Here is a 67871-nt window from a genome sequence, read left to right as displayed (position 1 = left end):
GGTTCAGATTCAGCAAGATTGATTTATTATCTCATCTTAGTGAGACAATACTGGCCAAATCACGACAGATATGGGTGAACAAGTTCCATCAAGTATTCTGGGTAAAGCAATCAAACAACAAGGCTTCAGACACCACCACCACACTCAACCAGCATAGTTCAGCTACTGCCTTAAGCTGCAACTTGTTCCACCAGGTTTTCTGTTGTCTCCGTACCAACGTACTCCTTATCAGACGGATTCACCGACTCCGAGACCAGAGGAGCGTCTGAACTCTTGAGGTCTTCCAGGATGCTGGATCTCCATGCAGAAAGCTGCTTAATGGATGCGTCGTCTACGAAACAAAAACAAACTGCCTCTCATTCTATAGATTTTGACAGTAAATTCCGTAGAAAGACAGGGAAGAGTGCAAACCAAGCCTGGGGACAGTGTGGCCCTGGGGATGCCTTATGATGAGAGGGTCATCAAAGGCAGCAGCCAGCTCCTCAGAAGGTACTTTCAGCCAGTCCTTCTCTCCAATGAAATGGACAGATTTCGCCTTGATCGGGGCCTTGTAGGCCACATCGCAAATGCTTGGGTCCCTGAACTTGCTCCCAGATACTGATACCATGAACTGAATTGGTGGGTGATCATTTAGCACCTTGCACTAAATTATTCAGCTTATTAGTAAGAAACATCACGTAGTAAGGAGAACAATCTCCCTGGAGAACTAAATTTTCTGTCCAAGTCTGTGCTCTTATTAAATGTTTGTTAGTTGTTACAACAGTTAGGTTAGACAGACATAAGCTCGTATCAAAAAGTTCTATGTCAGATTAAGAGATATTTGGCATATGCTCTTGAATAATAGCTTTCCTTTTACTTAAGTGTTACTATAAAAAAATGTTATATTTTGTCCAGAATAGTAATTTCTCTTGAGAATAGCTTTCCCACTTGAGTGTTAGTGTTAATATAAAAGATTATCTCCTGTCAAGATGAGGTTGAGATCCAGATCCTTACTGACAATACTATATAATAGTGAAAACTACCAACTGAATTGCTACATCATAGGGATGCTCTGATAAAAACCGATATATTGATGCTAGAGCAGTTGACTCACTATATAATATAGAAATGCAGTCCACTGTTTCATGTTCGTTTGTACTTTCTCTAGAATTTTACTCAAAGTCAGCAGAATTAAAGAGTAAAAGTGTGCACCTGTGCTTGGTAGCCTATCAGAAGGGCTGAAAGTGTTGCACCCTGGAAAGAGAGAAATTACTAGATGAACTACAACATACAACTGATTTTCAACACGTAGAGTTGATATCATAGGCACTCAAACAGTTTAATGCAATTGTCTTGGACTTTTTACCTGGGAGAATCCAAGCAGGCCATCAAAAGGTCCATTCTTCACCATGTAATCACACAGATATGAAATGCACTCATCCAGATTTGTGTATTCAGTGAATTCCTGCATAGAGGGTATGTTTAGGATGGTGACCAAACTGAAGCTAGATCTCAAATGCCAATCGATTTTGGAAGGGCCGAATACAGTTCTGGTTCCATCTGAACAGTTTACCTTGTTGAACTGAAACCATTCAAAGTATGGTGGGGGGAATATGCCCTCTATATCTGATTTCCCTCCAGCTGGGTACATACCATCAGGGAAGACCTGAAAAACCGCAAAGTTACTTGAGAGTAAAAGAAAAAAGACTAAACGATGGAATGTTTGTCTATTGGATCCAGGGGAAGAACCATTTCAAATTGTTCGAAGATGGAAGGGTGCCATTTGCTGATCTGCTTCTTCAAGAAGCTCCCACTTGTCCGGAAGCCATGTAAGCAGAGCACCTTATATTTCTTCTCGTGCTCCATGGGTTCTACTCTTCCAAGCACACAGCACGAAAGACAAGTAGTTTCAGGCCTTAAAAAGGCCAGGACCGTGTGTGGTAGTTGCTACCTACCACAGCTCGGGCTGCAACTCTGCCATCACAACCAACAAACAATTTGTTAACTGCAACCTACCCAGCAGGTCAGACAGACAAATCTCCTTTATTGTGCTGAATAAGTCTGATCCAGCATTATATACATTATTAACTATAGGTCTTAATATCTGCAGTTCACAAAATAGATCGTGCAGAACCACAAGATAATAACAAGGTAACAACTATAATCGGTCAAGGAAATAAGAGGCACCAGCTTTCCATTGATACTAGAAGAGTCGAGCACAAGATTAAAAAATATACTACAAACGGGCCCAACTGCAATCAGGATACACCAGGTAGGGGCAAGTTCACATAAAACACAATAGATCTGGAAACACACTGGATAGAAGGAACATAGCAGGAATTGCGTTGTCCGTTTTAGCAGCAGCTACAGCTAGTAGGATGCTTAACTGGAAATCGATCAAATAAGAGTTGCATCTTAACTAATATGCAATGCACAATCTCCGGAGATGCTCATTTGGCCATCATGACCTTGACAAACTCCTCGTAGTTGATCTGGCCATCACCATCAACATCAGCTTCACGGATCATCTCGTCGACCTCCTCGTCGGTTAGCTTCTCACCAAGGTTTGTCATGACATGACGGAGCTCAGCAGCAGAGATGAAGCCATTTTGGTCCTTGTCGAACACCCTGAAGGCCTCCTTGAGCTCTTCCTCTGAGTCAGTGTCCTTCATCTTGCGAGCCATCAGATTGAGGAACTCTGGGAAATCAATGGTGCCGTTGCCATCAGCATCGACTTCATTGATCATGTCCTGGAGCTCAGCCTCCGTTGGGTTCTGCCCCAGCGAGCGCATGACCGTTCCCAGCTCCTTGGTTGTGATGCAACCTGTAAGAGATACGCTCGACCAGTATCAGGCATAGAACATTGAGTTGTGCTCAAAACAAAGTAATTCTTCTTTGAAAAATGGAAAGTATTATTGTACACAACACGTCTAATTATGACCATCCCAACTTACGAACAGAAAAGGAAACAAACTGCTGCTTATTGCCAGCAATTGGCAAGGTCCAAACAAGTTCGAAAGGAGAGAAAGAATATCTACGCAGGGTATTAATATGCTACTATACTGAGTTCAGGGACAATTTACATATCTAGATTATTTGCTAGAGTGATTGTTCAAAGTTCACATGATAACACCAAAACAGATTACTGCAATAATACATTTGATGTGAAATGTTCAGACATAGATAGTTTATACACATGGTTAACCAACTTTTAACATTACACGATTAACAAGCCTCAGCCAACCAGGGTACCAAAATACTAGAAAAATGTTACCTGCTTGAGACTAGCCCAGGACAAAAGGAAAATCAAGTACAGTATAGAGAACCAAAGCAAACAGGGTACCAAAATACTACGAGAGAATCGTTACCTGGTTGAGTCTAGCCCAGGACAATAGAAAAATCAACTACAGCATAGAGAACCAAAACAATGTATTTACACAAACTTAACTGCCAGGTCATTCAAAACTGAATAAGAAGTTGGGGTAAAAATTGACTATTGCTTGGATAGTTGCGAAGATTTTGGCTTGCCAGTGCTCCACTACCAACTCTATAGTTCATTCTTTCAGCCAATGTTGGCCAGCTTGTGGGCAAGGAAAGACTCAACCAAAATTTTGGTAGGGCCATGTTGGGCAAGAACCAAACGCACTACGACCCAACCGTCTACCATATTTAGAGAATCAGAAGAGTCCCTTTTTAAATTGCAAAATTACTTAAAATCTTACATTGCACCGTTAGATTTCCTGTGTCATCCTTTTAACCAACCCCATAGAATATTACTGCGTCAAATTTCTAAATGGTGGGGAATTTTCTACAGAGAACTCCAGATGGACTCGTAACTGCCTAAACCGAATTAACCGCAGTACAACCAGGGAACTCCTACCGTGTCACAAACAGCAGTCCACGGTCAAAAACTAGTATTTGTTCAGACGATGCGTCCAGTAAGTAACAGCGGATGCGACCGCGACGCGATCCAGACCATAAAACCTAGAAGGCGACGTGATCCCCAAAAATAAAACGTAGACGGCGACGAGGTGCCATTGTCAGGAAACGGTCAGCTCCGAAGATAAGCGTCCGGTCCGCATCAAACCGGCCACTGGGTACAGATGACAGCGACACGGTTTGGCCCTCGATTCGGTCCAGATCCGGGCCGGATCTACAATCCGGCGGCGAAAATTTTACCGCTCGACAAGGCAATGCAACCGCGCGTGCAGAGGCGAGCATCTCGCACGCTCGCACGCTCGCACGGCGGAGAGATCCGAACAGCAGGAGGAGGAGGGGGAAGGGGTTGGCTTACCATCTCCGTCCTTGTCGAACAGGCTGAAGGCTTCCTTGAACTCGGCGATCTGGTCGTCGGTGAGCTGATCCGCCATGGTCGCCGGCGCGGGGTGGGGGTCGGTGGATCGAGACGGCACGAGCGCACGAACGCCGGTGAACTGGGTAGGCGCCGCGGCGGACGCGAGAGGGGCTGGCTGGGAGCGTTCTGTGGCGTGGCGTCCGGTGGAATTTTCCAGGATTGATTTATACAAGGCCCAGCCTACGCCGCTAGACGCGGCCGTTACCTTCCGCCAGCCGAGTTCCCTAAACTGCCCCTGCCCTTCTTCCTTCTCCGGTCAATGTTTTTTCTTTCTCGAGTTCTGGAATTTTGTACAGGTGATGCCATAGTCACCATGGTCAAGGTTTTATTGAATAGAAAGAATAAAACTGGTACTATCTCTGTTCATAAAAGAATGTTCCAAGTTTATGTAAACTCGGATGCATGACACTCTTTTATGTATAGATACATCATTATATATAGCCGAAGGGAGTACCAACTTACCATCAACCACATATATTTTCCACTCCCTCTATATTAAAATACAGCGCGTATAAGGTTTTTTGAAAGTCAACCCGTGTGAAATTTGACCAAGTTTTTTTAAAAATAATAACAACTAGAATTTTAAAACAATACCACTTAATTAATCATGAATTATACTTTCATATGGTATACATTTGGTATTGTAGATACTGATAGTTTTCTCAATAAACTTGATCAAATTTAGTGGAGTTTGACTTTCGCGCAACCCCAATGCGCCATGTACTACGACAAGGAGAGAGTACCAACTCCATCAAGCTCAAATAGGAATATTGATTTTTCTTATTTTAGCCGCACCTCAGCCGCACCACTTCTTGTACCGACTTTGCTATCTCTTCCAAAAGAATAACACCCAAAATACTTGAAAGGAAAATTTCAATTATCAAACATTGTATGCACCACGAAAACATACCTAGCATCCTACTGAATCGTTCCTTCATTGGCAGGTGATCTTGGCCATGATAACCCTACCAAGATGGAACTAAAAACGCATGAAAATAGGTGGGCATACCTTATCTCTTAACTGCATAATGTTTCTTTCTCCTGAGATGTGTTGTCCTCTCCCTTTTTCTATTATATTCTCTCATTGACACTTATGCCTTCATGGCTCTCTTCCTCTCCCTATGCCCCCGCCCACCAACCGAGTTGACGTCGGCGACCTCTAGGGAGCCGCCAGCGAGCAATGACCTTAAGGGTGCGATGGGGTGGGGTTCGTACGTGATGGAGAAGATGGTGTTGGGTGGGGAGAGGATGTCAGAGGCGGTAGCAGAATGACTGAGGCGGAGTTCCGGGCAGTGCATAGCGGCCACGCACCGGAGGAGCGCGCCAACGCAGGTGGTTTGGTCAGCTTCGTCGGCAAGGGAGTGGAGGCGATGTGGTGTCGGCGCCGAGTCTAGAGATGCGGCGGCAAATCCACCTCCTTCCTCCTATTTGGCGGCTCCTGTCCCCTCTTGGTTCTTCTTTGTCACATGGTTGGAATTGGTTGTGTGCATGCACCTAGTTGAAATTAACCATGTTCATAAACTAGCAGTGCCCGCAGCCTGATTGTTTGATGACAAAACACAGTGAAAAAACACGAAAACATGTCCAAAAAAAAAAGATGATTGGAGCACTTCTGGGACGACATTTCTCCTTTCTGGGATGCGTGGAAGGGCATTTGGGTAACATCGCAGCCCTCCGTTATGTCCAAAAGAGAGTCTGTACACGTGGGGCTGCCAAAGGGAAGAATTTCTCGATGATGCACGATCTGCTGGCATCTTTCAAACAGAGCGGAGAAATGACGCAAATGACCCCCACGCGGTTGGGACGCGGAGTGCAACATTTCGCTCATCAGTCCTCCAGTTCTGAAAGTTTCCGTTTAATGGACTCTCTAGGCCTGGGCCTGTTAGCACATCGGCTGCTCATTATCGGGCCTTCCTATCTTCATTGGGCCCGGCCTGGAGATCGATCCCCTTGTTTCTGTACCAAATTACACAGCAACAAAATGAGTAATTGAGAACGAAAATAGCCAATGGGAACCCGGGGTAGGTTTTTCAAAAATCGAAAAAATGATATTTGTACGTTTCAAAAAAAAATTAAGTATAAGGTGATATGTACTTGCATGAATTATTTCATTTAAAAAAGGGAAAACACTCGGGATATGTTGGAGGCGTGTGCCTGTGGGCCGTGTGTAAATCCTATCTCCTTCCTCACCTTTCCTGTCTTAGTCTTCACATCGCGATGTAGCTCCACGCCGGCGATGCACTACGGGAGAGCTCCAGTCTGCCGACGGCTGGCACAGCAAAAAAGGCCGTCGGCATAGGCTGTACCGATGGTGACCGTCGGCGTAGCGTCGTCGGCATAGTTCTGGTCGGGGACTGCCTGATCACCGTCGGCACAGACTGGCCATCGGCACAGATTGTTGTGTCGACGGTTATACCGTCGGCATAGTATTTCAAAAATTTTAAATTTTTTTTTGAAAAAAGATTCAAATTATGTTTTTTTTAAAAAAATATTTTTTTCCAATTTTTTTCTTATTCTTTTTTACTTGTTAATCTTTCACAATCACACTTACACTTAGTACACCTAATATTAGGTCAAATTGCACTTGTAGTCAAACTTCCCAGTTGGTCACCCATCCTCACACTACTCCCGCCTCAGCATGCTTAACTTCTTGGTTCTCTTCGGATGAGCTTCCATGAAATAAATGACGCCCTTGTTGTTAATACTACCATATCAATCATATTAACCCTTTGACCGTGCTGCCACATCTCTATATTTTTGAATTCTAAATAATTACTTAAGTAAACAACAATGAATATATATAAATAATAATAATATAGAATTTGAAAACAATTAAATAATTTCATTTTTGTCTTTTTATTTAATATGGAATAATTAATATCAGTAAATACGAATTTGGCAAATAATATGTCTAAATTGATCAGAAAAATGAGAGGAATACAAATATGACATCCATATCATATTTTGAACCTACAATTTAATTTATCAAAAGTCATGAGCAATAGATCAAGTACCTCTAGTTTAAATCTGGTTGACTTTATCGAAAATGAGGTGGGAAACGGCCTCGGCATGACATAGTTTGCCGAAATGAGGTCATATTTGGCACGTGTGTGGGCCCTAGGATGGGAAGCAAGACCTCGGACGCGGATTTCTAATCCGGCCCACGGGCAACCATCTTTTCATTTTTAGCGTGTCCAAAAGGTTTTTATTTGTGAAGCAGCTACATGGGGCGCATTTTAGTATGACGTGAAACCTCCGTGCGATGATAGTAGACCACCTACGCACCACCTATCACATGGCATGTACACGCGTTAGCTATTTGAGAACCCATGCGGCTTCCGGCGGTGTCCCGCCGAATCCGCTGGAAACTGACCGGATTTGAACTAGGCCTCAACTATCCGTCACTCCAGAAATTCCGGAAAAAGTGTTTTTAGTTCTACAACGCATCATTATATGTGCTAATTTTTGTCCGTTTAGTTTGTTCACGAATGGGTGCACCCGCACGTCCGGTACGGCGATACCGCATGTCCCGGGGGCCCTGTTTTGGCCAGATGGCAATTTGAACGAAGTCAAAAAATTCCACGGAGCCGCGTAGCGTTATTTTATATGTCATGGTAACTATTCCGTTTGTCAAAACTGGGATACGACAATTATTTTGAAAAACCCTTCACGAAAAGGGCTATCACCTCCGGAGTTCTCTGGATTTCAGGGGAAATGAGGTGGAAAACGTGAAAGATCGAGATGTCGCCTAGAGGGGGGGGTGAATAGGCAATTACAAACTCTTTCGGATTTGTCTTGTATGAATGCGGAATTAAACTATCGTTTAGTTTACAAGCACAAACCCTAAATATGCTAAGCTCAACTAAGTGTAACAATAGCAACTAGAGCTAAGCAAGATAGGCACAAGATATATGTAGCACAAGTGATAGCAAGATATATGTAGTTCAAGCACGATGGCTATCACAAGGAAAGAGAGCTCGGGTATAGAAATAACCGAGGCACGCGGAGACGAGGATGTATTCCCGTGTTCCCTTGCTTTGCAACAAGGTACGTCACGTTTGGAGGAGTGGAGGTCCCACGAAGGATTCCCCGCGCCACGAAGGCTCACCCTATTCTCCGAACCACACCCACGAAGGATAATGGCCCTTTCCTTATGGTTAGCTTTTCCTCCGCTCCGGAGATGGCAAGCTCCACAACCACTTCACAAGCTCCACGAAGGAGAAGCCCGGGCCTCTTCACAATCTTCTTGAAGAGATCACCGGAGCACCAGTCACCAAGCCAACTAGGAGGTCACCCTCCAAGAGTAACAAGCTCACGGTCTCTCACTCGAACAAATCGTGGTGGAGAGCTCAACACTATGCAATGATGCAAAGCAAGAACACCGGAGGTGTTCAAGTCCTTCACACTCAAATCCCACCAAAGCAACGAATGCTAGGATGAGATTGGAGAGGAAGAACAAGGGGGAAAGTCAACCAAAGACTCCAAGATCTAGATCCCAAGAGATTCCCTCACTTAGAGAAGAAACGGTTTGGTGGAAGTGTAGATCTAGATCCCCTCTCTCAAATCCTCAAATATGAGCAAGAATCATGGGGGGGAACAAGAGAGAGAGCAACTTCTTCAAATGCAACAATGGAGGTGAGAGAAAGGGAAGAAGTACTTGGGCTCAAGGTGGAAGAAAGGTATTTATAGCCCAAGTGGAAAAATAACTGTTGGGGGAAAAAGACAGAAAAACGGGCAGCAAATTGGGCAGGAAAAACACCCCAGCCGGTCACCAGGCCGGCCGACTGGGCAAGCCGGACAGCGGTCAGCGGCCGATCGGGCCAGCGGCAAAGCCGGTCACGGACCGGGCCTGCGACCGGACTTGGGCCAAAAGGCCCCGGGAGGCGGCCCGGATGGCACCAGCGCCGGACCCGGTCGCGGACCGGGTGGGCCGGTTCTTTGGCCGGTCGACCGGCCGGCTCCCACCCCTTTTTCCCTTTTTCTTTTTATTCTTTTCTCATCTTTCCTATTTCTTTAATAACTAATGCTCCCGAACTCCGATTGACATGAAACCAATTTTGTTGGAAAGATAACGACGAATAGAACCCCAACAAAAACTGGAAATATGGAGACTCCTCACATAACATTTTTAGATGATTTTAGAGAGGGAGTCTCCCACCGTCAGGAAACGGTAAAGACGTCCAAACTCGAAAACGCAATAGAAGATGCATGCGGATTCCGTTTTCGATGAACTTGGGCTTGTTGTAAAGCTAGCAACAAGCTCAAGAACCTCACACAGAGAAACACCAAGAAGCAATAGGGATATGCAAAGTATGCAAAGGATTGAGCTCCCTAAGACGATGCGATCAAGTTACCCAACCGAAAGCCCCTCTTGATAGTGCGGCTATTTATCCTATAATCCGGTCTCCCAACAACCACCTTGAGACCGGTAAAAGGAAAACCTAGCAAGGCCATACCTTTGCCTTGCGCATCCCGATTGATCTTGATGATAGCTCTTCAAGCTCCACTCAAGCCGGAATGCCTCACTTGATCATCGTCGCTTCGTGAAGACTCACAAATGCTCCCCCATACACCATGATGGGAAAGCTCTATTGATGCACATCTTCACATGTCCATTATCACCAAATGGACGGCAAGCTTCAAGCATGTGATCCACTTGAGATGCTCATCTTGAACTTGCCCAAATCAACTTTGTATCTTCTCATACTCACTTAAGATAGAGCATGGCTAATATTGAGTTCCACATAAGAACTCCATCTTCATTTCTTCTTCTTGATCATGTCACATATGTATCTTTAAAACAATGATCTTGATGCCAATACACAAGGTGTATCTTTATCTTCATGGCATCCATACTTGAATCCAACACATGAAATACAAGTAGTACCTATGGAATATTCCTTCATATAAACTCAATGAAAACATTAGTCCATAGGGGTTGTCATTAATTACCAAAACCACACATAGGGGCAATGTACCCTTACAAAACGGCCTCAGCATGGCATAGTTTCCCGAAACGAGGTCATATTTGGCACGTGTGTGGGCCCTAGGATGGGAAGCAAGACCCCGGGCGCGGATTTCTAATCCGACCCACGGGCGACCATCGTTTCATTTTTAGCGTGCCCAAACGGTTTTTATTTGTGAAGCAGCTACATGAGGCGCATTTTAGTATGACGTGAAACCTACGTGCGATGATAGTAGACCACCTCCGCACCACCTATCACATGGCATGTGCACGCATTAGCTTTTTGGGAACCCATGCGGCTTTCGGCGGTGTCCCGCCGAATCCGCTGGAAACTGACCGGATTTGAACTAGGGCTCAACTATCCGTCGCTCTAGAAATTCCGGAAAAATGTTTTTAGTTCTACGACGCATCATTATATGTGCTAATTTTTGTCCGTTTAGTTTTTTCGCGAATGGGTGCACCCGAACGCCCGGTACGGCGATACCGCATGTCCTGGGGGGGCCTGTTTTGGCCAGATGGCAATTTGAACGAAGTCAAAAAATCCCACGGAGCCGCGTGGTGTCATTTTATATGTCATAGTAACTATTCCGTTTGTCAAAACTGGGATGTGGCAATTATTTTGCAAAACCCTTCACGAAAAGAGCTATCATGTCCGGGGTTCTATGGATTTCAGGGGAAATGAGGTGGGAAACGGCCTCAGCATGGCATAATTTGCCGAAACGAGGTCATATTTGGCACGTGTGTGGGCCCTAGGATGGTAAGCAATACCCCAGACGTGGATTTCTAATCCGACCCACGAGCGACCATTTTTCATTTTTGGCGTGTGTGAAAGCCATGAAACCTCGAACATTATAGCTCATTTCTAAGAAAATTTATTTAGGTATTCGAAATATTCCATTTTTGATATTTTTCTATGATAGATCTTGTTTTTCTGCAAAATTTGATATATTATACTTATTTTTCTCAGTTAGAATGATTTAGTTATGTTTTTTTGAAGACTGCCATGGAGAAATAGGAAAAAGCTGTGCCGACGGTTAAACCGTCGGCACAGGTCTGTAGTGGAAAAAAAAAAAGAAAAAAAATGTTGTGCCGACGGCCAGACTGGTCCTGTTCCGACGGCCAGAACTGTGCCGACGGTGACCGTCGGCACATCCAGCCTGCACCGACGGCCAATTTAACGCCGACGGTCATCCTCGTCGCCGCGCTCCGGAGGCTACTGTGCTGACGGCCCCGACATTTGGCCGTCGGCACATCGCCTGGCCGTTGGCGTACGGCAATTCTCCCGTAGTGATGCCCACCTCCAACCCCCGCGTCGCATACCTCCGAGCCTGTGTCGCCCATCTCTCCCCCCCCCCCCCCCCCGCCGCCAACTCCGCGCACTTCCTCCTCCCAACCTCGCCCGCCTCGCCGCCCATTTCCCGTTTGGAGCTCATCCGCATTGTCGGTCGCCAACCATTCCCCGTCCGGAGCTCGCCCGCCTCGCCACCCAGACCTCGCGCGGGCCGATGATGGGGACCAGGTCGCTGCTACCTCTAGTCCTCCGCAACGGTGTGCTCCATACCCGGGCTCACTAGCCCCACACACAGCTCGTGAAGGCCGTTGCTATCATGAATCTGGTGCAGAGATGGGCGTGGGCTGCAGGGGTGGGCGTGCTGCTAGCGGATGGACGTGATTGCTACAATGGGCATACGTGTTTGCTACAAGGGGATGCCAGCTTTGCTACGAGTGGCGGCCTGACTTGCTACAATGGCGCAACGGTGTTGCTGCTAGCGACTGTCGGCTTTTCAACCAATCCTTGTTGGAGCTTCTACCAAGGTCCATCGGAATTGTTGCCATGGCAAGCGGCATTGCTGCTAGCGACCACCAGGGCTGCTACAAATGTACGTCAACTCTGCTACCCAGATGCATCGGAGTTGCTACCATGGCGTGGTGGCGTTCCTGCCAGCAGCCGCCGCAACAGTAAATGTACATCGGTGACGCCATGTCGGGCTCCGGTGATGTCCGTAGCGGACGGAGGAACAACGCAGACGTGTATGGAGGGATGGACGCATAGCGGTGAGGTGGGATGCAGCTGCTGCATAGGCGACCCCACGACGGGATTTCTCCGGCGACGCCACGATGTTGTTCTCCGGCAACGCCTGGACGGAAGGACATGGCCGTGCTACATGTGTGGGCGACTAGGGTCGGGGGAAGACTATGTTGTCAGATGATTCAGATCCCTTCGTGTGGTTTGCTTTTTCTATTTGCTAGGAACATTGAACCGGGACGGACGTTCCTGGTCACCCGCATCGTATGGCTGCCGTCCCGAGGGATCAGAGGATTTGATTGATTGGGGACGCTCACAACGCTCCTCAAGGTCTCATTTGATTCATAGGATCGAAAAATCATAGAAATAGAAAAATCATAGGATTGGGATATCATGGCTAGTTAATCTTATAGGAAGATGAGTTTTATTTGGTTGTGCCAAAGGAAATTTTCTATGAAGTACAACCTAATGTTTTATTCCTTTAGAATTTGCACTACAAGATTCATATAAAATTAGTTCCTATAGGGGATATGTTCCTATGAATCGAACAACTAATATAGGAAATTTTTATATAGAATCTAAATCCTACACAACTATTCAAATCCTATAAATCAAGAAGCCCCAAAAAAAACTTTGAAAAAAAAAGTTGTTTTTTATAAATAAAAAAAAAACAGGTACGTCTACACCTGCTCTACCAAATCGGCGTCGCACCCGAAACACTCTGTAACTTTTTGTGAAAACTGAGTTTATTCTTGGGCACTGTCATCGACTTTGTCTCAATAAAAACCTTCACAATTCCAGAACAAATTTAGGACCAGCAAGAGGCTAAATCATTCCTGCATAAAGTACACATTGGTTTATGTTTGATCTAATCGGCAATGTCTTCAGGAAGTCGGCAGCAGCAGCTTTTACACGCTAGCTATCTCTCAATGGCTTTGTAGAGGACGGTGGTGACATATTTGGATCGGAACCGGTGCGTGTGGCCGAGCGCCACCAGCGGCTGCGCGCCCCACCCCTTCTCGATGTACAGATGGTTGAGCACGACGTGCCTCGGCCTCGCGCATTCACGCTCCGAGCTGCGGGAGTTGAGCACCCCGAGGTAGAGCTGAGACGGGAGGGTGGGAGGCTCCTTGCTGAACTCCTTGTCATCGGGGACCTGGAAGCCGTAGCTGGAGTCCGGGGAGGAAGGTGCCATCAGCTCCGATACGCTCTCCACGCTTTCCGGTACAAAATCCTGCATCCATAAGCCGAATCATCAAGAGTACGAGCACACTTGGTTCAAAGACATGATCACCGTCAGTGTCCGAAGTGATGCTCTATACATGCTTGGTATGATCATAAATTGACACTCACATTGACGTCAAGAAGATTCACGATGTTACCCATGTTGTCGGTTTCGCAGGGAAGGTCGGGCAGGAATCTCCTTTCTCCGTCGACAATGAATCTGTACCTGTAAACTCCAGATGGAAGCTCTAGCAAGATGGTGTGGTCTTTCCCAGATTTCTGAACGGTTTTCCTGTCATGTATGTTGACAGTGTCAGTCTTCCATTAAGTTGATCAGTTTTACGGGGAAAGAGAATGTGGAAGTCTTCTATCTGGCTAATGAAAAATGTACTTCGATGTCCAATTATCCCAGGATCCTTCCACGTAGATGTTCTTCCCTCCATGAGGCCACAAAAGCAGAGTAGGAATCCTCTTTTGAGGCGGGCCGTCAGAATCATCCTGTTGATCACGCATCAATATCTGGTTGAACACCGGAGGCGGTACATCTGTAGCTCTTTGCAGTGGAGTTACAGGACTCTGCAGTGTACAATTATATGTCAAATCCGTTTCAAAAAAAAAAAACGCATTGGAAGGAAATGATGTGCAAGAGCTGGACCAAATGAGGGGTTGATAAAACCGTTGAAAAGAGAGCAGACCCTGACATGTTGGCTAACAAATACACAACTTTTTTTCTAGAACAAATTAAGGCCATTAACAGGTCTAACTGTATTGTTCATCAGAAATCTGGATACAGCAACAAACAGATCTAACTGTATTGTTCATCAGAGATGAAGGAGTAATAAGGACATCGCCGGGAGTGTCTTTCAACTAAAAATCTCTCGGCGACCTTCTTTATATACATGCTCTTTACTTTATATTCAGAAATAAAATTGATTTTTATAGATCCAAAACCAGTTGGCATCAATAAAAATTACCAAATTAATGAACTATGTTATTTTATGGACATAGTTACAGACACGAACTATGTTATAAACATGGTGACAAACATCGAGTTGGCTAGTACATGTGAATTTATGTTGTTTTTCCTTGTTCATGTCTGACTAGTAACCAGTTCATACATAATAGCAAATCATCTGAACAACAATAAGTTTCGGATCAACACCATTTCAGACACCAACGGCGTAATTCTGACAGATAGGTAGCAGGGCTCAAATTAACCATAGTTGTCAGCAAGTAAGGTGTGTTTGGTTGGTGCCCATATTAGCCCTACCAAATATTTGGCAAGAGTTGGTTGCCAATTTTTTGGTCAAGGAATTCTTAAGGTGTGTTTGGTTGGTGCCCATATTAGCCTCACCAAATATTTTGTCAAGGGTTGGTTGCCAATTTTCTAGTCAAGGAATTCTTAGCCCACGTTTTGCCCAATTATTTGGCAAGAATCTGTGAGTGAGAAGGGTAGACATCAAGGGTACGTTTGGTTTATGTCCCAGTCAACCCCGCCAAATCATTGGCAAGACCAATATTTTGGCGAACGATTCTTGCGTCCGCAATTCGCCCACGATTGGCGAGAAGTTACGCTGCAATAGCTGGGCTGGGTAGGGCTAGCCAATATTTTAGGAGCGAACCAAACAGCAGCCGGATATGATGTGCCTACCAATATTGTGGTAAGGCATGCATCGGCTTCGAACCAAACATATCCCTATTGGCAGCCAAAATTTTGGCTACAAACCAAACAATGACTAAAATTTTATGGGCAACCAATTTTTTTGTGGGGCTACTTGGGGAACCTAACCAAACACACACTTAGACCACGTTTTGGCCAATTATTTGGCAAGAATCTGTGAGTGAGAAGGGTAGACATCTATTGGCAGCCAAAATTTTGGCTACAAAAACAAACAATGACCAAAACTTGATGGGCAACCAATTTTTTGGTGGTGCTACTTGGGGAACCAAACCAAACACACCCTAAATAAATGTCTTGGAAGTTCCAACACCACTGTAATCTAATCGAATCATTCCTCAAAAAAATAAATCTAATCGATTTGAGAGACGGTATCCCTCAAACTGGCGCGGAACTGATCGAACCACTCGGACGCGATCATGATCGGAACAATACTGAATTAATCGCAGCACAATTCACGAATTAACCACGCCCTCGATCGCATTGCATCGGGAGCAAGATCCCTAGGCGATCAAACCGCGCGCACACAGGACGCTCTACACAGATCGTGTAAGAGAAGAATCGAGATGGAGGGAGAAAAGATCAGTTACGTGATTGATCGATCTGACTGACCTGGGGCACGAACATGCGCGGCGAGTGCGGCCGCGGGGGGCTTCCCGGCGAGGACGAACCTCCCGCTCCGCCCCCACCCCTCCCTCCTCCGACGTAGCCCGTCGAGGACGCGCGCCGCACGTGGCCGCGCCCACCCTCGTCCATCTCGGCGTCCGCGATGTCCTCCAGCCTGCCGCTCGCGTTGCCCATCGATCGATCTCAGCCCGAGATCGACCACCGCCTCCGCCGCGGGACGCGCGGGCAGAGGAAGAATCTGTAGCAAAGCCAAGCCGGCCGGGATGTCGTCTCTCTCCGTCGTGCCGCCGCTGCGATCGCGGCAGAGAGGGGGAGGACGAAGCGGAACTGCCTATGGATCAACCCGGTGCTACTGGGTTTGCCCGGGAAACAAACGAGTCCAACGCGCCGGATGCAGATATAACGTGGCAGCCCAGGCCCATTGGTTTTCCAAGTCTGGTCGCATGTTTCCATTTTTTGTAAAAAGTTTCTATATTCTTCTTTCTGAATTTTTCACGGAAACATCTCTTTTTTGGAAGATATCTTCAAATCATCGATTTTTATGGGTTCACGGATAGCTGAGGTGGCATCTAGCGGTAGCGATTTCTGCCAGGTGATCAACATATTTACAATCCCCCAATATTTGCTGCTATATAATGAGGAATTTGGGTTATAAGTAACCTACCATAGAAGGCGAGCAAAATACTAGAAATGTGGTTAGTAAAAAAAGTATACTTGACACAAATGTCGTGGATTTATGATATTTTTTTTAAAAAAAAAGACACATGAGAAACGTCAAACTTGTGTAGGGTGAATTGTGAGCCGAATGTGTCGCCGACGCGAGGTGTCGTTAATCGTTTGAGACTGCATTGGGGAGATAAGTATTGTCAAGGAGTGAGCAACGATGCTAAAGTGGATGAAATAAGGGACGTGGTGTAGGATAACGTTGCATAGAAAACAAAAATTTTCCTACCGCGAATACGCAATCCAAGCCAAGATGCAATCTAGAAGACGGTAGCAACGAGGGGATTATCGAGTCTCACCCTTGAAGAGATTCCAAAGCCTACAAGATGAGGCTCTTGTTGCTGCGGTAGACGTTCACTTGCCGCTTGCAAAAGCGCGTAGAAGATCTTGATCACGGCGCCACGAACGGGCAGCACCTCCGTACTCGGTCACACGTTCGGTTGTTGATGAATACGACATCCACCTCCCCGTTCCAGCGGGCAGCGAAAGTAGTAGCTCCTCTTGAATCCGACAGCACGACGGCGTGGTGTCGGTGGCGGTGGAGAATCCCGGTGGAGCTTCGCTAAGCGTGCGGGGAAGAAGGAGGAGTGGGGTGGCTAGGGTTTGGGGAGAGGGGGGCGCCGGCCATCTAGGTGGTGCGGCCACCTTGTGCTTGTTAGGGTGGCCGGCCCCCTCCCCTTGGCCCTCATTATATAGGTGGAACACCCAAGAGTTGGTCTACAAGTCTTCGAATAAGACCTCAAACCAAAATCTTCCATATCACATGAAACCTACCCAAGCTAGGACTCCCTATAGAGGTGGGATTCCCACCCTTCCTTGGGAGGGGGTGGCCGGCCCCTGATGTCTACGGGTGCTTCTATTCTTGTAGACAGTGTTGGGCCTCCAAGAGCAGAGGTTTGTAGAACAGCAGCAAGTTTCCCTTAAGTGGATCACCCAAGGTTTATCGAACTCAGGGAGGAAGAGGTCAAAGATATCCCTCTCATGCAACCCTGCAACCACAAAGCAAGAAGTCTCTTGTGTCCCCAACACACCTAATAGGTGCACTAGTTCGGCGAAGAGATAGTGAAATACAGGTGGTATGAATAAGTATGAGCAGTAGCAATGGCACCAGAAAAGTGCTTTGCTATCCAGGACTGGCGTGTGATTGATGGTGGTAATATTGCAGACAGTACAGATGTAGTAGAACAGTAAACAAGCAGCGATAGCAGTATTTAGGAACAAGGCCTAGGGATCATACTTTCACTAGTGGACACTCTCAACATTGATCACATAACAGAATAAATAGATAGATGCTAGACTCTACACCCTCTTGTTGGATGATGAACACCACTAATTGTGTAGGATTACACGAACCCTCAATGCCGGAGTTAACAAGCTCCACAATATTCAATGTTCATATTTAAATAACCTTAGAGTGCAAGATAGATCAACATAACCAAATAGATCACATCAATACCATCATAGTAATAGTTAACTTCATAATCTACAAAAGATCACAATCATAAACTACGCCAAGTACTACATGATGCACACACTGTCCACATTACATCATGGAGGAGGAATAGAGTACTTTAATAACATCACTAGAGTAGCACATAGATGAATAGTGATACAAAACTCATATGAATCTCAATCATGTAAGACAGCTCATGAGATTATTGTATTGAAGTACATAGGAGAGAGATGAACCACATAGCTACCAGTACAGCCCCGAGCCTCGATGGAGAACTACTCCCTCCTCATGGGAGACAGCAGCGGTGATGAAGATGGCGGTGGTGTCGATGGAGAAGACTTCCGGGGGCACTTCCCCGTCCCGGCGGCGTGCCGGAACAGAGACTCCTGTCCCCCAGATCTTGGCTTCGCGATGGCGGCGGCTCTGTAAGGTTTCTCGTACCGTGGCTTTTCCGTCTCGAGGTTTTAGATCGAGTGGGCTTAAATAGGCGAAGAGGCGGCGTCAGAAGGTCAACGAGGCGACGACACCATAGGGGGGCGCGGCCCCCCCTTGGCCGCGCCAGCCTATGGTCTGGTGGGCCTGTGGCCCCCCTCTGACCTCTCTCGGGTGTTCTGGAAGCTCCCGGGGATTCTAAGATGCTGGGCGTTGATTTCGTCCGATTCCGAGAATATTTCCTTACTAGGATTTCTGAAACCAAAAACAGCAGTAAAACAAAGAATCGCCCTTCGGCATCTCGTCAATAGGTTAGTTCCAGAAAACGCATAATAATGACATAAAGTATGCATAAAACATGTAGATATCATCAATAATGTGGCATGGAACATAAGAAATTATCGATACGTCAGAGACGTATCAGCCCCCCTTGGGGAGTCCACTTGGGACTCCTCCCCCTTTAGGGTTGGCCGGCCATGGAGGTGGAGTCCCTCCAGGACTCCGCCTTCCTTAGTGGTTTCTTCCGGACTTTTCTAGAACCTTCTAGAACCTTCCATAGAATCTTCCGGATCATTTTAAATCTTATAAAATGATTTCCTATATATGAATCTTATTCTCCGGACCATTCCGGAACTCCTCGTGATGTCCGGGATCTCATCCGGGACTCCGAACAAATATTCGAACTCCATTCCATATTCAAGTTCTACCATTTCAACATCCAACTTTAAGTGTGTCACCCTACGGTTCGCGAACTATGCGGACATGGTTGAGTACTCACTCCGACCAATAACCAATAGCGGGATCTGGAGATCCATAATGGATCCCACATATTCAACGATGACTTTAGTGATCAAATGAACCATTCACATACGATACCAATTCCCTTTGTCACGCGATATTTTACTTGTCCGAGATTTGATCATCGGTATCACTCTATACCTTGTTCAACCTCGTTTCCTGACAAATACTCTTTGCTCGTACCGTGGTATGTGGTCTCTTATGAACTTATTCATATGCTTGCAAGACATTAGACGACATTCCACCGAGAGGGCCCAGAGTATATCTATCCGTCATCGGGATGGACAAATCCCACTGTTGATCCATATGCCTCAACTCATACTTTCCGGATACTTAATCCCACCTTTATAACCACCCATTTACGCAGTGGCGTTTGATGTAATCAAAGTACCTTTCCGGTATAAGTGATTTACATGATCTCATGGTCATAAGGACTAGGTAACTATGTATCAAAAGCTTATAGCAAATAACTTAATGACGTGATCTTATGCTACGCTTAATTGGGTGTGTCCATTACATCATTCATACAATGATATAACCTTGTTATTAATAACATCCAATGTTCATGATTATGAAACTAATCATCCATTAATCAACAAGCTAGTTAAGAGGCATACTAGGGACTCTTTGTTGTTTACATATCACACATGTATCAATGTTTCGGTTAATACAATTATAGCATGGTATATAGACATTTATCATAAACATAAAGATATATAATAACCACTTTTATTATTGCCTCTTGGGCATATCTCCTTCAGTCTCCCACTTGCACTAGAGTCAATAATCTAGTTTACATTTGTAAAGATATAACACCTTGGCCTTCTGGTGCTTTATCATGTTTTGCTCACGGGAGAGGTTTTAGTCAACGGATCTGACACGCTCAGAAACGTATGTATTTTGTAATTCATTTGCGTCTCAACGCATCACTCATTTCCAAATGAGTCGGCATTAAATATGTTTGGTCTTCTGGTGGAACCTTAATTCTGCGGTCTGAAATATGTCACTAATATTGTCACACACAATATAGCTTCAAAGTTCTGACTCTGTCGGAACTACACCAAGTTCTCAAAGAACCTCTTGACTTTAACATCCTTTGTCATTGTCAAAACAATGACATACTCTGCCTTCTTTTGTAGAATCCGTCACAATATTTAGAATTCTTCTAAATCTAGCATAGACAACTTCTAGCTTATTGTGCTACCTTTTAAACAACACTTAGCCTAATTTGAGATTTGAAATTTTATTTTCATATGTGACAAAACAAATATCGGTGCAACACCTTACAACGATTTGTTTGTCATTTCTCCATACAAAACTATATATATATATCCTTGGTTCTTCTTAAGTACTCAAGAATATTCTTACTGTTTTTCAATGATCATCACATGAATTATGCTCATAACATTTTTAAGAGCACATGACATCTGGTTGTGTACATATTATTTGTGATCTATAATCACTCATGTGTTTTTACTCATTGAGTGTCAGATACACTCAAGTCTTGTTAAACCTTCACATGACAAGAACATTTTCTTAATATTTCTATATTGAACTACTTCAATATCCATTCTATGTACTCTGACTTAAACTTATTATGTGTTTCAATCTATCTTCATAGATCTTGACACTAAATATGTTTCAGTCCATATCCTTTCATTTGAAGTTAATTTTCAATGAAACCTTTTAATCAAGTATATAATTACATCATTTATAACCAACTATATGTCATCTACATAAGTATTATAAATATGTCTGATGACCCACAAGTATAGGGGGTGTATCGTAGTATCTTCGATAAGTAAGAATGTCAATCCCAACGAGGAGCAGAAGGTGTTGACAAGCAGTTTCGATGAAGGATTCACTGTAAATGCTCACAGACAAGTATTCAGGGGGTTTTGATGTAACAGTTGAATAAAGTACGAGTAAGTAAAGTGCGAGGGTAACAATTGCAGCGAGTGGCCCAATCCTTTTTAGCACAAAGGACAAGCCGGTTTGTTTACTTATAATAACCAAACGTTCTCGAGGACACACGGGATTTTAGTCTAGTGCTTTCGCTACATACGGCTAAATAATCTTCATTGTTATGATAAGTGTTGTGTGGGTGAACCTATGCTAATGCACCGCCCTTCCTAGGACTAATACATACTTGTGATTATACCCCTTGCAAGCATCCGCAACTACAAGAAAGTAATTAAGAATAAATCTAACCACAGCCTTAAACTCTGAGATCCTGCGATCCCTCCTGCATCGATATACCAACGGGGGTTTAGGTTTCTGTCACTCCGGCAACCCCGCAATTGGCAAACGAATACAAGATGCATTCCCCTAGGCCCATAAATGGTGAAGTGTCATGTAGTCGACGTTCACATGACACCACTAGAAGAATAACACCACAACTTAAATATCATACCATTGAATATTACTCAACCATAGTTCACTACTAACATTTAGACTTCACCCATGTCCTCAAGAACTAAACGAACTACTCACGAGACATCATATGGAACATGATCAGAGGTGATATGATGATGAATAACAATCTGAACATAAACTTGGTTCAATGGTTTCACTCAATAGCATCAACAACAAGTAGAGATCGATACCGGGAGAGTTTCCCCTATCAAACAATCAAGATCAAACCCAAATTGCTACGGCGGTGACGGTGTCCAGCGGTGGAGACGGCGGTGATGATGGTGGAGATGATGATGATGGTGATGGAGATGATGTCCAGCTCGATGACGGTGACGATGGCGTCGATTTCCCCCTCCCGGAGGGAATTTCCCCGGCGGATTCCTGCCCGCCGGAGAGCTATTTTCTCTCTGGTGTTCTCCGTCCCGCAGAGGCGGCTGTAACTCTTCGCGAGGTACCCTCTGTGGCTTAGGTTTTCGGGACGAAGGATTTCGCGAAGAAAAGGAGGCGAAAGGGGCTGTGGGCCCCCCACACTACATGGCGGCGCGGCTAGGCCTTGGGCCGCGCCGCCCTAGGGTGTGGGCCCACCCTGGGTCCTCCTGGCTCCTCCTTCTGGCTTCTTTCGTCATCTTGAAAAATAGGATTTTTGGTATAATTTCCTTCCACAGTTGATCTTCCGAAATATTGCGTTCTGACGGTGCTTTTTCCAGCAGAATCCTGGCTCCGGTGCTTGATCCTCCAATAATGATGAAACATGCAAAATAGATGAAATAACATAAGTATTGTGTCCCAATATGAAATATATCAATGAATAACAGCAAATTATGATATAAAATAGTGATGCAAATTGGACGTATCAATGTCTCAGCGCTCCCACTTAATTTCTTGCAAATGCAAGCCTCTTCATCGTCTCTAATGAAATCAAAAAACTCTTTGACTATTTCATCCGGTGAAGATTTCAACTCCGTGATACTTACTTCATCTAATTGAAGTTCGTATACCTATCTAGTATTCCACGGACTAGCAAAACAATTGGTTGTATCTTGTATACACCTTTAATACACACTTCTGTTAAGTAGTGTATTTTGCCATCCTACTAGCATATCTCATAAAAGAAATATGTAGTGATTACTAGAATAATCCACATAGACTATAAGCATTGCTACGAAAGATCTAATCTTATCGCAGTCAACTCTTTGAACTTTGTCGTAAACAACTTTTCGACAAGTTGAGCTTCTTCAAGGATATTTCATCCAAGTCCATCAATTTTATAGATCTATTTACTTTCAAAAAGTATTCATCTATCTTGGATTTCATGGCGTATAGCCATTTTAACGGAGTCAGGGCCCATCATAACTTCTTTATTTGTAGTTAGTTTATCATTGTTCAAAATCAATCCTTTGTCCACAAATAATTTATTTGATCACAAAGTAAACCATACCTACAAGGTTCAATATGTACTTCGATCTCCATGGCTAAAACACTTTGTAGTCATGGGAGCCATGATCGTCGTGGTCGCTTCCGAAACCAATTTCCGATGCTGCGCTACTCTGATCATTATGCTCAGGTTCATAAACCTTATCAAGTTCTATTGTCCTCCCACTGAAATACTTCGCTAGAAAACAATTTCTTTGAAATAAGCAAGTAACATTAACAAACACTTTTGTCGTTTACTTCATAGTGGAAAGAATTCCCAATCAATTCTTTGGGATAACCAACAAAGACATTCATCCGATTTTGGTTGTAAACTTTTAGACCAAAATTTAAAGAAAGGACTATTAGGGTTTATACCCATGCCATAACCTGTATGGTGTCATTTCAACGGATCATGATGATGCTCTATTTAGAGTAAAAGCGGTAGTCACTAAAGCATAATTCACAAAAATATAATGGCTTTATTTTATCTCATCATTAATCCAACAAGGTTTGGATACATCTCTCGGATACTATATCATCACTATGATACTCCAAGAAATGTGAGTTGTAGAACAATTTCATAACTCTCTTAGATGTTTGCTAAAACTCGTAATTCAAATATTTTCCCAATGATCCAATCATAGATATTTGACTTTTCTATTACGATGATTTCCACTTCATGCTGAAATTTATTTGAATCCATTCAAATGTTTCAAACTTCTTCCTTATTGAATATATCCACATATATATACTTAATTCATTGTTGGAAGTTTTCATGAAGTAGAAGAATCTCCCGCACACAACTATGCCCAGTGAACCACATACATCATCATGTATTTTTCCACTAAGTTAGTTGCCCGTTCTACTCTTGGCCTATGAACGGTATTTTAGTCATTCTATTTAGAAAAGATTTTGCAAGCGCCAAACGATTCAAAAATCAAATGACTCCAAAAATCCATTTGCATGGAGTTCCTTCATGCGTTCCTTTCCAACATGACCTAAATGGCGGTTCCACAAATAAGTGGAATTCAAATCATTTGCCTTATGGCATTTTAGCGTCAGTGTTATGTATGTGTGTTTCACCATTAAGATTTATAATAACTTATCCATCGTATATGGAGTAATGTCATAATTTGAACAACTCATTGTTTTCATTTGACCAGAGCAAAATAACAATTATTAAGTTCTTTATTATAAATTCTAAGGGCTAGATAGAATGCCAACGACGAACATGATAACACTTTATTTTTGTTCTAGACGTGCATTCCTATCATATTCCTTGTTAGTCACTTAGGCCATTGTATTATTGTATTGCGTTGTTTTGTATGACACTTCATACCAACCAATATAGTACTAATACCCAAGAATTTCATAGTGTGACCTAACTAGGAATACAACCATAACATGTATATCATTTATATACACCTGAGCTAGACTTTCTATTCTTTTCTTTCTTTCTGCCAATAATCTTTTGTAGTTTCTCTTTTAGCTTTCCTCATTATTTAGAAAAACACTTCAACATCAATAACTTCTAGATTTGTTGGTCAAATACCAATAACCTTGAGGTTCTTACTTTGAAGTTGATCATCATATGACAAGTGTTCCGGATTTCACTATTAGTAACTTTGTAATATGATGAACAATTTCACTCATAATTTTATCCATCATATTATGACGACTTTCCGAGACCATGTCTGTACATGCTAGGCTCGTAAAGTTTTAACCTTGGTATTCGCATGTGCAAATCTGGCTTGCACCCGTTGTATGCACACGTAGAATTTATCACACCCGATCATCTCGTGATGCTTCGAAACGACGAGTCTTAGCAACGGTGCATACTAAGGATGATAACTTCATGGATATGCGAATATTATTAGTGCTCCAATAGTTGGAGGATTGTGACGCCTGGCGTCTTCAACCTTCATATATTTCCATAAAACTTATGAGTTTATGTAGTCTCACCAAATTTATATTCTATCATCTTGCAATAAGGTCTTAGATATCACATATATCTCATACCTTGATTATTTCAGAAAAATAAATTTTCAGCTCCTTACTTTTCAAACAGATTTGAACTTCAAGTTTCACGGAGACAAGATAACTTTAGATACTAATTGAAACCATAGCTCTTCGAATCAACAAAGTGAGGTTTACTAAAAGTTTGCAATAGGACCTAATCAATTCTTGATTCTTTAACAATACGGTACCAATCCGTAAAGTTTCTTGTCAGATTTTAACAGTATTTCTATCTCAATAACAAGACTAGCGCATGGTAGAAAACGGATGCCAATACTACAATATTAATTCAAAACACTACTCAGACTATGTTTATGATAATTAGTTCATGTTTTAATCTAATTACTAATGAACTCCCACTTAATACAACATCTCTCATAGTTGTTAAGTGGTACACGATCCAAATCCACCGCACCTAAGTCCGATCATCACGAGACAAGGTGTGATTTCAATGGCGAACACTCAAAGTGTTCATCATATCAACCATATGATTCATGCTCTACCTTTCGGTATCACGTGTTCCGAGACCATGTCTGTACATGCTAGGCTCGTCAAGGCCACCTTAGTATCCGCATGTGCAAAACTGTCTTGCACCCGTTGTATGCACTTGTTGATTCTATCACACCCGATCATCACGAGATGCTTCGAAACGACAAGTCTTGGCAACGGTGCTACTAAGGATGAACACTTTATTATCTTGAGATTTTAGTGAGGGATCATCTTATAATGCTACCGTCGCGATCTAAGCAAAATAAGATGCATAAAAGGATTAACATCACATGCAGTTCACATGTGATATGATATGGCCCTTTTGTCTTTGCGCCTTTGATCTTCATCTTCAAAGCACGGACATGATCTCCATCATCTTCGGGCATGATCTCCATCATCTTCGGCGTAGCGTCAAGGTCAATGGCGCCGTCTTCATGATTGTCCTCCATGTAGCAACTATTACAACTACTTTGAAATACTACTCAACATGAAATTTAAAGACAACCATAAGGCTCCTGCCGGTTGCCACAATACAATAATGATCATCTCATACATATTCATCATCGCATTATGGCCATATCACATCACCAAACCCTGCAAAAACAAGTTAGACGTCTCTAATTTGGTTTGCATATTTTACGTGGTTTAGGGTTTTCGAGAGAGATCTAATCTACCTACGAACATGAACCACAACGTTGATACTAATGTTGTCAATAGAAGAGTAAATTGAATCTTCACTATAGTAGGAGAGACAGACACCCGCAAAGCCTCTTATGCAATACAAGTTGCATGTCGAACGAGGAACAAGTCTCATGAACGCGGTCATGTAAAGTTAGTCCGAGCCGCTTCATCCCACTATGCCACAAAGATGCAAAGTACTCAAACTAAAGATAACAAGAGCATCAACGCCCACAAAACCATTGTGTTCTACTCGTGCAACCATCTATGCATAGACACGGCTCTGATACCACTGTAGGATAACGTTGCATTGAAAACAAAAAATTTCCTACCGCGAACACGCAATCCAAGCCAAGATGCAATCTAGAAGACGGTAGCAACGAGGGTATTATCGAGTCTCACCCTTGAAGAGATTCCAAAGCCTACAAGATGAGGCTCTTGTTGCTGCGGTAGACGTTCACTTGCCGCTTGCAAAAGCGTGTAGAAGATCTTGATCACGGCGCCACGAACGGGCAGCACCTCCGTACTCGGTCACACGTTCGGTTGTTGATGAAGACGACGTCCACCTCCCCGTTCCAGCGGGCAGCGGAAGTAGTAGCTCCTCTTGAATCCGACAGCACGACGGCGTGGTGTCGGTGGCGGTGGAGAATCCCGGCGGAGCTTCGCTAAGCGTGCGGGGAAGAAGGAGGAGTGGGGTGGCTAGGGTTTGGGGAGAGGGGGGCGCCGACCATCTAGGTGGTGCGGCCACCTTGTGCTTGTTAGGGTGGCCGGCCCCCTCCCCTTGGCCCTCATTATATAGGTGGAACACCCAAGAGTTGGTCTACAAGTCTTCGAATAAGACCCCAAACCAAAACCTTCCATATCACATGAAACCTACCCAAGCTAGGACTCCCACTAGAGGTGGGATTCCCACCCTTCCTTGGGAGGGGGTGGCCGGCCCCCCTTGGGGAGTCCACTTGGGACTCCTCCCCCTTTAGGGTTGGCCGACCATGGAGGTGGAGTCCCTCCGGGACTCCTCCTTCCTTAGTGGTTTCTTCCGGACTTTTCTAGAACCTTCTAGAACCTTCCATATAACCTTCCGGATCATTTTAAATCTTATAAAATGACTTCCTATATATGAATCTTATTCTCCGGACCATTCCGGAACTCCTCGTGATGTCCGGGATATCTTCCGGGACTCCGAACAAATATTCGAACTCCATTCCATATTCAAGTTCTACCATTTCAACATCCAACTTTAAGTGTGTCACCCTACGGTTCGCGAACTATGCGGACATGGTTGAGTACTCACTCCGACCAATAACCAATAGCGGGATCTGGAGATCCATAATAGCTCCCACATATTCAACGATGACTTTAGTGATCGAATGAACCATTCACATACGATACCAATTCCCTTTGTCACGCGATATTTTACTTGTCCGAGGTTTGATCATCAGTATCACTCTATACCTTGTTCAACCTCGTTTCCTGACAAGTACTCTTTACTCGTACCGTGGTATGTGGTCTCTTATGAACTTATTCATATGCTTGCAAGACATTAGACGACATTCCCAGAGTATATCTATCCATCATCGGGATGGACAAATCCCACTGTTGATCCATATGCCTCAACTCATACTTTCCGGATACTTAATCCCACCTTTATAACCACCCATTTACGCAGTGGCGTTTGGTGTAATCAAAGTACCTTTCCGGTATAAGTGATTTACATGATCTCATGGTCATAAGGACTAGGTAACTATGTATCGAAAGCTTATAGCAAATAACTTAATGACGTGATCTTATGCTATGCTTAATTGGGTGTGTCCATTACATCATTCATACAATGATATAACCTTGTTATTAATAACATCCAATGTTCATGATTATGAAACTAATCATCCATTAATCAACAAGCTAGTTAAGAGGCATACTAGGGACTCTTTGTTGTTTACATATCACACATGTATCAATGTTTCGGTTAATACAATTATAGCATGGTATATAAATATTTATCATAAACATAAAGATATATAATAACCACTTTTATTATTGCCTCTTGGGCATATCTCCTTCACGTGGCTATGGGCGTAAAACGTACACACTGCAGCTTGAAGATATATAGATTAAATATATCTCTTGGACCGAGAGGTGATGGCGACAGCTCATTTGGATGTTTGCATTGAACCTTGGTATTAGACATTCGGGAGCATTGTTAAAAAAACATTCAGGAGCATTCGGACCCGAATACCCCAATTGTATGTGTTTGGTGGGTCAGTGCATTGGACCTAGATATTTGGTCTCAACATCTTGACCCCGGTCCAAACGGAAAAAAAAGAACATAGCAAATGCCTAGGGGTTAGGGTAGACGTTGTTGGGTATTTCGGTGGCTCCACATCGGCTCAACGTCGTGTTTCTCCTTCCCCTTCCGAACTCGATCTTCTCCCTCTGTTTAGAAATCGATGTCTCCCTCGAACACCCTAGCGTCGCCGGCGGTGGCGCCAGATACCCTTGAAATACCAATTTTGAGTCTTTGAAATTCAGTTCTAGCTAGATCCATATTCTCGTAGCTATTTTCGAACAGAATACTCTTTCTTTTAAGGAAAAGGAAGCACTCCATTCTTGTAGACCAAGGAAATACTCCATTCTATTTTTCTGAGAAACTTTTTTTTCTTTCAAAATCTGGAAGCCCTCCATTTGTGCTGTAAGAAAGGGCACACTCCATTAGCTGCAGGCCCGTTTTAGCCCATGGCCAGACCCATCATAGCCCACAAGTGTGAACTACGAACGTGCGCATTTCTGCGGCGGGCCCAGAAACAGGCCCCGGCCTTCTCCAAGCAACAGCATATTCCGCATCCCATCTTTCTCTCCCCTCGCCGTGGCAAGCGACGAGGAAGACGACGACTGTTAGCCAGCCGCCCAGCCATGCTTGGTCTCCGAGCTACTAGGGCGGCGCGCTTCCCGTGCCCGTACTCCCCTTCCTCCTCCTCCTCCCAGGCGGCATCCCTCTCCGGGTTCGCGCGCCTCGCCCCCCTCGCCGCCGGCAGCCCCGCGCCGCCGCCCGCGGCCCTCTCGCTCCTCGCGTCCGCGCGGCCCATCTCCGCGACGTGGGGCTCGGCCATGCGTCCCGCCGGCCAACCCAGGCCCAGCACCAGGGGTGAGTGAGGCGCGATTGCGCGCGTGTCTGACAATTTGCTGGGGAGATTGGGGAGCACTTTGTTCAGTTGTGGACTGTGCTTCCCTTTATCTTGCTATATTGTTTGCATCAATTTGGGGGTGGTTAGTTGTGGCGCGGAACTGATGGCCTGGCATGTATCTATGTTTGGCAGTTCTCTGCACTGCTGCCGGTAGCGCTCAGACTCCGAGGGAGGGGAAGGAAGTGCTGGTCCAGCATCTGCTTGTTGGCGAAAAGGATGCCAGGCTTCTGGTCGATCTGGAGAAGAGCATCGCTTCAGGTAACTATTAGATTCTTCTTATTTTTCCTTTTGGGTGCTTTGCTAGTTTGCTGTTTTCGTAATATCTGATATAGTTAGTCTAGAGAACTATACTACTATCCAATGTGAGGTAACATGTACGCCTTGCAAGATGGGTGTCTTTAAGTTCTGATATACGGCACGTCAAAAAAAAGTTCTGATATACGAAACCACATATGCTTGAATGCATCCAATCCATGTCGGTGTATATGTTTAATGTCTAAATTCAAGTCCGTGTTACAGAATTAGAAATATACGTGCCAAACTGAATTCAAGAGCATCGCTTCAGGTGACTACTTAGATTATTCTTGTTTTTCCTTTTGGGTGCTTTATTGGTTTGTTGTTTTTGTAATATCTGATATAGTTAGTCTATAGAACTATACTACTATCCAATGTGAGGTAACATGTACGCCTTGCAAAATGGGTGTCTTTAAGTTCTGATATATGCAACCACGTATGCCTTAATGCATCCCGTCCATGTCGTTGTATATGTTTAATGTCTTAATTCAAGGCCGTGTTACAAAATAAGAAATGTTGATTGCTGAGCAAGTGAGCATACGTGCCAAACTGAACTAAGATGACTCATCTGGAATGGATGGTAACATGTATGCTTACTTTTTTTATGGATAACTATGGGAAAAATGCCACTGGCGAGTAGAAGACATTAAAAAGTGCACAATAGCTGTTGTTACAATGAGAACGCTGTTGTTTATTTTTTGCATTTCAGGGGTGGACTTGAGTGATTTAGCTGTGGAGCACTCCTTATGTCCATCAAAAGATAATGGCGGTATGCTTGGGTGGGTTCGGAGGGGACAGATGGTACAGCATTAACTTGCTTTTCTTGTATATACTAGTAGAAGAGTGCTGTAGTAGGACTTCACATATTATTTTTGTTCAACTGGGATACCCATGTACCTATGCTTCAGTGTGGAATTGCAATGATTATCTAACTATTTCTGGGCATTGGTCATGAAGTCCATGTGGGATTCAATTGGGAATGTTATTTTTCATAATACATTCTGTTATTTAGCATTGAATTTATGTGATTCTGTGGTGGGTTTTCACTTCTTCTGACCTCTAAATTATCAAGAGCTATCAACATCATCAACTGGCAAATAATAACATGTAAAATATTATTGTTGGTATAGTTTATTCGTTGTTTGCATATTTGCGGGGAACTGGTAGCCTTACAACAAGTTTATATTCCATCTTGTTGAATACTTCTATATGTTTATACACATCTAAATCCCTCTGCCACCAGTTCCACTGTTATTGACTGACTCCGTGCTCTCAGATATCTAAGTGTCTTGCTAGAACTAGCTAGTTACCCCCCATGAAACTCTCATCCTATCATCGATTGCCATCATATAAATGTTATTCTTTTTTATTGTTACATGCATTCCAGGGGTACTGATATTTCAGTTTATGTTAGTACTCTGGACAATGTGTTCAACAAACAGTACTTTAGTGTTATTACTTGGCTTGAGCAGGTACCGGAGTTTGAAGAAGCAGCATTTAGCGCTCCTTTGAAAAAAGTTGTACGATGCAAGACAAAATTTGGATGGCATTTGGTGCAGGTCCTCTCTGAGAGGTAGTTGATTCTAACGACACAAGATATTGTATCTCTGTATAAATGTACAAGTATTCATATATTTTACGCCAAATGGCAGGGACCAATGCATGCTTCAAGATATTGCGCCAGAAGAGCTTCACGCAAAAATGCAAGATCCTAGTTTTATTGAAGAAGCTCAATTGATTGATGTTCGGGAGCCTGATGAAGTGTAAGATTCTTCACCATTGCATCTATGTCCCAGTTGTTGGTCATAAACTGATCCAAAATTCCAAATGACAAGTCCCTCACCATGTCATGATAAATTCATGTATGAAAAGCAATTACACATCTGCACCTGAGGATGCAGGATACTTCTCCAGTATTTTGCATTTTGCTCAATAGCACAATAAACCTTGCAACAGACTGTCAGGCAACAGTCATAATCTTGCCTTCCACGAGAAGATGATAGGTTTATGTGGTGTACCAGGAGTCCAGGATGTTAATGTGGGGCCTTTTCAAATCTTTTAAAATTTGGGTCCTTACAGTGCCATGATCTGAGTGGATAATCAATTTTACCTTGTCTCTTCTGAACAATTAAAACACGAAAGTGTTTGCCAGTTACCGTGTCTCTATTGTCTTTTGAAAACACCTGTCTGTATTATCAAGATTAAACTGTTAAACACCAACATAGTTTGCAGGTTTATATAGACTTGCAGTGTATAGATCCTTATGTAGACTTATAGTGTGCTAATCCCCTTGGACTCGCAAGACCAATTTGGGATGCAGAATTCCACGATTCGTCATGTACATTCAGATACTTGCCTAAGTTTTGCATTGCGGGTATATTATTGTTATGACCCAGTTCGGTGTGCTTACTTATCCTAAATGTTCACTCATTAGACCATTCTCATGGAGTTGATGCTGACTTTTTACTTATGCTTGGCAGGGAGAGAGCGTCCCTTCCAGGTTTCAAAGTTCTACCTCTCCGCCAATTTGGAACCTGGGGACCGGTCATGGCTGATGAATATGATCCTCAAAAGGACACATATGTTCTGGTAAGTTCGTTAGGACGATTAAAATGGCCTCAGTATGCTGCATAAAGGCCAGTGACCAAATAAACTGAAGTATTATAGTACTCCTACTTCCTACACATAAAGATTGAGTTGATTCAGTGAATGTGGAAGGGAACTAGCAACTGCATCAGTGGATTATGCCAGTTTCTAACTTCGCTTTTTGCCTCTTTCCTTTTGCTTCAGTGCCACCATGGCATGCGCTCAATGCAGGTAGCTAAGTGGCTGCAGTCACAGGTAATTGAAGTACCAACATAAATCTTCAGACTCCTTACCTGTGTAGAGTAATTGTGCATTGGTAAAATAACTGTATCCTCTGACAAGGTGAACCGTCGTTTTGCAGGGATTCCAAAAAATTTACAATGTAGCGGGTGGAATCCATGCCTACTCGGTGAAAGCCGATTCTTCCATCCCGACTTACTAGCCATCTGGATGGTCACCACTCCAACTCCGGAGCCTTCTCTGCATTCTTCTTTACCATACCAAACTAAAGTTATGTCCGGCTCCTATTGGTAGAATTTGGCAATGGTTTAATTTTGGTGCCAGGATTCGGAGCTACAATTTTCTTCTCACGCGAAATCTTGTATGAGGACTTATCTTTTAAGTTATATATGGAATTATGGTATAGAAAAGAAATGTTTGAGAGATTCTTATTGGATTGATGCAGTCATGTATTGGATTTCGCTTTTGGCTTTCTGAACTTGTGATATAGCAAGTGAAACTCAAAACTGATCCGGGGTGCCTACAAAACATATTTTAAAAAGTAAAAAAAATAGGTTTTTTTTTATGTAGATGTACATGTTCTATGTGTGCATGTATAAGTTTTACTACATAAAATCAGCAATATTTGTGCCTTGTGTAAAAAAGACAAAAAAAAAATGTCTCAAGAAATAGACTATCTTATTAACAAAAATTTCTCCTTTTTACACAGGGGATAAAACATGTCGGTCTTTGCTGAAACAACTTTGTGAGCATGTAACGTGTTAAGGTATACATGAGACTTATTTTTAACATTTTTAAATATGTTCAAAATGCATTTCAAATAAAGGATGCACATGCACCTGGGTAAACACCTTACCCATATAGCAAAGTCTTTTTTTAATTTCGTTCTTTCAAAATACAAGCAAGTGCAGCCTTGGCAAAAATAAAAATCAAGTTAAGAGAAATTTGTAAAATCGAATCATGTAGAATGCAGATCCATGAAAGTGCAGTAACTTGCGACTTGGACGCTTCCTCTCTCCCACCACTGTAGCGAGAGGGGCGATTTTCTGAAACCTCCCCGTCAACCCACCTTGCTCGCCGGCGATTCACGGTTTCCTCCGCCTCCGGCGGCCGCTCCGGCGGCGGGAGGTTGGGGAAACCGTGGATCCAGGCTTGTACATAGCGTAGGGCTTGGTAGGATCCCGGCCGGCGGCGCCATGGAGGCGGAGGCGGCGTTGGTGCGGGTTTTGGTGTCGGCTGGCTTCCCCTTCCGCGGCGGCGCTCCCTGGAGCTTCTCCGTGTGGCGGCCGACTTCCCCGAGCTCGCCAGTCTACGGATCTGGTGCGCTTGTAGTGCCCCAGCCGGATCCAGCGTGGTGGAGGATCCGGAGCTTGAAGATGAAGGTGAAGATGGTGATGGCGTTCATCGCGACGACGACGGCGCTCCAGCGAGTAGGATCTACGGATCCGGCGATCGGCGACTTCCCGGCTGCCACGGGGCTGGCTCCAATCCAAGGCCTGAGGCGGAGCAGCGGCAGCGGCGCGCCACCGACGGCTCCTGTTCGTCGCCGGAGTTGGGATCTAGAAGGGCTTCCTTGTATTTTTATGTTTGTTCTGGGTCTTTCTGTAAGAACGATGGGCTAATATTATCTTCACTTTCCGCAAAAAAAAAAAAAAAAAGAATCATGTAGAATGCAGTCATATATTGGATTTTGCTTTTGGCTTTCTGAACTTGTGATGTTAGCAAAGGTTTTTTTTTTTTGTTTCGTTCTCTCGAAATAAGAGCAGACAAGCAAGTGCAACCTTGGCAAAAATAAAAATAAAGGTAAGCGAAATTTGTAAAATCGAATCATGTAGAATGCAGTCATATATTGGATTTTGCTTTTGGCTTTCTGAACTTGTGATGTTAGCAAAGGTTTTTTTGTTTGTTTCGTTCTCTCGAAATAAGAGCAGACAAGCAAGTGCAACCTTGGCAAAAATAAAAATAAAGGTAAGCGAAATTTGTAAAATCGAATCATACAGAAGAGAGAAAACCTTGGAGGTGCGGGGAATCGAACCCCGTGCCTCTCGCATGCGAAGCGAGCGCTCTACCATATGAGCTACACCCCCCTATTCTGGTTACTCACCTCGCAAGAATGTCTATGAACAAAAGTTTAGTCGTATGATTTTCTATTTTTCGCTACCGAGAAGTGACCATTTAGTCACTCTGTCTATTACGTCTTCCCTGTCTATTGCGTCTTCCAACTTATGCAATTATTTGCGTACCATCGACGCTTTGCTGTTTCTTTCGTTTCTCTTCAAATGACCTCCATAAACCTACACTAAAAGACATTGAAAAAATACAGAAATCTGGTAAAGACTTGTCACACAAAACACATACTAGTATTTTTTTTTTTGGAGATGATACAAAAAAAAAACACTAATTTGCAGTCACAAGCAACTAGATGGATCAAAACAAGTGCACCTATGGAAGGCATGGCCTTGGCCATGAAGTAGACTGATTATTAGCCATCGTTCAAATGGATTGCGCTATCTTGATTAATCCTGCAGCTTGCAGATCCGTACGTACCAAATGGATAACTGCAATCCAAGATACTTTAAGGGAAAATGCGTCGTCTACACCGGGAGGCCATGAACAATGTCACCAAGGTTGATTTGGCCACACCGAATCAGGACGATGGAGCTTTTTTGGATATATGTGCAAAGGCCGGTAACTTCCCCAAAACCATGCAAACATGAAGAAGCGTTTTAGATATCTACCTTTTAGGGGGTCACAAAAACAACCGCATCATCCGAAATAACACGAGGTCCATGGTTCCACGTACCCGAATCTTGTGAAAGAGCCCATGACTAATGGCAATATTAAGGATTTGAGTGAGAAGGTTGATGCCAATGGAGAAGCAGCGAAAGGGAGTCCCCTTGGTGGAGCCACATATGAGCTTGATAACAGGACGGCCAACCACTCCGTTGAGTAGGACTTAGGAAGACGAAGTAGCAAGCAAAGCGACAATCCGATTCTAGAATCTACTCGGGAAGCCGCCCTTTTGAAGAAGGTCAAGAATATAATTTCAGATAATAAAGTCAAACACCTTCGAATTTCAATCTTGAATAAGAGAGTTGGGGTCTTGCACTTGTGAAGCTTTCTCGCAATTTTTTTGGCATGGTACTTCATTTTTTTATGAAGGCACTTTGCGCATTAGAGACGTTGCTCATTCATGAGTGTTAGAAGAAAATGTCTCTAAACGAACTAGTGCAATCAACGTTTTCATATCCAACTACTAAGTATATCAAAAACAAACTACAATCCCTTTGGGTTGAAAGATTTTCAAAGGAATTTTGGAGCAATCCAATTCATAGTTTTTTTTTCCGAAGTAAGCCATTTTGATCAAAGGTCTAAATATAGATTGCAGTTCTACACCTCAATTCCTACGGATTTTTTTTACATCCACTCCATGAGTTGAAAAGTGAAAAGATTCTATCTTTCTCCTTCTCCATCCTTGCTACAGTAGCCTTGAGAGTGGCTCCTCTCTCGCGATCTCCCCCAACTCGAATCTGGTGGCATTGCCTCCAGTAGAAGAGAAGGATGTAGTGATCGGTCTGTTCATCGTACATTTATGTGTTTTGGCTTTGTGCCGGTAGTTGGGGGAGGCATGCCAGATCCAAGCGGCCGGATCTTGGGCGGTGGTGTAGGGCTTCTGCTTGTGGTTCTCTTGCTCTTGAGATTGGAGCAAGCTAGGAACGACGAGGAGGGCTTACGACTCCTTCAATAAGGTCGTGGTGTGTGGCCAGCTCTCGGTGTGGAGCACATGCGTGGATAAGCTTCTTTCGGTTGACCATGGCTGTGCGGGGAAGAAAAGTGGCGATGCTCTATCCTACACATCGAAAATGTAGCGAGGAAGATCCGAAGGTGCTTCAATTTGGAGTTCATCCTCCACAAATGTTGATTGGCAGTCCACTCAAGACGTTGGCTGGCAACAACTCCAGGCCTCGACGTTGATGCGGCGTCATGCTCTGTTCAACCTACATCGGAGGCTCTTTGAAGATCTCGCGACGTCACACCACTTCCTCCCTACTCCAGATGTTTTCGTCCCCGGAGGTGGTGATGGAGGCTGTTGAGGTGATTGCTTTTTGTTCTATCCTTTTAAGGTACTTTTTATTAGAAACATAGAACAAACGCGGAATCTCTTTTTTTTTTTTTGCTTATTTATATGGTTGGAATATATACTTTCGCCTTTATTTGGGGTCTAGTTTGCAATTTGGTATGCAACCGCGCGCCTTTGATAAATGAAACATTTCGGCCTTCCCGGGCCATTCCTATTTTTTTTTTAAATCCACCATAACCTCCTTTTTACAACCATTCGTGTAGGACGAAGATACATTTTACTATGTGTTTTTCCTTTGTTCCATCCGAATGACTATTACCGATTTTCATATGTTATAATCATCTACTGTATTTTGTTCCAGCATTGCTATCAATTTTTTTTTGCTATTTCTGTGTTTTATAATACTGTGATCCAAAGTAAGGATGGCAATGGGTAGGGTATGGGCAGGGTAAAGCAATACCATACCCATACCCGTATAGTCAATGGGTACAAACTTCTACCCATACCCGTACCCATGGGTATAAAATTTTACCCATACCCATACCCGGCGGGTACCCATACGGTGGGTAGCTCAAATTATACACAAATCAATCACAATTTTACATTTATCGATAACAAATTTGATTAAAAAAATTAATTATCTTAACTCAATTACACGTACTTGAGTACATAACAATTAACATAATATAAGAAGTCACATTCTCGTATTCTAATTCATAAGTTAACAAAAGTTGATGGTCACGTAAGAAATTGACAATAAACAGGCAGGGTATGGGTATGCCCGTGGGTACGATGCTATACCCGTGCCCTACCCATGACTTGATGGGCAGGGTATGGGTACTATCCATGGGCATAAAAGTATAACCATATCCTGCCCGCGTGGGCACGGTACCCGCGGGTAGCCGTTCCCGTGGGTAAAATTGGCATCCTTAGAGCATCTCCAGTCGCGTCCCCCAAACCGTCCCCCAAACCGCGCCGGATTGAGCGTTTGGGGGACGTGTTTCGTTCGTACCGCGTTTGGGGGACGTCGCTCCCCAGTCGCGTCCCCCAAACAAAATTTCGCAAATTTTAAACTTAACTAGATTCGATTAGATTCGTCCAAACTTACATAGATTCGAACGAAATTTGACTAACTTTAAAACTAAACCTAATCTAGAACCACTTGCGGCGGCCGGAGGCGTCGTAGTATTGCTGGAAGTTGTACATCTCGTCGGTGATGACCTCCTGCTTGACGCGCTCGTCGACGGGCTCGTCCTTCACCAAGCCGCTTGGTCCTGCCTCGCCGTCGTCGGTGAGGTCCACCAGCGGCTTGCCGGAGTCGCGGATGGACATGGCGATCGCCGCGTCCAGGTCGCCCCTCCAGGCGTCCTTGTCGTCCATGGACGCCAAGAACGCCGCCCGCAGCCCTGGGCAGTCCTCGGGGTCGTCGGCCGCCGGCGATGAGCTGCTGCCGCCGCTCGTACTCCGCCGCCAGCGCCGCCGCGACGCTTCCTCCGGCTCCTCCTTCACCTCCGGCTTCGGGATGAGGAGGGCGCCGCCGCGCCTCCCTTGCTGCCGCCCGCTGCCGCTACCGCCACGCCTCGTGTTGACGGGCGTCGCCGGCTCCTCCTTGACCTCCCGTTTGGGGACGGTGTAGGGCGCCGACCGGTACGACGAGGACGGCGTCGATCGCGCCGGTCCCGCGGAAGAAGAGTGCGAGGAGGACGAGCACGTCGTCCTCCTCGGCTGCCATTGAGGAGACGGCGGCGGCGACGACGGCATCTCCGCCTTGGAGCGCCGTTGCGGAGGCCGCGGATGACGTTCTCGAGGGTGCGCCCGAACGCCCTGCAACGGGCGCGGCCTTCCCCTGTTCCACCGTTGGGCCCGCCGATGAGGCCGGTGGTGCCGTGCATCTCGACGTCGTACTTGGCCTTGAAGTACGTGACCCACCGGGGCCGTCGTTGTCCTTGGCCGCCCATGTCGGATCCGCCCGCTCCTCGGCGGTGAGTTGAGCCCGACGGCCTTGATGGCGTCCCTCCATTGGTCCGTCTTCGGCTTCGGCGGCGGCGGAACGCCAATGCCGTTCATGGCCATCTTCCGCCCGCCGCCGCTGGCAGCCGCATGTCCGGCGGATCGGATACCGGCGTGGTGGCGCCGCCCACGCTCCGCCACGGTGAGGCCGCCGCGTCCGGCCGTTCGCCGCGGCGATCTTGCGGGAGGACGAGCTCGACATTTTTTGAGCGGCGAGGGAGAGGATCCGGGAGGTGGGAGGCGGCGGCGACGAGAAGGATTATGAGCGGCGATAATCGCAGGCGTCTTAAAACAGCCGGCGGTGGGTGGTTGCACGCAATAACTCCGGCGCGACGGCCACGCGGCCATGCACGACGAGACGCGTCCTCGCGTCGCCTGGGAAAACAGGGACGCCATTAACGTCGCTTGACCAAAGGTAGGCGACGGGGTTTTAGCCTTCCGTGCCGCTGACGGGTCGGGCCCGCGTCGGTTGGCCTCGCTTTTCGTTGTGTCCGGCGTCCCCGGAGCGTCCCCTGTGGGACGGGGATGGGCTCGGGGCGCCGGACACCGTATCGGGCCGCGCCGGACAAAAATGGGCTTTGGGGGACGCGGCTGGAACGCTTTTTTTTGTCCGGCGCGCCCCAAATCCCTTTGGGGGACGCTTTGGGGGACGCGACTGGAGATGCTCTTAATCCAAAGAAGCCATACACGAGTTTGGTAACACCTGAAATCCCCTAGAGCAAATTCACAAAGCTAATCATTTTCACTGTAGTAATCACGTGTTGATCGTCGAGCCGTGGACCACGGTAAATCGGCAGCAAGTTCAACCCTCGCGGATAGCGCCGTAGCTTCCTCCTCCGTTTTGAGGTGGAGAAGTCAAAGACGTGACGAGGGTGAGGACGAGGACAGGGTTGGTGAGGCAAGCAAAGCACGTGGGCCCCGCACACTGACGCCACCGCGCGCGGCCCCAGATCCACGCCCACGCCACGCGTCCCCGCGGTCCCCACACGTCAGCGACACGTCGAGCCGTGCGCCGCGACCACGCCAGCCGCCGTCCCCTTTGTTGGCGCCTTCCCCTCCTCCGCTCCGCTCCGCCTCCACTAGTCCACCACCACCACCACCAGAAACACCTTCTCGAACCTTCCCCCACCAAATCCGCCACGCCCGCGAGCCGGAGCGACGACGCGCCGCCAGCCTCGAGGGACAAGCCGTCGTCGATCCGGTTGCTGAGTTCCGAAGCTCCCCACCCACCACAGACGGACTGGGCGGAGCCGAGGGCTGACCTGACCATGCCCGCGCCCCGCCGGCGCCACGCCGAGCCCAGCTCCGGACGCCACCGCCGATCCCACGCGGTACGCTCCCCGATTTCAGCTCCACACCCCCTTCCTGCTACTGCTTTCGGTTAGCTCTGCTGTTTCGGATCAGGATAGTTGGTGTACCTACCTGCTGTTGCTGTACCAAAACGGCGGATGAATCATGGCTGGGTAGTCACGAACAAGCCTGCCTGGAGATGGGTTTCTAATGGCTGGATTTGTGTGCGTTTACTCCGGTGGCACAGAGGGGAGTAGTAATTAGTAAGCAGCACTGCCACTGTGCAAACTACTTCTTCTGTGGCCCTCCAGGGAGATTAGCCACCAGCCTGCCTGCCTGTAGGGTTTCAGATCGGCGCAAGTGCATAAATGTGCATAGTCTTGTTCGGTCGTTCCGACAGCCTAATTATTTGGATTGCCTTGCCTACTTCCTACTAAGTAACACGCCTATCTCTTTTGCAGACCATACGGCTGTAGCAAAACCCCGAGCCGCCACTGACTTGGATCAGCGAGAAGTAAGTACACACACACATACTGTACTATACCCCTACGCGTATGCAGCTACTGTTTTCCTGTTACTAATTCGTCCAACTTTGCTTCGCTGTCGGTCATGTATAGGTTCGGGCAGCGATTGGTCTCACACAACACAGGGCTGGGCGCACCGCCTTGCTGTTAACAAGGGGGGAGCAAACAGCAAAGAGATTTGCTGTCTCCTGGTGAATGTGCTCCGCTCAGGCCCGGTGATGGCAGATGCGAGCTCGAGGACTGACAACTCAATTGTTGTAGACCACGACGGCAAGAACCACAGGGTACTCGTTGTTCTTTTCTTTATTTTATGGGTTTAACCGTTTCCTCCCTCTTCTTTTCTACACAAGCTTCCAGTTGAACTCAACTATTTAAGCAAGCACCTGTGTCTTTACCTGCACCGTTTTCTAGAGGCAAATGGATAACTGTTATGCTCAGCGTCGTGTTAGCGTTTGAACTGTGAATCACACTAAAATGGTTGTAATGAACGTCCCGGATTTTTTTGGGTCATGGTACTAGGAGAGGATGACATCCAAACTGTTGCTGCTTCGAGATTCGCAATGTATTCATACCCCCCAGAGTGTATAGCGCATTTCAGTCCCACGTATAGTTCGGTATCGGGTTAGCATTTGAACTGTAAATCACACTGTGATTGGAATTGATTTCTAAAGCTCAACGACAGAGTTGATAACCTTAAGTAAACTGCTGGAGACATTTCCGTGTACTATAACGATTGTACTGAACGATCTGGACTTTCGGGTTATGGTACTAGCAGAGGATGGCATCCAAACTGTTGGCTGCTTCGAGATTAGCAATGTATTCATACCCCCCAGGGTGTAAGTGCATTCCAGTCCCATGTTTAGTTTGGTGTATATTGCTAATTGCTCACACTTATTAGCTCAACGGGTCCACATAGGGCCACCATAAATAATATAGCTCTGGGGAGACTTGTTCCAGTATGACTATAAGATACATCTATTAATAATTGTGAAGGCTGCCAACAATTTTTTCACACATTTCATAATTTATTGTGTTCTAATACTACTCCCTCCAGCCCTAAATACAGGTCGTAGATTTAGGCAAAATGTAGGCTAACCTGCGACACGTATTTAGGGTGGAGGGAGTACCATTATTTGAAGGAATCGTCACTGCAAATTCTGGGCATCCTAAAACTGTAAAAAATAAATTATAATTTCAGGTTTTTTGTATTTATGTTTTAAATATTGTACAAAGTAAATTTAACCTTGGACATGAAGAGGAATCAGAAAATAAAAAATAAATAAAATGAAAACCCACTCGACAGCTTTCCTTGGTCAATTATAAATTCTAGTTTTCAAATTGGCATCAATTATTTTTCTATATTTGGAGTTTCATTTGGTTATTGCGAAGATTTCATGATATGCTCAGTACAAATAGTTACCAAATATTTAGGAAGAATAAAAATACAAGAATCTATTCTCATAATGCAATCCACTTTATCAACACATAAAAAGGCAATTCGAAATCAACACTCAATATGCTTCTCCGGTCTGAATACAATTTTCAAGGCAAGACATAATGTAGGTCTTTGAATTTTGAAAAGCAACATTATTCAGTATCCCACTTAATATGAAATAAGCATCATGGTGCAAGAAATGTGCAGATATCAAGTCAAAACATCGACGAGGAGATGCATCCATTATTCATATAGTAGCTGATGACGATCTTCATGGCCCAATAATGCCAACCCATTTTCAAAGACCAGTCAATACGACCAAATGAATCCCAGAATCTTCATGGTACCCCAGTTAATAATAGACGACTGCCATTTTAGATGTTTTCAACAGAACAATGATTTGTGACCACAAGAATCTTCAGGAATTCATTAATAATTCACACAGGGAGCTTTGTGAATATAATCACTAAGCAAGCTATCCAAGCTAACAAAAAACTGTGCAATCAATGGAGACAAATTCTGGAGAAGCCTTAGTAAAAATACAGAGCTTGCAATCAATCGAGGCATCTTGACGGCCGAAATGCCTCTGCGATGCATCTCACTGGTGCAAGAGAAGATCCATCAACTGAAATTTCAAAGAATTCAAAACTAAATAAAACGCTCAAATGTCAGCAAGAAAACCCAAATGTGCAGACCTTCCTTAGCAACTTCATTTGAGAAAAAAAAAAGTTCCTGGATTCTGTAGCAAGCTGATAGATTCGGCAGAAGGTCAATCGATCTGCTACTAAACAAATAGATGAAAAAGTTAAATAGATATGCAAGTATACGAATCTAGCTTTTGTCTGGTTGATGAAGATGTCGCGTACATATCTCAAGTAATCTTTCTGGCCACCAAGCGCTACGCAATGGATACATGAGGTTTTTTTGGCAGCTTTCGTCCTGACGAATTGTCGTAGCCTCCGGTGTTGCCGCCACCCGCAGCCGATATGACATAAACCGCGTGCCACACTACCGCTATTTAGCAGTGCGGCAAGAAGCAGACTGCGGAGCTGGATCCGCGACGATGACCACATATTTGCACCGTCTCCCCTTCAACGTTGCCTTGTTGTGCACCTCCTCGCTACTCCGGTCACCTCCGCGCCCCCCATCACCGTTGTCAAGAGAGATGAGTGAGACTATGAGAGGGGATACTTTTCTGAGCAGAGAGAGGGTGGTTGGCAGGTAGCGGAAAGCAGAGAGTTTTCCATGAGATGCCGCATTTGTTGCTTGCCATAAAAACGGTGGTCCATTAGGATTGATTGCTTCACGTATTCCAAATGTATCACACGATTGTTGCGCAGCAAAGATGATGTATTACTTAAATGACTATATAACCTGCTGATCTTATAGCACAAATGAGTGGATTTGATATCATCCTCTGCTAGTACCATGACCCAATATGTATTTTCGTTGTAATGAAATATTCGTTAGAAACAACCCCCTTTAACCTAGATTCACATGCTGTTTCACCTGTTCATATGTACCAACTGCCGACCGATATTCCAAATATGCCAAAGTTATCAAAGAAACTTGCAGTTCTTAGTCTGCTTTACTTACTCAGTATGAATTCACTGCCAAGTGATACCCCAAAAATGCTCAAGTTCTTAACTACTTGCAGCTAGAACACGGACAAAGTGGGGCAATCATGGCTTCTAATTCTTCAGATAGGTCTGACAGGTCCGACAAACCTTTGGACCAAAAGGTGATATTCCTGTTACTTTTCTTGTACGTTGCTGTTGTTGTGTATTCTTGCGTGTTTTTATGTTATTAATTGCTTGCCGTATTTGCCATCCGATAGACACTGCGTCGTCTTGCTCAAAATCGCGAGGCGGCAAGGAAAAGTCGGCTGAGGAAAAAGGTATCATTATAAATCTTGCCCTTATTTGTCGTTTGTTCTCTGATGTAAGGAATTTTCCTTTTTTTTACTTAAATTAATTTAGTAACTTAACCTGATTCAAGCTAGTTCTGTGTAATTTGAGAGTATGCTTATAAAGGAAAGGCATCAGTTATACTTACAGAATTAAGGAGTTTGGAGGTTCTGTGCAGAGCTGTTTGTAGTTGTGTTGATGAACTGAACTGAGTGTTTCTTCACTGTAGTTCTATGTGCCACCATGCCTCCGTTTTATTTTCCGGTTATAATTTTCTTGTTGTGTAATAAAATTGCACATTGCATTAAGGGACAAATAACATGTCATATTGTCAGGCACTACTTCATGTGTCTCAGTATATAGGACTTAAATGAATTCTTAGTTGTCTCTGCATAGGTAATTGAATTGTATAAACTAGCCATTGAGGCCAGGGGGGTATTCCTGTTTTCGAAAAAATAGCTGAATTCTTCATGCATGAGCCTTGTGTGTTACTCCCTCCGTCTCATAATATAAGATGTTATTACAACCGCTATACTCCTATATTTGTTGTAATAACATCTTATATCATGGGACGGAGGGAGTAGTATTTATAGTTTCCACTCAATGATGACTACTTGATTGTTCATTTGGTCTGAGCCAGTAATAATGTTTTTGTATTTGTTTGAAGTCATATGTGCAACAGCTTGAAAGCAGTAAGCTGAAGCTTGCACAACTAGAGCAGGAGCTCCAGAAAGCTCGCCAGCAGGTAAATCTTTACTGGCTGAATGTTGGTTGCGATATTTTTTTGCAGTAGGGTATGCTTTTACTGTAATTAAGATTAATGCTGTATATTTATTTGTAGGGAATCTTCATTTCTAGCTCAGGAGACCAAACCCATGCCATGAGTGGAAATGGTATTTCCTTTTCCAAATTTCCATATGTGCCCATAAATGTTTGCAGCGGCACTCTTTGTTACGTGATGTTCAATAGTATGTGATGTCAATCTATGTTAGAAGTTTATCTGAGCAATAAACTTATCTTTGCAGGGGCAATGACTTTTGACATAGAATACACTAGATGGCTTGAGGACCAAAATAAGCAAATCAACGAGTTGAGGACTGCAGTTAATGCTCATGCAAGTGACAGTGACCTGCGCCTTATTGTAGATGGGATAATGGCACATTATGATGAAATATTCAAGGTCAAAGGCGTAGCTGCCAAGGCTGATGTGTTTCATATACTGTCAGGCATGTGGAAGACACCTGCCGAAAGGTGCTTCCTTTGGCTTGGGGGTTTCCGTCCATCTGAGCTTTTAAAGGTGAGTGAAGTGTGAAATCTTAGGTTTGTTGTAAATTCAATGCCCTTACCCGACATGTAATATTTACTGATATCTCGGTACGATATAAAATTTCAGCTCCTGGCGAATCACCTTGAGCCGCTAACCGAGACACAGTTGGCTGGATTAACCAACCTCCAGCAATCTTCCCAGCAGGCGGAGGATGCCCTGTCACAGGGGATGGAAGCATTGCAGCAATCCTTGGCAGATACTTTGGCTGGATCGCTCGGTTCCTCTGGTTCTTCAGGAAACGTGGCAAACTACATGGGTCAGATGGCTATGGCCATGGGCAAGCTTGGAACGCTTGAAAATTTTCTTCGCCAGGCAAGCCTTTTTCCTTGCAATTCTTGCAGACGTGATACTTCAGCATTTTGACCACCGTGTTTTTCGGATAGCTTTAATCAGTTCTCATTTGGTTTGACCTAATTTGAGACTCATGAGAATTTTTGTTTCCATATCTATCAGGCTGACAACCTGCGACAGCAGACCTTGCATCAAATGCAGCGAATTCTGACGATCCGACAGGCCTCCCGCGCTCTCCTAGCTATACATGACTACTTTTCGCGTTTGCGTGCTCTGAGTTCTCTCTGGCTCGCTAGGCCGCGCGAGTGACCAAGGATCGATCGTCGCTCTGTGGAGTTCTGAGTTCCCCTATGCTGATCTGTCCAACACTATGGATGCTCACTATATGACGTATTGCAGATTATGGCTACTCGGCTTCTCCTGTAAAATTATGTGTAGCTATTAATTATTGGGTGTACTCAGGTGGTATACAAGTAGGTGGAATCCTGTAATTTACAATGATTGTGTAACTCCCGTCAGTAATAAAAGTTAGATAAATCAGGATCGGTTGTAAACAGTAAACTGTTGATGTTTTGTTGTAAGGAAGCAAACTGTTAATGTGCACTAGAATCTTAGTTGGTTGCTGCAAACGCATTGCTCCATGCAACTCATCTTTGGGGGTAAGGGAAGGGTGGAGAGAACAATAAGCTTTTACATGTCTCATTCTGGTTTACTGAAGGTCTGCTCCTCACTTGGCAATGCGATGCATGTTCTGAGCTGCCACAGTAGTAAAAATCATCAGTTGTGTATGAGAATTTGTTTCAGACTTCGCTGTCAGCTATGTATTCTGGTTGCAGAGCTGCTGCAGAGGAAGCCGAGGGGTGTTGTGCTCTGAGGACAGTATCTTATCGGCAACGATCCGGTTCGCCGCCTCCGTATAGTGCACCCCGTCCCAGCTGATGTACCTATCGCCGTCCGTCTCCGGGCAAGCCTTCGCCTTGCTGGTCCCGCACGCCGCCCCGGGCTGGTAGTTGTATGGCGGCCCGCCGGCGCCGCAGCACGCCGTCAGCGGGCTGCTGAACCCGTGCGCCGTGTGGTTGGCGACGAGGCCGTACTTGATGGCGTACATGTCCACGCCGACGACCGTCGCGCCGGGAAGCTCCGCGGCAAGGTCGCGCCGGAGAAAGCGCAGGCGCGCGTTGAGGGCCTCGGCGGCGGCGTTGTGGCGGGCGAGGCACCCCACGTCGTCGACCTCCTCCTCCTCCTCGCCGTCGCCGCCGCCGCTTCCACGACGTGTCCCGAGCTGCGACAGCGTGCTGGGAAGGCACCCGAACGGCCCCGTGTCGTAGAGCACGAACTTGCGCCCGCCGGCCTCGTACACCTTCTGCGCGACCGATGAGCAGCTAAGACATGCTCATTCTGATGCTGGCAATGTGAATTTTGGAGTACAGTACGTAGCAGCAGCTCAAGTCTCACCTTGACGGCGTTCTTGATCCTCGCGGCGATGGCCGGGACGACGGCCTGCAGGATGCGTTCTTGCGTGAGGTTGGCGGTGAAGGCGAGAGAGATGTCATTCTGGCCGACGTCGAACGAGTAGAGAGCATGTTGGAATTCATCCTCCGTGATGCCGGACCCGAGACCTGCATACAGAGTGCATTCCAGACTTCCAGCACATTCAGATTTCAGACCGACTACCGACATGTAAGGAGCTCGGGCTCATGAAAGATTGAAAGTTCGTACCTAGCGGGAGGAGCTTGGCCGTGCGGGCCTTGAAGTGCCTGAACTGGCGGAGCTGCGTCGGCAGGCTGAACTGCCCGGAGTCCACGGTCTGCGCCGTGGCCGCGCCGGCGGCGGCGAAGTTGGCCCCGTGACTGAAGGACACGCCCGACGACTCCAGGTACGGGCTCAGGTGATCCAGCCCCAGACTCTCGCCTAGATCCATGCAAATATGAATTCGAGTGATCAGTCGTCTGCACTATCCAGTATCCAGTTCACATTCAAAGTTTCAAACTACGGAACCGATAGCGAACAAGCCAATGTACAGATAGTGCATGCATGATGTGCCTGAGTTCGCTCGTACAGAGGAAGTCGATGTAGAGGCGGCCGTCGGAGAACCGGCCGCTGGGCCTGCCGAAGAAGCGGCGGCCGAAGGGCCTGTGCAGCCGGAACCCCGCGCCGGCGGCGAGGCCTCCGGTGTCGGAGTTGGAGTCCCGAAGTTGAACATGACGCACCTCGCACCACCACCTGTAGCAGCTCGCCGCTGTGCCGATGCATACCAGCTGATGATGGGCAGGAGCTGTCTCGACGTTGCCACGACAACTGCGATGGTCAGCAGGGCTACGACGGCGAGAAACCGGAGCACCGCCGGCCCGAGCCGAGCCGAAGCGGGAGAGCTGGTCAGCTCCATGATCGACCGAGATGTACAGCAGCAGCTAGCTATCCCGGCCACTGAATTTTGACTAGCACCGATCGGCCGGCAATACTGGCATACTGTAGACCGGTCGTGTACATAATCGTTGCATCGTTGCATGTGCTTGCTGCTGAGTATCTTAATGTACTCCTACTTAGTTTTCAGTACTTAGCTTCCATGCTTAGCTATTCTTTAGATCGATCGCAGGTTCTACTAGAGTACACCAAGTTGGTACAGTATCAAGTGTTAAGCGCCTGAACGGTAACTCGGGCTAGCTAGCTCGTTTGACTTGGGCACCAACACCAAGAGCAGCTGTCGATTGCAGCACTAACTAGCATGAGATTAAACTAGTTGTCGTGCAGATTCTGTATCATAGAGAAATCAAGCGCAGAACTGACACCTTCAGTTAGCTCGGATCATGTTTGCTAAGTGAAGGTATAGCCAGGCTGGGATCATGGCACATGCGCTTCCATGGATATGGACCTCAGCTCCATGATGGACACGATCACCTATAACTATCTCTGACTTAGTCAAGTACTAATTACCTCTAAGAGCAATTCCAATAGTGTAGCCAGCTGCTGGCTATAAGCCAAGTGCCATGTCATGTATAGTCAATTTAGAGCCAACATATACAATAGTGAACTATAAAAATGTACTCACCTTTATCAATGTATGACCCACCTTTCACTCTCACAAAGTGCCTAGGAGCACGTGCTAGAGCTGGCTCTTGCATAAGAGCCCACTATCCTTCTCTCTCCTCCTCTCTCTCCTCCAACTAAGCAATAATATATTATTTTAATCCTTATAGTTAGCTGACTAGGACTTATTGTACTTGCTCTAAGGCTCTAACACTGAAGCGTCGGTATCTTTTTCTTGTATGGAAGAGTAGTGTTAACTTGGTTCCAATCGAGTAAGTGGTAACAAATTCTCTTTGACTATGATGGTAGCATTGCAGTTTCTTGTAATTATCGCTGACCTCGGATTAAACTACTTATCATGCATCATGCCTGTTGTATAATCTATGTATAGTATCATAAAGCAAATTAAACTGACACCATCCGTAAGTTGAGATCGTAGAACATGCGCCTCCAAGGTTATCGATGGATTGAGATAATGTTATGCTTACGAGTAGCCAGTCGAATGAGTAGATATATATGGGCATGATTTCACGATTAGTCAAAATGTATAAAAAACTGAACAAAAAACGTATTGGTAACGTGCATACAATGTTAGCCATAATTGTCGTCGTGGTGAACAGACAGATGCCATAGGATGGCTTAGATTGGGGCCGAATGGACGCTAGAGGATTCGGGGGAGGGTTTGCGATCTGATGGGACGAACTTCCGGATGGTTTCCTCAAGAACTTGGCCAAGGCCAGAGGTTGAAGAAGAAAGACACAAGGAAGAACTCGCTCTAGATCACTATCTTCATTGATTCTCACAAGTTACAGGTTTGTGCTTCGTGCCTTCCTCCTACTGTCGTGCGTCTCTACGTGCCCGTAAGGAGGGCTGCCCCCTCTCCTTATATAGGGGAGAGGGTGGCTTACAGGGCAAGAAACCCTAATGGCATCTTTGACTAGACAAACTACTTTATAAAGCTACTTTATAAAACTACTTTAATCATAGATGACACCGGGGTCCTCTTTAATCAGGGAGGCTGACGTCCTCCGGCTTCTTTCTTCGTCATCTTCTTCTTTATCGTCAGCCCTTCGTTTAAAGCTACTTTGCTTAGCTCATCTTTGTCTTCTAGCTCTGGAGAGGATCTTTGACCAGTCTTGCCGACAAGCTCTTCTTTCCGGTGGCCCGGTACCTTTTCTATCCGGTTCCGGTATCCCTCCTCTGAGGATACCGGCTTAGCCTGTTCAGCCAAACGCCTATCTTAGACTCCGGCATGAACATTTAACCGGTATACTGATGGCTCAAACCATCCGGTTTGGCATGCCTTTGGCATACCGGGGGTCATCCCCCAACATTAGTCCCCGAAGCTGGTATAGTCTGGCGGATTCTATCCAACAGACCATGCCAGGTTCTCATGTCTTTTGATACCGGTTTAACCCATCCGGCTTTGGGCTTGGATCCGGCATCTTTGCCCGGATTTCCATTATCTTTCTTTTCAAGTCTTTCTCCGGTATCTTTTCTTCCGGTACCTTAGTCATTAAACACTTCCTCGGCGAAGTTGAGAATATCTTGGGCCCCGCGCGTGACAGAGACATGCGCACTGCGACTGACGCGCCAGTGTCAGGGGTCACTTCCCTTCGGCTTCTGCGCGCTCATTAAATGCGCCACCGCGGATCCCACTGGCCACTTGGTATCTTGTGTGCACCCCCGTGTGGCCTCCTATTTTCTCGCGTGTACCTCCTCGCCACGTGGCGGCCCATGGTGCGAACCGTCGCGGGCCGCGAGGCGAACCGCCGCGGCCCGGCGGTTTTCAGCTCACCTCCTTTCTTCTTTATAAGCACAACCGCCGCTCTTCTTCCTTTTCTCGCATTCTCCACTTCCTCGCGCACAGTGCTCCTCGCCTCTGCGCCTGCGCCGTTCTCCGTCCGCCGTCGCTTGCTCGAGCTCCGTCGCCCGGCGAACTCACGCCGCACTTCCGCCGGACTTCGTCGTGCGGGAACCCTCTGCAGCGCCCTCACCGCGTCCGCTGCATTCGTGCTTCCTCAAGTTCTTCCTCACCTCGCCGTCGACGGACTTCTTCGCCGGCCGCAGGCTCACCGTCTCTCCGGCGAACTTCTTCTTCTGCGACTCCGCCGCCTCAGGTTAGGCCCGATGCGCCTCTACCTCTTTTCTTCTTGCATTTCAGATCTTGGGGGTGGTAGAGTATTTATCCCTTCTTTATTTCGCTTTTCCTCTTACTCGTAGATCTTCGCGCGAGGGTCTCTTTGGGGAAAACTGTTTTTCGATAGATTCCGGTGTCGCCTAGATCCATATGTCTAGCGAAGGGTCTCTCCCCGCTGCCACCTCTAGTAACCAAGGCAGCAGCACCTCCGATGGGCTAACTGAAGATCTGGCCCGGATGGATCTGGCGTCTAGCCGAGATCAAGAGGCCGGCACATCTAGCCGGGCCTCCGGAAGGGATCCTTCCGGTAAGACACGCGGAGCCTGGAGGGGTTCCGACGTGACTCAGTTTGAGATCGACTGGCTCTACCGGTCTAGGAGGATTCCGGAAGGAGTCATTTGCCGCCTTCCAGGTGACGAGATCGAACCGGTGCTCGAACCCGGTGAGGTCGTTGTTTTCCTTGCTCATTTTGAGCGTGGCTTCGGCCTTCCTGCCTCCGACTTCTTTCGCCAATTCCTTGACTTCTATCGACTCCAACCTCACCACCTTCCCGGCAATGCCGTCTTTTATCTTTCTTGTTTTGTGGCCTTCATGGAGGGCTACATTGGCGTCCGTCCCGCTCGCGAGACGTTTGCCCGCTTTTTCTCTCTCCGGATCAATTCGGTCCAGGGCAAGGACATTCCCAAGCCCAAACCCCCCGTTCAATGCGGGTCTTGTATCATCGGCTCCCGCCAAGGGAGCCCCTTTTTTAAGTTTAACGGCCTCGAGTCTTGCCGGTTGTGGCAGACAACGTTCTTCTATGTGAAGAACAAGAGCGCCACCGACCTCATCAACTTGCCGGCGTTCAACCCGGCGCCGCCCGCCAAGATCAACTGGCACTACAACCCTGGTACGGATCACAACGAGACGAACCGGGTGGTACGCTTCATGTTGAAGTTGATGAAGGACACCAACATTTGCTCCGACGATATCATCCGCGCCTTCATCTGCCGCCGGGTGCTTCCCCTTCGGCAGCGCGCTCACAAGATTAGTGAGATGTACGGCCCCGGTGATCCCACCAAGATCACCGGCCTGCCCTTGAGCAAGGCGGATGTGGTCCTGAAGGCTAGCCAAATCTGCCAAACGGACATGCCGGACGACTGGGAGTGGGGCCTTTGCCCTCTCAGCTCCAGAAATCCTCCGTCCCAAGAAGTAAGAAATTGCGCGGCTCGGGTCGTAATACCGGTAACCTTCATACTTGCGACTAATCCCCCTTTTTTCCTTTGTTTCCAGGCTAGGGCCCGCTTCCCCCGGATTGATTCAGACCGACGAGGCCCTTGCCGGAAGAGGCCTTTGGACAAGTACGATCCGGATCCTGTCATTCACTGGCTAGATCTGAGGATGGGCCGGACTCCAGCCTCTCGCCTCGGCAAGTCTCCGCCGGAACCAGCTGGTTCGTCTGATGACTTGATCTTGCTTGAGGTAGCTTTTCTGTTCGTTTTCTCATACTGTTTTGTTATTTCTGTTCTGTAGACATTCCCTCAGCCAACATCAACCCACAGGTTCATGAGCATGTGGCTCCTCTACAGGCCGAAGTTGGGGATGAGTTCTTGGACAAACTGACGGCCGAAGGCCAGAAGAATGATCCTCCAGCTGCTGGCGCCGGCTCTAGCCATGCTCCTCCTGCCAAACGCCCTCGGACAGAAGTCATGGGAGGGAAGCAGGTGAGCACGAAGCGCTACAAGCAAAAGCGGATGCCGGTTTCTTCCGGGTAAGTTCTTCATCTCTTTTTATGCTCTCTTTGTTTCCACTGAGTTCTTTTCCGGTTGCTTTTTTCCAATTCGCTCTCTTTTTTCTCTCTTTCAGCCCTGCGCTTGAGCTTGGCTCGAGGCCGGAGGGCTCTGCCGGCTCCGCAAGGACCTCAACTCCTCCTCCTCACTCAAGTCCGGCACCATCTGGTGCCGGCAACACCTCTGCCTCCCCTCCGGGAGGCGCTACAATTTCGGGGTGCGCGGCCCCTACACCTCCTGATCACCGCGCGGAGGAGGACTTCACCTCCCCTCCAGAAGCCCAAGACACCGGCGCCAGCAACATCGGCGCCGACAAGACAGATGCCGGGCAGGCGGAACCTTTGGTTCCTCCTCCCCCGAAGAAAAAGAAGAAGCAGCCGAGCTCTTCCCCCACCGCGCCGGAAACCTCCGCGCCGGTATCTTCTCCTCTGACCGGGACCACGCCGACACCGCCGCCAAGCCAAGGACCTTCCGTGGCCAAGCGAACGGCGCCGCCAGAGACCCCCAAGATCACCAAATTCCTCAAGCCCGGGGCTTCCCGTGGCAAGGCCGTGGAGGGCGACGCCTCAGGCGGCTCTCGGTCCGTGGTGCTGCACGTCGGCCCAGCTGCTGCTGCTGTCGAGGACAAACCTTCCGGCGTCCTAGGCCGGATCGTTGCGCTGAATCGCGCGGGCAAGGACCTGGGGCACCTTCTTCCCTACGCCCAGAAGTGGAACGATGCGGATATCTCTGCATCTACCCGCGGCCTGGGGAAGGACCGCCTTCCAGCGCCAGACCCTGCCGGGCCTCGGTGCACTGAAGAACACTTCACGCGGCTTAAACGTGCCGTGAAAGAGTTTGACAGTGCATGGTACGATGCCACCAGCAACGTGGTGGTAAGTTTCGCTAAACCTCTTGTAATTTTGTTGATGCCGGTTTCTTTTTTTTCCGGATCTTGTCTGTCCTCCCAGTCCCCGAGTTTCGTGTTGAGAGCGTAGCTTTTAGCGCGAAACTTCAACTAGAAACGCGCGAAACCATGCGTGCCAGTCCCCGGGTTTCAGGTTAAGATCTTTGCTTCTTTCTTTCTCACAACCATCTTCCTTTGAACAGAGCACTGCGGACGCCCGGAAGCAACTCTTTGAGGAGCTTCTGTGGGAGCATCGGGACCTTGCCGAGGCCCACAGCCACTGCCAAGGTTTGTTTTGTTTCTTTTTCTCCAGCATCTTTTCACCGGAATGTTTTCTTCTTTGATATTCACACATCTTTTTTGCTTAACAGTTGTTCCGGAGGCTACCATCGAGGCCCTTAAGGCCCAGGTTGCCAAGCTTCAAGGTACCACCCTTTCTTTTCCGGCTAACCCGTTCTTTTTTCATTTTATCTATTGTCGCTTGCTAAAACCTTTCTTTCCGGTACTTAGGCGAGAAAGAGCAGCTCATCAAGGAGCACCACGAGGCACTGGACGCCCAGAAGACCGCCTCGAGGGAGCTAAAGGAACAGGCTATGCAAGCCGCACTCCAGCATGAGCAAGCCCTCAAGGATGCCCGGGTCGCAGCTGAGGCCAGGTTGGCGGAGGTCGTGGAGGACTCCACGAACTCCAACACCGTATTGACGGCAGAGCTGGAGGAGGAAAGGAAGGCGCGGAAGGCAGCGGAGCGCCTCATTGATACCATGACCACTGATCACAGGGAATATGATCGGTTGGTTATGAAGATTGATGCGCTGGCTCTCCGTAAGCCCCTGCCTTGTCCCTTCTTTCGCTTATAAGCTTTCTCCTTTTGAAAATGTATCCTTGTTCCTTGTTCTTCCGACATACTTTTTTCCGGTATTTTGTGTTTATGCTTTTTCCTTCCTCCTGTAGAGCATTTCCCGGACTCCCAGGCCCACGCCGTGAAGAAGGTGATGGAGGATCGGGTGGCGCGGGAATTTCCCAACATGGACGCGCACTGGGACGGGTACGACTATCTGGTCGCCCTCTCCGCGCGAGTCCAACACATGCGCTCCGTCGACCGGCTTCTTGGCGACCTACCGGATGCTGCCATCCAGCTCTTCAAGGTGCTATGGCCTGAGGAGGAGATGCCGGTAAACATCACGCTTACCTCCCACCGGCTCAAGGATGCCGGGCGCCGGATTCGCGAGTGGCAATGCTCCGCGGCTCATGCCGGAGCGGACACGGCGCTGCGCTCCGCATGCTCCTGGTACCCGGATCTGGATCTGGATGCACTTCAAGGCGTTCGCCAAGATGCTCCCACCGACACGGATCCGGCGCTTACCGCGAAGCAGCAGGACCGGGCCTACCGGCTTGCGGAGTACGCCGAGGTTCGCACCTTCATCCCTCCTCCTCCTGGTGTCAAAGACTACCTCAGCGATGAGGAAGAAGAAGAAGGAGATGAGGATGAGGCCGCTGAGGATGTGCCGCCGGAAGCTCCCGAGGCTAGCGCTGCTCCCCCTGAAGACACCGAGACTGGTGCTGCTCCGCCTGATGCCCCCGTCGCCTGAACAATTTATCCGCTCCTGCTTGTCTTATAACAGAACTTGTTAAATTTGACCCCGGTATGCCGGGGTGTATGATGTAAAACTTTTAAGCTCGCTTTTGGTTGCCACACAACATTTTATGCCGGTAAGTTATACCGGTAGCTAATTATCTTAAGTTTGCCTTAGCACTTTTGCTTCTAGTTTTGCTTTTATCTTGCACCGCAAAGATTTCTAAATTGTTTCCGCATCCAATTCGATGCATACTTGGTTCTTTTGCCTTGGCTCTGCCTGCCTTCTCTGGGCGTTCTTTGGCGTATGAGCACAAGGTTCTTTCACCAAACAAGCATTTTCTTGAACTTAGAAATAACTTCGAAATTTTGCAAAAAACCGGTTTAACCGGGGTTTGTTAAATTTTCCGGATTGTTCTTTCCTGCTCTCCCTCTCCACAGTTCGTGTGCTTATTCCCTACCGGTTTATCTTGCTTGCCATGAAGCCGGGTTGCGGACAGCAGCAGAGTCGAAGACTCCGGTAGGATTTAGCACACTACTAAACCGGAAAGAAAAAACGTTCAATAAGCAACCGGTAAACTGAAAAAAATAAACAAGTTACATGCGACCTTATTGGGGTAGCCCCCGAGATTCATTCAAGGTTCCGGCATCTTTTATTCATAGCATATAAGGTACAAAAAGGAACTTCTTACGCCACAACTTCAAGAGTAGAAAGGACGCAACAGAGCTACGTTCCATGGACGCTTGCTCTCCTCTCCGGACCTGTCCGCCTTTCCTTTTTTCCATTCCTGTGCATCGATCAAGTAATATGCGTCATTGTGAAGCACCTTGCTTACAATGAAGGGACCTTCCCATGGTGGCAAAAGCTTATGCTGGCCTTCAGTGCGCTGCACTAGGCGAAGTACGAGATCTCCTTCCCGGAAAACTCTCGGGCTAACCTTCCGGTTATGATAGCGTCTGAGGTTTTGCTGGTAAATGGCTGTTCTTGCCAAAGCTAGCTCTCTTGCTTCTTCTAGCAAGTCCACATCATTTTCTCTGGCCTCTTTGACCTCTTGCTCAGTATAGAGCTGTACCCTTGGTGAATCATGAATGATGTCAGTCGGTATGACCGCTTCTGCGCCATAAACCATGAAGAAAGGAGTGTATCCGGTAGACCTGTTTGGAGTTGTTCTTATACTCCACAATACTGACGGTAGCTCATCGAGCCAACATCCCGGTGACTTTTCCACTGCATCAATGAGTCTAGGTTTGATACCGGAAAGTACCAAAGCATTCATTCTTTCCACTTGGCCGTTGCCTTGTGGGTGTGCCACTGAGCACAAATCCAACCGGATGTTCTTGTCCTCACAAAAGCCTCCTCAAAATCCAGCCAGCCATTTATGCTTCCTGCCGGCAAGTTGTTTAGCCAGATTCTTGCCGGTCCAACCAAAAACGATGGTATGATCCTCACGGCCCAACGCCGATTTCCTCCTCCTGCTACGGTTCCTCCACCGCCTGCGACGTATACTGCGGTCACGTAATCCGCGAGCCAGTCTTCCGGCTTTGTGGTGCCATCGTATGTTTTTGTGTCACGGGGCAACGTAAAGTTGCGCACTGGTGGTTTTTCTTTCATGATCCTTGGGCCAAAGCATTTTGGGCCTGGAGGACCTTCCTCCTCGATCATTTCTGACAAGTACACTCTATCCAGACGGTGTCTTGCATCCCGTTCCGGTAGGTATCTCTCTCCCAGGCGCTCTCCCAATGGGTTCCGGAAAGCTACCGGTCTTGCAGAATCAGCCTCATCATAACATTCCGGTACCGCGGCCCTTGCCTGCCGGTACCTCGGGGGATCTATTTCCTCCTCATCATACGCTGCCCTTGCAGGTCGATAATTTTGCCCGGTTTCGTATCTACCGGCATGATTGTTTCCGGCATAGCCTCCTCTGGCGTAGCCTCGTTCTGCCCCTTGGCTTTTTCTACCGGCATCATGTTGCCCGGCTTGTTGCTTTCCGGCAAGAACCGGATCATACACAGTCATCTGCTGTGCGTTCATTTCTTTTTCTCTTCTTCTGTCCGGATGGGGGGACGATGCCTGCCCATGGGACTTGCTTCCGGCATTCCTTGTCGAACGCGCGGATTTTGAGGCCGCGGCCTTGTTCAGCTTAGCCAGCTGCTCAGCATTCTGCTGCTCGATAGTTTCCAGCAGCTCTCTAACGCGCTCTTGCTGTTTTGCCAAAGCATCTCCGGAAAGCGACTCGCACAACTCTACTGCAGCTTTAGCAGCTTTTATTGTTTTATCCGGGCTACTGTACTTAGGTTTTTCCACGATGCTAACAGATGCAGAGGTACTTTTGCCGGCATGAATTTCTTTGCGTAAATCCTGATCTAGGTTGCGAGCTTTTAGCCGGTTTTCCGGCATCCTAGCGGCATGCGCGCTAACAGAAGCAAAGCCATGGGCAGCGTTGTACTCACGTAGGGTTAGGTTCAGCTCGCGCTGCGCCCGGATGATGTCCTTGCCGCTCTCGAGCACCTTTTGGCGCTGCGCCTCCAGCTCCGCCTGAGCCACCGCCGGATCGATGTTCTGCGCGATGGGGGTGGCGATGACGTTCATCGCCGCTTGGAGCGGTGTTTCCGGTGGTGCGGATGATGCTCCCGCTGCGCCTGCGTCGCGCTCCAGCGGTGGCTTGGCCGCACGGGTCGAAACCGCACGACCAGTACCTTCACCCACAGCCTCTTTTCCTGCACCAACCACACCGGTCATTATTACCTCGACGCTGCCGGCGGCGCGGCCAGCACAGAGCCATCTTGGCGGGTCCGGTGCCACCAGCACCGGCGAGAGGCGCTGGCGCACAGGGACGGTGCCGAAGTAGACGCGGTGGCTGCCAAACTCGATGATGCGGCCGTTCTTGGGGAAGACGCCGCCGTTGGCGAAGCAGCCCGCGTTGTCGTTGATGAAATCCATGGCGTAGATGCGCTGCACGAGCGCGGACACCGTACGCTCGCCGGCGACCTCGAGGATGCCCGCCCGAATGTGAACTCCTTCAAGCGCCACTTCAGGCCCCACGGTGGGCGCCAACTGTCGTCGTGGTGAACAGACAGATGCCATAGGATGGCTTAGATTGGGGCCGAATGGACGCTAGAGGATTCGGGGGAGGGTTTGCGATCTGATGGGACGAACTTCCGGATGGTTTCCTCAAGAACTTGGCCAAGGCCAGAGGTTGAAGAAGAAAGACACAAGGACGAACTCGCTCTAGATCACTATCTTCATTGATTCTCACAAGTTACAGGTTTGTGCTTCGTGCCTTCCTCCTACTGTCGTGCGTCTCTACGTGCCCGTAAGGAGGGCTGCCCCCTCTCCTTATATAGGGGAGAGGGTGGCTTACAGGACAAGAAACCCTAATGGCATCTTTGACTAGACAAACTACTTTATAAAGCTACTTTACAAAGCTACTTTAATCATAGATGACACCGGGGTCCTCTTTAATCAGGGAGGCTGACGTCCTCCGGCTTCTTTCTTCGTCATCTTCTTCTTTATCGTCAGTCCTTCGTTTAAAGCTACTTTGCTTAGCTCATCTTTGTCTTCTAGCTCTGGAGAGGATCTTTGACCAGTCTTGCCGACAAGCTCTTCTTTCCGGTGGCCCGGTACCTTTTCTATCCGGTTCCGGTATCCCTCCTCTGAGGATACCGGCTTAGCCTGTTCAGCCAAACGCCTATCTTAGACTCCGGCATGAACATTTAACCGGTATACTGATGGCTCAAACCATCCGGTTTGGCATGCCTTTGGCATACCGCCGGTCATCCCCCCAACAATAATCTTGAGTCGCAAGATTCGTGGAGCCGGACGGTGCGGCCAGCCAGAAGAATAGCTGAGTTAGTTGTTAGCTGCATGTGTACGTGTGAAGTAGTCATGTGTTCGTGACCCAACTTAGTGCGTGAGTGGCGCACGATCAGGGCAGCTTGTTGCTTGGCTACTAGGTGCGTGTGTGAGGCTATTTAAAGAGGCTCCTATGTGTGTAGTGAAAAGCCAGGGATGAGGAAGATGTAGTCTAGAGGTGTAGCTTCCGTGTGTGCTGAGTGTGGCTCAGCTGGGCGCCGGAGAGAGTTCCCCTGGACGCTGCAAGAGCTCCCCTGGGCTGTACAGCGTGTGTGTGTGAGTACCTCCATGTATGTGAGATGAAGAGGAAGAATAGTAGGGCGTCTGTGCGCCCACGGCGGCGTTCGTGCGCCGGCTGGGAAAATACTGTGTCTCCACTCCATTGTCTCCCTCCGTTCGTTCGTGCGACTGAGGAAGAGGAAGGTGCAGCCGAGGTGCTGCACCAACATACAACATACCACTAACTGGCTCTATCAAGTGGGCCTAATGTACAGTCTGGATAAAGGCATGTAAATGGTTGATAAGATAAAAAAAAAATCTTGATTCATGTCACTTAGACAAGACGAAAAACATAGCATACAATGATTACCTCTTATTTTATCTCAAGCAAATATTGTTTGCATGCTCCCAATTGTTAAAATTAAACACAAAAACATATGTGTAAGAGAAGGTGATCTCGTACAATGGCAAAAATATCTTATCTTAGCCAAGAGATCATCTCTTACATATGAGAAGGCAAACCTCTTTTTTCAGTTTCCCTCTCTTCTAACTCATCAATTATTCTAAATTGCTGTTGTTTATGCAGATTGTGTGAATTACATTAATGTAATAGGGAAAGTCGATTTTTCTTATCACCGTAGAGATGCAAATGGAGTGGCTCACACACCAGCTAGGTCTTGTTTTGAGTTAAGAAAAGTTCGTATAATTGGACCCATGAGCCCCCTAGCCGTGTTCTGAGTTATGATGCTCTTTGTTGTAATGTCAACTTTTGTATGTCTAATATTTGTTGCCATTCGTGGCTGAGATAAGCTAAGGCATTCCGTTTAAAAAAACACGACTACACAAGCTAGTCCAAACACAACCTTTCTTTTTGGGTTTAACTATTTCTCAGTCGACTCAGTTAGATGATGTCATCAAATCTCAGTTGCAACTCATGTGAAACTTATGGCACAAATCACAATGTAAATTAAATGATGTAGGATTTAACTGAGCACGAAGTTGAGAACTAGCAAATTCCTTTTTTTACTGCAAACGATGCATCTTTCACCATGAGAAACGTTTCTTTCAGAAAAAGAACAAATTCAATAATAAGGTATTTTCAGCCTAGCTGAGAACTAGTAAATTCCTTTTTTTTTTTACAAAAGATGCATCTTTCACCATGACCCATGAGAAACGTGGCTTTCGGCGAAAGAACAAATTGAATAATAAGGTATTTCCTACCATAGGCTGATCTCTGCCGTCAACTCGTCATATGTCGGCCGAAAGGAAGTTATCAGACAATGTAACCTGGCGATCCAGAAACAAGAAGGTCAGTATACTGCACAAAAAGTATTTCAACCTGTGCGCTGAAGCTCTTCCCACGAATAATGAACGGGAAAGAGCGATTACCTTCTGGCCCAACTTGAATGGTGCGAGGCCTCTGTATGGGCAACCACTGCATCTGAATGCATCGCCCAACCCACACTGAAATTTGGTTTTAGAGAATTAGGTCAGATATAATCAGTGACGCGAGTCAGTTGAGTGCATGGATTATCACAAAAAGATTCACGAGTAGCACTGTATGTTATGTCTATGGTAGTGATTTTACTTACACTGCCACAAGCTGACACAGGGTTATCGATCTGGTCTGCAGTGAGCCCCAATTTCTCCACCTTCTGCTTAGCCTCAGCCCTACCACAACTGCAGTTCTTGCATGCCTTCCTTGCCTTCTTTGTGGCTCCGACTTCACAATCTCCTGCTAGCGAAATAACATAAAATCTGTCAGTGGCGAAATAACATAAAATCTGTCCGTGCCGAAATCTGAAATACGCGTATCTACAAAAGAGTAAACAAAGTCCGACGGTTTGTTGACTATACCAACTGGAAGTTGCGGTTTCTTCAAGTCGTCCTCAGTCAAGAGGCTGTGTTCATCAATCAGTTCATCATCATCAATTTTAGTCTTTGGAAGAGCCTTTATTGCTTTCTTCAGGGGGAAGGATGAACCCATACTCCAAGTCGGCTTCTTTGCCCTGATCTGAAAATGATTCAATTTAGCAATCGCTGTAACAGAAAGAAAGCCTAGGGGAGCAGCCTTAAATGTGACACACTCACAGTAAAAGATTGTACGCTATCCCGCGAGCTTGTAGCAGAAGCTTGCACTTCAACAAAACCTCCAATGAGTAGCTGGCGCTTGATATAATTGTTTGGCTAGTATTGCAGAGGAAATGTAAAATCAAGTTGGGCTGAGTTAACGTTACAGTAAACTGATGTGAGCAACTGAGCAAAGGGTTCCATGAATTACCTTCTGAACAGAGGAGGGTGTGAAGCTCTGTACCAACACAATACCCCCAGCTTGCAGCACTCGGTTAATTTCAGCAACAAATTTATCCCCAAAGCTCTCCATATTTTTAATGACAGATAGAACAGCACCAACTGACGAGTCATCATAAGGCAACTTCCCATCTGATAAGAGGCAACAACAAGGGTTTGAAACAGGTTTATGAAAAGCTGAAGTTTATACGTGGTTAGCACTTAGCACATGATGAATAACCAAATAAATAAGCATCAACCAAATTAGAGCCAGCAAAGGCAAATCCCAGATTTGATTGTAGAATTGTAACCCATCCCTCCCGACCCAGACGTATTAACATGCATGCAGCTCCTAATCCTACAAGACGTAGGTGCAACATTCGATTCCGTTCCGGGGCCGGGGGCCATAATCGTGAACCCACAGCCTTCCATGCATAGCGTATATCCGTATATAGCAGCAAAAAAGGGGTTTGGATTCCGAAGCTCACCGAGCGAGGCGCACTGCGTGATGACCACCATGTCGTCCCAGGAGACCTCGGCAGCCATTGCCAGGTACCCCACCGCGCGAAGCGGCAACACCAGCTCGTCCGTCACCGCGAGCGCTGACGCCATGGATCCAACTGAAATCCGACCGAGGAGAAAGCGAACGACCAGATCGAAAGAGCAGTGAAAAGGGGACTCGAGCAGCTTACGGATGTATACGACGAGGAAGAGAAGAAAATCCCGAGCGCGCGCGAAAGAGAGGGGTTTTGGGGAAGGGAACTTCATGTCTAGGATGATCGAGAGCTTCCTTCGGAGCAATGCAGGGATTCGCGTGTGAGTTACACGAAGGGGGAGCGGTGGGCGGCGGACTCAGGATCGATCCGACGGAGGATTAAGCTTTGCCTCTGCCGATCACCGGACAGGAGGACGTGTCGACGTGGTCACCGCCGCCGGGGAGGAGGAGGCCGATTGTTGTAGGTTACTTTTTTTTTGAGGCCGATTGTTGTTGTAGGTTACTGATAACTGATTGGCCGTGGTCACGAAGGGCCAGTGCGAGTGGCGGCCCATCCCGTACATGGGCCAGTTTTCACTATTTCAACGCTGGGGAGGCCCAACCGAGCTAACCAGAGGCCTCAAACAAGGAAAAACACACAAGCACGGTGACTGGCCAAAATGTGTCTTTGACATTCGATTTCAGATTTTTAAATTTTTTAAAACCTCACCCTTCCGTGTCTTTAAAAATTATGATGTTAAATATATATATAGATATGTATAATATGGGTGTATGCAAAAAATCCCATTAAAATGGAAGTACGATAATATTAAAATAGTATGTCTTTTTGTTAGAAATTTGATTATTTTATATTTCTCAAAATATAAAGTATTTTTTACCGGGACTTTTTTGCGTAGACTCCTCCTGTACATGTCTATCTACATATTTAACGCCATAATTTTTTAGAGAAACAGAAGTGTGAGGTTTTGAAAATTTCAAAAATCTAAAAATGGAGGGAGCATTGGTGCCCATGTGCACCAAATCCCTGTCCGGTGACAGGTCAGTGGTCACACCATCACAGTGTTTGTGTGTGCGCGCGTGCGCTCAAAGGATATTGAGCTAACATTCTGATATTTTAAATTCTGAACTCAGATACATGGCAATTTTTGTTATTCGGAATTTCTGCATATAATTTTTTCCACTCGTCGAAGTTGGAAGGATTGTTTTCACGTGATGTCACAATCGAGTGAAAGTTTTGGAAGGATTTGACACAGCCTTGGTTCAAGGAAACTTAGGTGAATGAACCCACCGATTGCACTAGAGAAATTCCTTAATCTTGACTTTTCAATATGGGGAACTTGAAGAAATCTGAGTTTAGGGAGGGATCATCTGGAAGTCGAAAGTCAATTAGAGCTCAGATATTAGGTGTTGACTAGAAATACTAACGGCCGAAGTCTTGGTAACAAGAACGATATGGTACCATGATATTAGTTGATGGCGCACCAACTTGGCCAATATTTTTGTTTGCCATTTTTCAACAAGGTACCTAATCAGGACATATCAGAGAGATATTTCCCCACATGCAAATTATAAGGAGCTAAAATTCTTTTATGCAATGTGTAGCTTACTTTTCTCTCTACGTTATTCAGTTAGAGGATCACTGTAAAATAACCTTTTTTTTTCCTAAATGCAATTCCTTTTATGAACTCTTCATGTTCTCTAGGTAGTATTGTTTCTTTTTGTGAACACTTGTTAACACTTAATTGAAGATTAGCACACACTTAAATGTGATCTGTAAACACGCATCGGGATTATTGTAAACTTCAACACCATTGTGTGCTAACTCACATGTCGTATTGGAAGAAAATATAGGCACCAAAGATATATCAAGCAAGCAAGACACTTAATGGTTCTCTCCTGACCATAGATAGTGTCTTCCCTTTGGAAAAAAGCTTTCTTGTTAACACAGAAAGTGATTATAGGGAGAGGAATTCTCAAAGAGCTGCAACACTATCAAATCAACACACGGGGACACCAGTCCTTTTTACATGAAGAAGCTCCCAACTTGAGAGGAAAAACCGCAGGACGAAGCCACCAAAGTCTTCTTCCATTATTATTAAATGGGATACAACTTGCTCTTCTCTATATAGCACTAGAGGATCTCATACATCAATATACACACATGTCTTGAATGCCAACAACAAGATTTAGGGAACGATGGGCTAGGGATTGAAGCAATCTCACCAAAGATGGTGGAACCACAACTTGAAGGATACAAGGTTGCAAATCTCATCTTCACAACCTTGTAGGCAGCGCTAGATGCTTGATTTAGCGTCTTCCTTCAACTTCTTATCCTTCCCCTCTCTATTGTTTTTCTTCTCCAAGGAAGCCAACCTAGATTTTCGTCACTCTACCTAGTGGTGGGTGAATGGGAAGCTTATCCTCTCCCTTCCTTCATGTTCAATGTCCAAAATGATCCTCGATAATAATCCTAATGGGTAAAGGCTTCAATAGCCTCACAACCCACGTGGGGAGGATACCCAGGATCAAATTGGAGCCCATCTAACATATATTTAAACACATTGAATTGAGGAAACTAAACACCTTTATACAACAATTGGTAAGGAACAAACATTAATTTTACTAGTGGCCTAAATGAAATAGGACCTTAGTAGTGTCATGTAGGTAATTCTGGTACTACTTAAATACAAAACAAAAGTGTATCCAAAGTGATGACAGACATCACATGACCTAAAGTTTTGTTGGTGACATCAATAAAACCATCTTATGTTGCTTCCTCTATGCACCAAACACATAGAATGTCATGAATTGCGATTTCCTCAATCCATCCATGTGCTCTGCTTTTGCTAGTAACCTGCAACAAATTTTATTGAGCTAGCTCAGCTACATAGTTGTGTGTTGTTCCGGATGTTCAACGTTTTGATGCTTGTGGAATGAATCCCTCTAATATCCATAGTGAAATAAGAATGGATACGTCTATTCTAAATCCTCATGAAAATTTAGCCAGATATAGGACGCAAGATCTTAAATAATGAAATGACATGTCTTTCAAACTGCGAAGCGGTATGTTCCACATGAGTTGTGTGCATCTAGTTGATGGCCAATACATCAATATACGATACCATGCTTTCCGATTAAGTTTTTTTTGAAAGATAATCTCCCAAAATGGTGAGTGCAAGGGGTAATCGATCATACTTGCATGCAAATAATCTTCCTAATTCTTCAAACTCAACCACATAACCTGTTAGAGAACTTTGATATGATGGTAAACATGTGCTGCTAAGAAATTTCGAACTTTTCTTTTGGTCTAACTCTTTCAAAATATGAATGTGGGTTGGAATAGCAATATGTTTCGTAACTTCCTTACATGTAGTCAAGAGTATCCTAGTACCACTATTTGAATCTGCAAAGGTTTTAACCATTCTATTAATGTTGTTCCATATGTCTTCTTTCAATACAACATCTAGAACTCAACTATGTTTTTTGTAAATCCTTTCTCACCTCGAACTCCTTCATTTGGTCAATTGACTCTTTGTCCCCTATGATTTGTTCCATAATATTTTTCAGAAGATCAATACCCTTGAAATTTTGAGATACATGCAATCAATCAGTTGTGTTGAAGTGTTGCTTTACTCTAGATGATACGACGCATCCATTGTTTGATTGAGTTGAACAAATTATTACATGCTAGTCCAAGAAAGGATAGTTTGATTTGCCGATCAATGCACATGTCTGTGTATTTCATTTGCACACGTATATGAATCAATCATCATATTTTGTCGGACTTTGTGACACATTTTAATTTTATTATATTGTCGTGATCTAAAACGTTGATAGCTATGGATTTATAATAGTAGACCACAAGTTGTCAACTTGTAACTAATAGTATTTGGAAAATAAAAATAAATAGTTTTACATGATGTTTAATAATACATAATATTTGGATACACATACTAAAATTTATAGTAAATAGAAGTTCTTTGAGAGAGAACATTAGAGAACTATATTACAACAAATAATTAGTAGAGAACACATGGATGCACCAAAGCGGTTTGAACTAATGTCACCTAAAAATTACTAAGGTAGTATTGCTCTTGTTGATCGAGTATCGCACACATTAAATAATGCTTATGAAACATAGTGGTTTGCGCCCACCCTACATTTTCCATATATATTTCGAATGCAACTTTGGGTGGTTAAATAATTGGTCACCGGGCTGGTCAGATCAGGGCATCTCGAAGCAGCCAGCATCTGCTCGAGCGGCCTGGTCCGGCCGGTGGCTAATATAACGCGCGACGCTTGTCAGATCATCCACGCTGCGCCGTGTGCCATGGCTCATACGGAGTAGTGCAGTGTTGACGATCGGATCCGATTGATCGATACGGCGCTTGTTCCACGCGTAGCACTCTGCAGATTGGTTAGTCTGGATTTCCGATCTTGTACGTGTACGCCGGTGGCGGCTGAAATGCCCTGAGCTGCGCGCATGCCTGAATGCTGCCCTGACGGGCCGAATTAGTGTTCGTTCAAGGCTCCTTGACTTGGCAGTATAAACAGGATGACATGTAGTAGCAATATAAACCCTGCAAGGCATGCAACTGGATATATCACTGTTAGTTGCCACAATTGACGTATGCAGTGTACTTTCGGTCTGCCAAGACAGTACGTGGCTAGCTCTGTAATCCTCTAGAATATATAGTCCTACACTTGTCCTCGAGAAAATGGATCCCAAATTTAGTAATGGCTTGGGTGACCGTTGGTGCACGGTAACGAGGAATGCAATTACGGATAGATGCTGCGATCAGCGGCAGGCTAAGTCGATGAGGCTGCGAACGAGTTGAGTTGAGTTCGAACGAATTAAATTAAGCTTAGCATGGCTCACTCACACAGTACGTGCCTGTATGTAGCTAAACGATGCTTAATTGCTTACATGTGTATTGTTTTTCTTCTGGATAAGGCGCATCGAGTCAACATGTGGGAGGTCACGTCGACGGCGACGTCGCGCTGTCCGGCGAACCGTTGGCTAGCTGGCAAAGGCCGTACGGGCGCGGCGACAGGTGTGATTCCATGGCAGCGCCGGCCACAGGCACAGTATAGGCCCGAGCAATGGCGGTTGTACCTGGACAAGTCGGCACAGCCGTCGCCTCATTACTGGGCTACAGGAATGGTCATCGAAAAAGACTTCAATCCAACTCACAGTGGAAGAAAGTCCACTTCTCAGCTTTAAACTCTTTAAACTCTGTGGTAAGTTCACTTTTCGTCCTAATAATTATTATTTTTGTTTAGAATCAACCTTAAACTTTTAAAATAGTTCACTTTTCATCCTTTCTAATTAAGTCGAGAAAATCGCTAATCTGGAAAGAAAAAATAACTAATTAACTGAATTGGGTTTAAACCATGCAGAGATCTTAATGCAAAAATTAAAACCCTTAACTCCCAATCTCGCTCGCTCGATTTCTCTCTCTTCCAGTTCATGTGAAGCTTGCTTTGCCTATCAACATGGTACTGTTTATGCCCTTGCACCGTTGTACGTCTTGGTTTTTTCCAACCATGGCAGATATCTACCTAGCTCAACTGGGATAACAACTAAAAATGAATGATTCTGAGAGTTTAAGGTTTATTTTAAACCAAACGAAAATTTTATGATCAAAAGTGAACTTTCACTATAAGTCAAGAACCAAAAGTGGACTTTCTTCATCTCAGTTTAATTTGTGCCGGATAAGGTGCGTGGCTGGATAGGCCGACAGCTCGAGTGAACAAATCCTCGACATCACATGTACATTATTATTTTTCTTGACATGTATATTACCTTTGTTCATAAATATATGTATTAGATTTATCTGAACTTAGATATATCTATATTTATGAATGTAGGGAGAAGTATCCCCTCTTTGAACTAGTGTAAAATCTTTTAGATACTCCGTATTTTAAAGAAGCACTAGTGTAAAATATTTTAGATACTCCGTATTTCAAAGAAGAATATATACAAAGTAAAATGAGTAAACTTGTATACTCCCTTCGGCCTGAAATAATTTTCTTAACTTTATCTAAATGTGAAAGTATATTGACGCATTTTCGTTATAGATAGATGCCATTGGCAAAGTAGTAGCCATAGTTGTATCTTGTATGTGTGTCTGTTTGCTTGAAACACCACTAATAGAGCTTCGCCCATTGCAGTCCTTTTCATG

At 45.9% G+C, this 67871-nt stretch overlaps 9 protein-coding genes and 1 non-coding gene across 13 annotated transcripts in view; 4 read left to right on the top strand and 6 right to left on the bottom strand.

The window, feature by feature from the left end:
• Positions 1-29, top strand: part of LOC127331438 (CBL-interacting protein kinase 31) — a 4851-nt gene extending 4822 nt beyond the window's left edge. For both annotated transcript variants that reach the window (XM_051357611.2, XM_051357610.2), the window contains exon 16: positions 1-29. This exon is cut by the window's left edge and continues 383 nt beyond it. The gene's annotated coding sequence lies outside the window, so the exon portion shown is untranslated.
• On the bottom strand, positions 9-2002 carry LOC127331439 (dihydrofolate reductase). Of its 2 annotated transcripts, none has more exons than XM_051357612.2 (6): positions 1729-2002; positions 1553-1645; positions 1346-1444; positions 1192-1233; positions 412-643; positions 9-331 (listed from the first exon to the last, which is right to left on the bottom strand). In XM_051357612.2, the coding sequence occupies exons 1-6, from the start codon at positions 1843-1845 to the stop codon at positions 171-173; spliced, it is 744 nt and encodes a 247-aa protein (XP_051213572.1). In that variant the 5' UTR covers positions 1846-2002; the 3' UTR covers positions 9-170. The 2 variants fall into 2 exon arrangements, with proteins under 2 accessions (XP_051213572.1, XP_051213573.1); XM_051357613.2 differs by having other exon boundaries at positions 412-610.
• A 145-nt stretch (positions 2003-2147) lies between these two features.
• LOC127331440 (calmodulin-1) lies at positions 2148-4490 on the bottom strand. The gene is made up of 2 exons (XM_051357614.2): positions 4274-4490; positions 2148-2803 (listed from the first exon to the last, which is right to left on the bottom strand). Exons 1-2 carry the CDS (start codon positions 4347-4349, stop codon positions 2430-2432), a joined length of 450 nt encoding a protein of 149 aa, XP_051213574.1. The 5' UTR covers positions 4350-4490; the 3' UTR covers positions 2148-2429.
• Positions 4491-13084: 8594 nt separating this feature from the next.
• On the bottom strand, positions 13085-16226 carry LOC127331437 (SNF1-related protein kinase regulatory subunit beta-1). Its single transcript, XM_051357609.2, has 4 exons — positions 15839-16226; positions 13940-14124; positions 13678-13840; positions 13085-13558 (listed from the first exon to the last, which is right to left on the bottom strand). The coding sequence occupies exons 1-4, from the start codon at positions 16025-16027 to the stop codon at positions 13244-13246; spliced, it is 852 nt and encodes a 283-aa protein (XP_051213569.1). The 5' UTR covers positions 16028-16226; the 3' UTR covers positions 13085-13243.
• A 12869-nt stretch (positions 16227-29095) lies between these two features.
• On the top strand, positions 29096-33029 carry LOC127331436 (rhodanese-like/PpiC domain-containing protein 12, chloroplastic). The gene is made up of 8 exons (XM_051357608.2): positions 29096-29409; positions 29582-29707; positions 30453-30544; positions 31216-31316; positions 31396-31506; positions 32224-32332; positions 32534-32584; positions 32691-33029. Exons 1-8 carry the CDS (start codon positions 29178-29180, stop codon positions 32769-32771), a joined length of 903 nt encoding a protein of 300 aa, XP_051213568.1. The 5' UTR covers positions 29096-29177; the 3' UTR covers positions 32772-33029.
• Positions 33030-34583: 1554 nt separating this feature from the next.
• Positions 34584-34656, bottom strand: TRNAA-CGC (transfer RNA alanine (anticodon CGC)). Its single transcript has one exon. It is a non-coding gene; the product is annotated as a tRNA-Ala (tRNA).
• Positions 34657-39719: 5063 nt separating this feature from the next.
• Positions 39720-46037, top strand: LOC127331434 (transcription factor TGA2.1). Its single transcript, XM_051357605.2, has 10 exons — positions 39720-39991; positions 40412-40464; positions 40568-40758; positions 43567-43650; positions 43747-43806; positions 44484-44561; positions 44658-44709; positions 44842-45113; positions 45210-45455; positions 45597-46037. The coding sequence occupies exons 3-10, from the start codon at positions 40693-40695 to the stop codon at positions 45741-45743; spliced, it is 1005 nt and encodes a 334-aa protein (XP_051213565.1). The 5' UTR covers positions 39720-39991; positions 40412-40464; positions 40568-40692; the 3' UTR covers positions 45744-46037.
• An 8-nt stretch (positions 46038-46045) lies between these two features.
• Positions 46046-47820, bottom strand: LOC127328275 (GDSL esterase/lipase At1g09390-like). Its single transcript, XM_071825267.1, has 5 exons — positions 47690-47820; positions 47478-47657; positions 47154-47383; positions 46890-47053; positions 46046-46797 (listed from the first exon to the last, which is right to left on the bottom strand). Exons 1-5 carry the CDS (start codon positions 47818-47820, stop codon positions 46252-46254), a joined length of 1251 nt encoding a protein of 416 aa, XP_071681368.1. The 3' UTR covers positions 46046-46251.
• LOC127331435 (anamorsin homolog) lies at positions 47156-61805 on the bottom strand. 2 transcript variants are annotated; one of them, XM_051357606.2, is made up of 9 exons: positions 61679-61805; positions 61183-61343; positions 60993-61088; positions 60759-60915; positions 60494-60639; positions 60291-60365; positions 60123-60188; positions 47494-47750; positions 47156-47345 (listed from the first exon to the last, which is right to left on the bottom strand). In XM_051357606.2, exons 1-7 carry the CDS (start codon positions 61800-61802, stop codon positions 60150-60152), a joined length of 798 nt encoding a protein of 265 aa, XP_051213566.2. In that variant the 5' UTR covers positions 61803-61805; the 3' UTR covers positions 47156-47345; positions 47494-47750; positions 60123-60149. The 2 variants fall into 2 exon arrangements, with proteins under 2 accessions (XP_051213566.2, XP_051213567.2); XM_051357607.2 differs by having other exon boundaries at positions 60494-60636; positions 61679-61787.
• On the top strand, positions 52290-55146 carry LOC127328274 (uncharacterized). The gene is made up of 5 exons (XM_051354885.2): positions 52290-52351; positions 53411-53544; positions 53628-53681; positions 53767-54078; positions 54208-55146. Exons 1-5 carry the CDS (start codon positions 52290-52292, stop codon positions 54843-54845), a joined length of 1200 nt encoding a protein of 399 aa, XP_051210845.2. The 3' UTR covers positions 54846-55146.
• Positions 61806-67871: the final 6066 nt, after the last annotated feature.

This window comes from Lolium perenne, chromosome 2 (genome assembly GCF_019359855.2).
Source record: "Lolium perenne isolate Kyuss_39 chromosome 2, Kyuss_2.0, whole genome shotgun sequence".
In the NCBI taxonomy this organism is placed as follows: domain Eukaryota; kingdom Viridiplantae; phylum Streptophyta; class Magnoliopsida; order Poales; family Poaceae; genus Lolium; species Lolium perenne.
The sequence above is the reverse complement of the archived record's forward strand: the minus strand, read 5'-3'. Positions and strand labels throughout refer to the sequence as shown.

Coding starts and splice junctions, on each gene's coding strand:
- LOC127331439 (XM_051357612.2), bottom strand. CDS start 1,845: ATGGAGCACGAGAAGAAATATAAGGTGCTCTGCTTACATGGCTTCCGG. Junction 1,234..1,345: donor GCCTGCTTGGATTCTCCCAG/GTAAAAAGTCCA, acceptor CTCTCTTTCCAG/GGTGCAACACTTTCAGCCCT. Junction 332..411: donor CCACACTGTCCCCAGGCTTG/GTTTGCACTCTT, acceptor TTTGTTTCGTAG/ACGACGCATCCATTAAGCAG.
- LOC127331440 (XM_051357614.2), bottom strand. CDS start 4,349: ATGGCGGATCAGCTCACCGACGACCAGATCGCCGAGTTCAAGGAAGCC. Junction 2,804..4,273: donor GTTCGACAAGGACGGAGATG/GTAAGCCAACCC, acceptor TATCTCTTACAG/GTTGCATCACAACCAAGGAG.
- LOC127331437 (XM_051357609.2), bottom strand. CDS start 16,027: ATGGGCAACGCGAGCGGCAGGCTGGAGGACATCGCGGACGCCGAGATG. Junction 13,841..13,939: donor TGGGATAATTGGACATCGAA/GTACATTTTTCA, acceptor CATACATGACAG/GAAAACCGTTCAGAAATCTG. Junction 13,559..13,677: donor TGAATCTTCTTGACGTCAAT/GTGAGTGTCAAT, acceptor TTATGGATGCAG/GATTTTGTACCGGAAAGCGT.
- LOC127331436 (XM_051357608.2), top strand. CDS start 29,178: ATGCTTGGTCTCCGAGCTACTAGGGCGGCGCGCTTCCCGTGCCCGTAC. Junction 30,545..31,215: donor GGGTTCGGAGGGGACAGATG/GTACAGCATTAA, acceptor TGGCTTGAGCAG/GTACCGGAGTTTGAAGAAGC. Junction 31,317..31,395: donor GTGCAGGTCCTCTCTGAGAG/GTAGTTGATTCT, acceptor GCCAAATGGCAG/GGACCAATGCATGCTTCAAG.
- LOC127331434 (XM_051357605.2), top strand. CDS start 40,693: ATGGCAGATGCGAGCTCGAGGACTGACAACTCAATTGTTGTAGACCAC. Junction 43,651..43,746: donor ACAAACCTTTGGACCAAAAG/GTGATATTCCTG, acceptor GCCATCCGATAG/ACACTGCGTCGTCTTGCTCA. Junction 45,114..45,209: donor GTCCATCTGAGCTTTTAAAG/GTGAGTGAAGTG, acceptor ATAAAATTTCAG/CTCCTGGCGAATCACCTTGA.
- LOC127328275 (XM_071825267.1), bottom strand. CDS start 47,820: ATGGAGCTGACCAGCTCTCCCGCTTCGGCTCGGCTCGGGCCGGCGGTG. Junction 47,384..47,477: donor CTCTGTACGAGCGAACTCAG/GCACATCATGCA, acceptor TGGATAGTGCAG/ACGACTGATCACTCGAATTC. Junction 47,054..47,153: donor GGCCAAGCTCCTCCCGCTAG/GTACGAACTTTC, acceptor CTCTGTATGCAG/GTCTCGGGTCCGGCATCACG.
- LOC127328274 (XM_051354885.2), top strand. CDS start 52,290: ATGGGAGGGAAGCAGGTGAGCACGAAGCGCTACAAGCAAAAGCGGATG. Junction 53,545..53,627: donor GGCCCACAGCCACTGCCAAG/GTTTGTTTTGTT, acceptor TTTGCTTAACAG/TTGTTCCGGAGGCTACCATC. Junction 54,079..54,207: donor GATTGATGCGCTGGCTCTCC/GTAAGCCCCTGC, acceptor TTCCTCCTGTAG/AGCATTTCCCGGACTCCCAG.
- LOC127331435 (XM_051357606.2), bottom strand. CDS start 61,802: ATGGCGTCAGCGCTCGCGGTGACGGACGAGCTGGTGTTGCCGCTTCGC. Junction 61,344..61,678: donor CACGCAGTGCGCCTCGCTCG/GTGAGCTTCGGA, acceptor GCCTCTTATCAG/ATGGGAAGTTGCCTTATGAT. Junction 61,089..61,182: donor CACCCTCCTCTGTTCAGAAG/GTAATTCATGGA, acceptor CTGCAATACTAG/CCAAACAATTATATCAAGCG.